Raw genomic sequence first — 51,795 nt, forward strand, 5'->3', positions numbered from 1 at the left:
GTCTCCAGTCCATCACGGAGATACCTGGACAGGTCTCCAGTCCATCACGGAGACACCTGGACAGGTCTCTGGACCATTATGGAGACAGGTCTTCCTTAATGTCAAATCAAAAGTGTTTTAATGTGAAATGATCAGAGACAAACTTTATTTTGTTATTTATTTTGACTTTAATACAATTAAAAAAGATAAAGAGGCTGGAGAGATTTGTTCAGAACCTTTTAACTCAGCAGAACTGGACCCTCCTCTCTGAGAGGGGGTGGGGGGATGAGGTTTAACACGGGGGGGGGGGGGGGAAGGCACGAGCTAGGGGGGGGGGGGGGGGGGGGGCGGTGCTTTTTCCTTTCTCTCTGGCTTTAGGAAAGAAAAGAAGGAAGGAGCGCAAGGCAGAGCCCCGAACCAACTGAGGAGGGATGGATGATTGTGGTGGGGGGGGGGAGTGGGCGGGGCCAGACCAGGCGTGCCCCTCATTGGCTGGCTGAGCTCCAGCACGGGATGGATCGACTTAGCACGGCTCGAATTCCACCCTCCGCCGTGCATTAGTTTGTTTTCCTGCAGCAGGAGAAGTTGGGTCGCTTCGACGCGCACAAGGAGCTTCTCTCTGTTGGATTACCGCCGCGCGCGAGGATCTAAATCAATGAATTCATGCAGGTGAGGTGAGTCCTGCAGCTGCGGGGATCTCAGCTGTTTTTTTCCCACAAAGTCTGAGGAGAGAAGTGTTGGACCGGACCGGGAAACCTCCTCCTCCTCCTGGGTCGAGCTGCATCTGATCCGAACCGACACCAAGAGTCCGGCTCAGCGGAGCCGCACAGATCATTTCTATTCTCTGAGCCTGAGGAGGAAACTAATCAGTTGAGCTGCCGCCTTTCAGTCACTTTCAGCTCCTGGTGGGGGGGCTGCTGTTGAGTCTTTGTTTCACCGGATCACATGCATGTTCAGGCAGGGAGGAGCAGCTGAAGGAGCAGCTGAAGGAGCAGCTGAACGTTGGTGTTTGGAGCGTTTTACGCGCTGCGCTCCGCTTGTTGTTGGATCATGATTCCTTCTCTCTGCTCTCCAAAGTTAACCGTGCTGAAGGGGCTGCTGGATTCAGTGTCTGGGGGAGGGGGGGGGCGGTGTGTTCGTGGCACAGCTTTAATGATCAGTGCGCGCGGAGCTGCAGCTCACTCTGTGCGCATCTGGAGTCCGACTGCCTCTCTCAGGCAGCATGTTGGGTTCTGGAGGTTCGACGGCTGGGTTAGTTTCCAACATGTTTGAGCACAAAGAAACGAAACGCAGACGTTTTCTGAATCATAACATTTTCAGAAGACTCTGCTGAATTAATCCTAAATCCTCCAAACATTCTCCACAACGAACCAACAGATGGCTTCAGTTGGACTGAAGCTCCACCCGGCACATTCAAGTCTCCACTTCCCTCCCAGCCTGAGTGCTGTCCCTCTGTTGTATTCTAGAGTCCTGCCTGTGGACTGGAGGGGGACAAAACGATTTTCCACGGACACAACTCGAATGCCTTCATGCTCCGGTCTGCACAAAGCCAGCATTAGTGTCGGGTCCAAGCACGAAGCAGAGGAACAATTGACTCTAAAAGGAGTGACAGGGACAGAAAATCCCTGAGCCTGTTGTTACCTGACAGGAGTAAAGTTGACACGTTAGAAATAAAATCTCTGCTGTGCTTTCGTTTCCCTACTTTCTGTTGGTTTCTTGTTGGAGCCAGATGTGCTGAGGCTCAGCAGAGTCTCAGATAATTACAGAGCAGATCTCAGGCAGAAACACCACTCTGACCGGCTCAACCATCACAGTCCCCCACCCCCCACCCCCCGTTTGTCCTCTACTTCTCAGCAGCACAGCTGGCTGAGTCTCAGTGCGCCTCAGAGTCCAGGAGGTCAGAACTCCGTGACCAGAACGACCGGCGTTGACCTCCTCTGTGACCCCGGAACCAGCAGCGTTTAACCGTACGGCCATCAGTGCTAACCCCAAAGTGCTGAGCACGGATCGGTCAGGCTTTAACAGACGGAGGGGCCACAACTTTTGGGTTCAGCTGTTTGTTTAGTCCCTTTAGGAGCCCCAAAACAGCCAAACTGCTCGGGGGAGGGGGGTCCATTGTATTCAGTTTCCCAAAGCCCCTTTTGTTTCCTGGTCACACCTGCAACTGGAGGCTTTGTGCTGCTGAGAACAGCTCTCGTTTCACTCCGGTGTTTGCCGACGTGTGGAGACGTAGGGAGGCCCAGCTGAAGGTGGTACGGGACCGGGCTGGAGCTGGAGAGGAGCTGCTGAACTGAGGGAGTCTCCAAACTGTCCCCAAACGTTCACAGCGGTTCCTCAGTTCCCGGTGCGAGCCTCAGAAGACGCTCAAATTATGACCGTGTTTAAATTGTAGTGTTTTCTCCACGTTGTGAGAGTTGGAACCCTGCTCCGTTTGGTTTCTCAGCACCACAGGTGTGTCCTGACACCTGCAGGAGTTCTCCTCTGACCCACAACACCAGAGGTCACAGCCCGAATGTCCAGGTCTGAAACTACACACTAACATTGATCAAAGCCTGGTTCAAATCTGCCTTTGTCATTTCTGAAGTCTTCTGTTGAATGAATCCTAAACGTGGGGGCAGCTGCTGGACGGTGTGGACAACAAAATAATGTGCACGTCCACAAATAAAAACGAAGAGGTCGGTGAAAGTTCATGTGAATTGAGTCTGATTCGTTGTCAGCTGTGAACAACAGACCCAGCAGCCCAGTGAGGCGTCCCCCTGAAAGTTTCAGATCATCTGGACCTCGGCTCTAAGCTCGAAGACGTTTTGTTTCTATCCCGAGGAGTTTTTTTATATTCAGGACTGGAGCTCAAAGCTTTAAACAGCAGGAGACGCTGTGTCAGTCAGCTTCACCTTCATGCAGGTGAGCGAACCTCTCCGAGGCAGGCTCAGCAGGGAGGGAGGCTGTGTCAAAGTCCATCTGAGCTGGACACAAATGCCTTTTTAGAACCTTTGTTGTTGGACCAAGGTGTGCCGCCATGTTCGTTGAAAAGCTTTAAGCTCATATTCACTGGTCGCAGTGAGACTGGCCTGTTTTTACAACTCAAAGTTGGGAGAAAATGACAAAGTGGGCTGACTTTCTGAGTCTTTCTGAATCCCGAGTGTTTGCAGCAGCAACATTTGGAGCGCTGAACGTTTAAAATCATGACCTCTCGTGCGCAGCTTGAGAAACTTCCAGGTTGTGCACACCTCGGCCTGCTTTGTATCCAACTTTGCATTTTATGATTTAATCAGGACAGCACTGAGGACGGTTGTTGTGAAACCGGGTCCAAACCGATCCAAAATGGCTGTCGATGGAGCCACATCATCCGTGGGCAACATATGACCCAGGGGCCGAAGGTGGTCTGTGGGCAACCTCTGACTGGCCCCCAAGATTCTTAATAGAAAACAACTTTTTAAAAAGTTTATGAGATCCTGCATTTTATCAACAAAACATAAAATTTAAATGAAATATCTTGGATAATATCTTTAGAAGAAGGATAAAGCTTTTTTAAGATGCGTTTCCAGAATTTAACTGACCTTAAAAACTCTTATTTTTCATATTTAGGCTAATCTAACATCACAAGAGCCACTCTACAGAAAGTGTGTCTTATATTTTTTTAATATTTGAATATATATTTTTTGTCAGTCATGCTTCCTGATTGTGGAACAGTTGACCTGATCATTTAAAGACCGCTGAGACTTTTAAATCTTTGCTCAAGACTCATCTGTTTTCCCTGACATTTGATCCATGCAGACACTGAAAACCAGTTAGAGCTGATTTTTCTTGTTGTTGTATTTTCTTGTTGTGTTTCCATCCTGAGTGGCACAAGATGTTTGTTTTTCTCTTTTTAATTTGACTGAATTGTAAATCCCTTTGCTCAGCTTTTGTTGTTTTTATGTGCTACAGAAATAAATGCTATCACTTTACAATAAGGCTCCCCTTACAGATGGCTAATAAATAGTTTATAGATATGTTATTAATTCCTCTATAAACACTTTATAAATCATTAATAACTGCTAATTATGCATTAAAGGTGACAGAGACTAAACTGACCAGCTTCTTGCCAAATACTGAGATAAATCTGTTCACATATTTCACCTAGAGTTGTTATATTAAACATGTCAGATTAAGTTACTACCTTGTAAGCACAATAAGCATTTGTAAACCTAATTTTTTAGGCTATAATATTAGTTTTAGATATGTATAATGTAGTGATAAAGTACAATATTATATGCTAAAGAAATAGGTTTGCAAATGCTTACTGTGCTTACAAGGTAGTAACTTAATGTTTCATATAACAGCGCCAGATGAAATATATAGGTCAACAGATTTGGTTCACTATTTGGCAAGAAACTGGTTGTCTCTGTCACCCTTAATTAATGCATAATAAGCAGTTATTAATGATTTATAAAGTATTTATAGAGGGATTAACATATCTATAAACTATTTATGAGCCATCTATAAGGGGAGCCTTATTGTAAAGTGGTATCTAATAAATTGACATTGCTAACTACGCTACAACAAGAAAAAACATGTTTTGTTTTCAAGATTATGTCTTAAACAAAATATTTTTCCAAGTCTCTATGCGGCCCTTCGATTGTTTTTATACATCTTGATTTGGCTTTTTGTAAAAAAAAAAAAAAAAAAAAAAAAATTTAAGTTGCCCACATGTGTTTTGACAGCAGATTTACACAGAATGCCACAACCCCCTCACCGTTCATCTGGGTTGGAAGTACAGACCGTGATCTTCCAATGGTTGGTTAGACTTCTAATGTTTTAATGATGATTATCGTTATTCACAGTTTTGAGAAGTTGAGATTTGAGGCTGCAGCCTCGGATGTGTTCTGTCAGACGAGATCTCTCTGCAGGAGTCCAAAATTAAATAAATTAGAGAAACGTGACGACGCTGAGACTATTTGAGGGAATCTGAGTGACTCGCACGAGGTTAGAAACCTTTTAGGGACTCCCTCGTGTGCACCATTCTTGAAGTATCTCCCACAGTCACAGCCTGCGGAGGTGCTGCACCAGCTTCTCCTTCTGCCACGGAGCAACAAGTTGAACTGGACCTGTCAGAACGAACCTGACGTAAATAGCTCACAGTTCAGGACGTTGCTTATTACTGTGGGAAGTGGGAGCTGGCGTAGAAATCATTTCTGTGCCCGTGTGGTTGCTGCTCCAATCATCGGGCTGACTCACTTTCCAGCCATGCTAAGAGTCGTGCGCAGCACGAGCGTCCAAACCCCAGAGCCTCGAACCCGACTCCTGACTTCTCTGATTTCCTGCGCTGGGCGGTTTGCAGCTTGGCAGGGTGCAACATGACGAGGCGAGCAGCCTTCAGCAGCAGCTGCCATTGTTCTACTGGGATTACATCCACCCATCACATTCACACACTATTTACCAAATCTCACGCACCGCGGCCGTTTACCGCTCTCTTATTTCAGAAACGTGTCATCGGAGGCCAGAACACGGCGCTCAGTACAAACACAGCTAAAGGGAGGGGGATACTGGCAATCTGCAATGGTGTGGACTCAAATCACAGGACTTGGACATGAGTCATTAATATTAGGACTTTGGACTTGACTCGATAAAATGTTCAGAGACTTATGACTTGACTTTAACCTGATGACTTGGGACTTGACTTGGACTTTGACCCGTTTACTTGAAAATACTTGATTTTTTCCCCATAATTAAAACTCAAAACATATTGTTTAAAAAATGTGTCCTGTTAATTCATTTCACTCATTCTGTATTAACAAACACAGACCGTCTCTGTCTTTTCACATTCTGTACGTATGCTGGTGCAGATTCTCAGTCATCTAGGACTTGGTAAATCCAAAAAAGATTAAAGGCACAAACAACCGGACTTCTATTCTGTAGCTGAAGACGTTTCGCTTCTCATGCGAGGAGCTTCCTCAATTAAAAAAACAGGGAGTATGGGGTTCGAGTTATAAAGCTGAGGTGTTCTGTAAGCTTGCAGACTGACACATGCAGATCGCCCCCTCACTCCTCACAATAGAGGATCGTTAGGGTCTTTGTTAGTCTGACTCACAGATGGACCACTCTGGAAAATTATAGTATAAAGGAAGCCTATTCTTGCAGCTAACTTTAATTGAACTGTGCAATGTAAAGGTGCAGTTTTAGAATGACTTTTTTTCATTCAACCTTTATTTACACAGGTTAATCCTATTGAGCCTCGGGGACTCATTTACAAGAGAGACCTGAATTTTTAACAAAGAGTGATGGCAACAGTGAACAACAGCAACAACAGACAAGCGTAAAAGATGTGTACAAATTATTATTATTTTTTTAACAAATTAAAATCAAATATCAACCAAAAGGACAATCAAAAGGAAAAGTAGCGAAAAAACAGCTAGATTTATAGACTTAAGTCATTTGAACTTTGTAAGTTCAGTTGCACGTTTCATCACGATTTGAGCTAAATGCAATTTTTAAAAAAATAACACATGGTCTATTATTTACATTTAACATACAATTGCAACTTTGTTTTTTTAAAAAAAAAGACTCAAATGGACTTGAAATTCCAAGTTTCAGACTTGGGACTTGACAGTTGCCTGTCTTGACTTTGGACTTGACTCTGGACTTGACTCTGGACTTGGGGATAAAGACTTGAGACTTACTTGAGACTTGTAAAACAATGACTTGGTCCTACCTCTGGTAATCTGTCATTTTAAAACAAAGCTGGACCCGCCAGGACTGGGCTACAGAACCCAAACTCACCGTCAGCAGAAACAGAACTCCAGACTCCCCACCCCCCCAGTTTGAGCAGTGAAAGTTGTGGTTCACGACACTGAAAGCCTGTAATAACAGAGGACTGGGTTGCGTGACAAGCCCAGCATCTCTAAACTTGTTGAGGCCTATTTGTGCACACACACACACACACACCGGAGGGCAGAAACTAGAGACTGTAATAACATCGTCGAGACAAAACAAAATGGCCTCATTAGAGCTCTAGAAGTAATTTTAGATCAATGAATAAAAGGTTACAAATCAAAGTCACAAACAGAATCGGCTTTTTATTCAGAAACAATCATTCAAGTCACGTCTTTTATGTTTATTACGGCTTGTTCCAAAACACCAACAAACGACCGAACCTTTTGGTGGAGGATACGAGGCGGCAGACATGAAACAAAATAACAAACTGATAAGTAAATCCACAGCAAAGCATTTACTTTACATCTGCTCCATAAATCCCAGTATCAGTGAGCGTAATAAAAGTATCAAAGGACGGGCAATAAATCACGGGTCGGTTCGTCTCAAGAACCAGGCACGTTCTGCACGTTGGCAACATTTCAGTCCGACCCATCGGACCTTCAGTGGCCCTGAGGCCCACTCTTGGTTCAGATGATGGTGACAGAAGAGAATATAAGGAAAATGTGGGTTTATCACGATTATTATTAATAGTGTCCCACTATGCAGGTTTTTCAAACATCATGCAGCCACAGACCACATGTTGAGTTCCAGTCCAATAATCCAGAATCTGGATGGATCCAGAACATTGTATAAAATATACATAGATGTTATATCACATTAATAATTAGGTCAAACAGGCCTTGGCCCGCCACCTTCCCCTTCACATATAATAACTTTCTTTGCATGTTTTTACGGGAGTTTTCCCTCCAGGTTAGCTGGACTGACCGTTCATTTGATTTGGATCATGTTTACACTTTTTTCTTTGTCCCTGTTTCGGCTGCTCCTTCTTCAGGGGTCGCCACAGTGAACTAAGTCGCATGAAGACTTGACGATTGTTTTTTACACCGGATACCCTTCCTGATGCAACCACAGACCACCGAGCTACCACATCCCTCTGTGTGGAACAGAGGGCTGTCATCTAGGGCGTCTGGGGGAGCAGATGATGGGGGTTAAGGGCCTTGCTCAAGGGCCCAGAGTTGAGCAAATGAAGATAGAGGCAGGTGTGGGTGTTTCACCTTTCCCACCCACATTTTGATGTTGACAGTATGGGGAGATGAACCGGCAACCTTTAGATCACAGGCCCACCTTCTCTAACCTCTGCACCACTATGTTTACATTGCACCTCTGAAAATGGACCAAATCACCTGGACAGCGTCACACAGGTGTAACCGTGATTGTTTGAGCCGTTTTACCGGAAATGAGTGCTGACAATGAAGGAAAAAACACGAGATACAAAAACAAGCCCGGGTCACTGATTGGCCAGGAAGAAGTGTAGCATCACCTCTGGTGTCGATAAAATCAACATTTAGATTTGGTTTTTGCTCTCATCGTCTTTGTTTTAGTCTTTTACTTCATTTGTTAACAGTTTAAAGCGTTCGCTCCACGCTGTCTTCCTCTGTTTGCTGGATATTTTTTATTGTGGTAGCGCCACATACAGGCCAGGAGGATCTACTTGAGCGTTTGGGTCGTTGTCGGTTTCTGTGTGGATAAAAACTACAAACTTTTATAGAAATGTGTCTGCGTTTATTAAAAAATAGTTGGTTTTTTGTACGTGGGCGGGGCCTAAGTCCTCTAAGAGCCTTCCAGCGTCCTGTTTAGATTGACGTCAGCAGGAACAGTTCTCAGACTCCACGGTTTAGGACGTAGATAAGTTATATCTTCATACTTGTGAAAGGACTGGACTCCCATAAACTGTGAATTAATGAACCTTTTGCTCCACGTTTAACATCTGATCTGCTGGGTTTACATTTATTGACCAAAGTTGTGCTGATTTATGTTCTCTTCAGCCATTTTATCGGAATGAACCATTTTGTTTGTCAATGTCAACGTTTCCGGGTCAGTCGGGGTAAACAACACAGCGAGTGTGTAAACAAGTGAAGCTTTATTTTCATACTGGATTATTCGTGTCGTCGGTTTTGTGTTTGCTGATATTCTTTAAAATATTTGAGCAGATGGGTCAGGTGGTGATATCAACCCACTGCTGGTGTTTGACAAACGGGGCGAATGTGGAGGCTGTGATATGTTCAAAACATGGGTCAGTCCGACTGATTCATGTGTTCATATGTATCTGAAGGAACGTGCAGTTAGTCTGACGCCTCGAGGCACCTTTGATATGACCTGACGTGAAGTCCCTCTGATTTTATATAAACCGCCTGCAGTTTAAAATGAAAGATGAATGGAGTTTGGACTTATTTCTTCTCTTCAGGGTCGGTGTGTGTTTAATATTAAAGCTCGTGCAGAAAACCGGTGAGCTTAAAGCGCAGTTTATGACGACTGTTTCTTCTGAAGGGTTCAGCTGATGAGAGGGAAAACAGAAAGTGTTTTTGAAGAACGGCTGTAAATTCTGACTGGTCAGGAAATGATTTACTGGTGAACGCAGCCACGTTCGGGCGATGAGGCCAGCCTGCAGCTTTCATGATTGCGCCGTAAAATAAAACAGCCGAGCTCGCTTTATTTACTTTTCATAACTCCGCTGTTTTGTTTTTTCTTCTTCTTGGTTCTTGTTGAGCTTCTCCTCCGTCAGCGTGTTATTACAGACGTTCTTAAATAGAACGTCTCTTTGAGCAGGAGCATCAACCAGGCAGGCCTAAATAACACAAACAGCTGTAATGCTTCGAAGGAAAACATCTGTTTTCAGAGTCGTTTGCAGGTAAAGGCTGATAAATCCATGGAGGAATGCATGTCACCCGCTGCCCTTCACCACGCACCGCTGTCATCTTTTAATACGAAAGGAGCTGTTTGGCTCACACCTTGTGATGATGTTACGCTCCAACTCATCATGATATTCAGAGCTCAGACTACATGTTGAAAAGTATTCTCAGCTACTACCACATTAATCGTTGGCATCATTAAAACAAGTTTTGTGTTTGCTAAGGTCGATTAGCTGTGCTGTGCCATCTTTATTCAGTTTCTCTCTGAAAGGCTGTAGATGTGCAGCCAATAATTACTTTATGAGAGCTTTGAAATCCAGCCTCTGGGCGATGAAATATTTTGCTAACAGGTAAATAGGATTAATACCAGTAGTTAGTGTTTTGGCCTGAATGTCATTTGTGTTGCACGAAACTGCAGTTGCAGGTTGAGGATTTACTGGCCCAGCTGTGCAGTAACTCATGAGACTGGCTGGCCTGTCCTGACTCCTCCCAGTGGACGTCCCTCTGCTTTCTGGTTGGATTCTTCATCTCCTGACTCCTCCCAGTGGATGTCCCTCTGCTTCCTGGTTGGATTCTTCATCTACTGGCTCCTCCCAGTGGACGTCCCTCAGCTTCCTGGTTGATTTTTAATCTCCTGACTCCTCCCAGTGGATGTCCCTCTGCTTTCTGGTTGGATTCTTCATCTCCTGACTCCTCCCAGTGGATGTCCCTCTGCTTTCTGGTTGGATTCTTCATCTCCTGACTCCTCCCAGTGGATGTCCCTCTGCTTCCTGGTTGGATTCTTCATCTACTGGCTCCTCCCAGTGGACCTCCCTCTGCTTTCTGGTTGGATTCTTGTTCTTCTGACTCCTCCCAGTGGATGTCCCTCTTCGCCATCTTGCTGGAAGTCCTCCTGGTTGGATTCTTCATCTCCTGGCTCCTCCCAGTGGATGTCCCTCTGCTTCCTGGTTGGATTCTTTGTCTCCTGACTCCTCCAATCACAGAAGAGGGCTGTGGTTTAGACTGAGCAGCTCACCCTTTTGTTTGGGTCTTTTCAAAGGTCAAAATGTTTGACCTTGGCTTATTTGGTGCCATTTTGAAATGTAAGGCATGTTTGGCAGCACCATGGCTCAGTGGTTCGCACTGCTGCCTCACAGCAAGAAGGACCTGGGGTCTTTCTGTGTGGTGTTAACATGTTCTCTTTGTGGGTTTTCCCCAGATACTCCAGTTTCCTCCCACAGTGCAACAACGTGCATTTTGGGCTGCCTTCAGGTCCAGGAGGACCTTTAAAAAGAGGTCTGTGACCTCAGTGGGATTTGCCTTAAGTAAAAGTTATTAGTAATAAAAAAATAAGCTAGTTTGTAGCAAAGTGTAGAAAAGTTTGTGGCCGTGTTTGGGCTTGCGGTCTGTCGGGGGTATTAATTGTTAAAACAAATTTACTAAGTTTCTGAAGACTGGCCCAGAAGTCTTACTTGTGCAACTCGTTTTGATTTTGGTGTAATTTTGGTTTAAGGCTAAATGCTTTGCTTTTGATCATTTATTAGTTTAAAGGGTTGTATCAGTTATTTACTTGTTAATCACATTGTGTGATCTTGTTTACAGAGTCTTTGTAAAATGCAATGAATCATAAGTTGTTTGGCTTCATTTGTGTTGGTATACTGCATTTTTGTTGAAGTTACATCTGTTAACCATAACTGATGGTTATTGGTACTTTTAAAAGTACTCAGTTTTTGTTCTAGTTTGATTAAAACGTAACTGATTGAATAATAAATCATTTTTATTAATCAAAACCTATTCCCAGTTGGTTTTAACGTTCCCTCCCCTTTTGAGCCGATTAGTCTCAGCTACAACCACAGCAAGTTTCAACTCAGTATCTGGAAACTGGATGAGTTTGAGTCAGTTTGATTTTATTTAGGTTCAGTTAGCTGTGGCAGCCATCTTGAATTTAAAGTCTCAATGTTAATCAGTAATAGATGTTCATCTATGATTACTTTATGGGAGTTTTATTCAAAGCTCTGACTGAACTCTTCTGTACAGTGAAGCTTGACTCCGTCTCCTCTGTATCCCACTGAGCTGTGGACAGCCATGATTACACACAGCTCGGGACGAAAACACTGGAATTACTCTTGATTCCAGCTTACAGAGCCTTGCTTTCATCATTAGGGACTACTAATAATTACCAGATTACTGATGCTGGGATTAACACAGCCTGAGATTTAAAAAAAACTAAAAGTTTTATATCAACATGTCACAAAGGATGCTTTAATCTCATCTATGTACGCACAAACAAGAATATATATTATAATACCCGACCTGATTTGAAGGATGAGTGATCATATATCTGCCTAAATGTGTCTGTCAGCAAAATATCTTGTAAAGCAATGGCTGACTTTTAATGAAACTCACAGAGAGTTATGATTGGATGCAGGTCTGCAACAGATTAACTTTTGGAGACAGGACATGACTATAACTACCGGTAACTAAGTTTTACAGATTAATATTTGGTGTGGTATTGTGGTCCCAAACACACTCTGAATTCTAACCAGTCAGTTTAGATCTTTTGTGTTTTTTTGAGGTTTGGTTTTCCAGCTTCAGAATCCACCAACTAAACGAGGATGCAAAGTGTTGCAACCGTCTCACAAAACCCAGTTTATTCATAAACACAAAGTAGTTTAACCAAATTATTAAATATGTGCCTTTTATAAATAAATCCTTCATTAAACGTTCTTCAAAGTTCTGAGGAAACAAATCTGAAACCATTCTGCTGCAGTCACTCAAGCAGACAGCGGGCGATATGTGTTAGTTCAGTACTTCTTAAGAACCATTAAATTAGACAGCTCTGCTCACCTGGTCAGATTTCACTTATCGTCACATTTTACTGTCCCCTCAACAGTTCATCAACACAAACGGTCCTTCAATGTTTGTTGTTTAACTTAATGACTAATTTTTCTAGTTTTTAACATAAAATTGTGGTGTGGTGGTAGCTGACAGTCATCCTCAAAACATACTCTGAGCAATGTCATAACTTCGCTTTAAACTTTAGCATGCCAGGTGGCGGGCGATATGCATTCCTTCAGCAAATGCTGGAGGAGCAGGGTTCACTCTATGAGCAGATGAGCTCAAAGATTTGAATCAGGAAATGATTCACGTTGCTACAGCGACGAGGACGATCTATAGAACCTCCACTCCGGCTGCTGGTCGGCCATGTTTCCTGTTTGGATCAATCAGAGCGCTAATGGCTCGGTGGGCCGGGCTCACAGAGGCCGGGGAGCAGGTGTGCTTCAGGGCTAATTGAAAAATGAGTCAATACTGTGTGTGTGTGTGGGTGTGTGTGGAAACACACAAACACACACACACACACACACACATCTTTGCATTATATCATCTGAAAGAGTGATTATGTATGTGCAGCCATGTGTGTGTGTGTGTGTATCCCAGTGTGCCCCCAGCTAATCCATCCCTCTGCCTGTGTGACGTCTCTCAGTAAATTGTTTATATCCGTTCAGGCTTTACCTGCATGAATAATTTGTTCCGCTCATAAATATTTGAATGTACAGCCATGGTTAATATGCACAGACACTCAGTGTCCTGAAAGTACTCCTTCAAGTACTAAAATACACCCCACCCCAAATACTAAAATACACCCAACCCCCCACAAAGTACTCCTTCAAGTATATACATCCCCCCTCCCCACCACCACCAAGTACTCCAAGTATAAACATAAACCAACCCCACCACCAAGTACTCCTTCAAGTACCAACATACTGTACACCCACCCACCCCACCAAATACTGCTTCAAGTACCAACATACACCCAAGCCCCCACCAAGTATTCCTTCAAAAACTAGCCTACACCAATCCCACCACCAAGTATTCGTTCAAGTACCAACATACTGTACACCCATCCCCCCATCAAGTATTCCTTAAAGTTATAACATACACCCCCACCAAGTACTCCAACAAGTACTAACATGTGCCCAACCCCACCATCCCACCAAGTACTCCTTCGAGTACTAACATACACCCAACCCCCACACCAAGTACTCCAAGTACTAACATACACCTAACCCCCACACCAAGTACCCCTTCAAGTAATATATATGATAATGTGTTATATATATATATATATATATATATATATATATATATATATATATATATATATATATAATGTGATGATAATAATATATGAATAAAGGTTGATTGAAAAGTACTAACATACCCCAAAGTAGCTAGCAGCTACATTTTGGTAAGTGATAGCTAAAAGTAACAAAAGCCTAGCTAAAGAGAACAAAACATTTGGTTAAAGCTAAATGCACCAGATGCTAGCTAGAAGCTAAATGCAGCAATGTATTAGATAAAAATTGACTACTTTTAGCTAGCCATTTGCAAATTGTGGACACAAGCTAAAAAATGCAAGCTAAAAGCTGCACAAGATAAGTTAAAAGATAAAAGTAGCCATGGGGTAGCTAGAAGCTGAATATTTCAAAAGACTAGCTAAGAATCAAGCAAGCCAGCCATCAACATTCTCACTATTCATGTCCATTTGTTAAAAGAACGCATATTGTTGCCGCCTTTTATTCTGACATTTCAGATTAAGAGAACTGATGGAGTTGAAGCTGTTTTGATCAAAGCTTGTAAATGACGCTAGTTTTAGACTGCATTGAGAGATCTGTTTAGCACTTGAGTGCGATCAGCCAGTACCAGGTCAAGCTTTTGCCCAGTATCAGTCAAACTGGTATAGTTTTAGCCATCTTTGTGTTTGTGTAAGTCGTTCAGCTGCAGCTTGGTCAACGAAGGGCTGATAAAAGTCTGTTGAGGTCAGAGTGGAGGCTGAACAGTGCCGGCCCGGTGAAACCAATCAGAGCACAGATGTCCTGAGACAGCAGGCCTGCCATGTTCCTAACAGGGTGGACTTCCTCTGCCTCCAACGAGGCGAGGCATCCCGCCGGCCTTTTGGCTGACCTTCCCTCAGACAGCAGCTGCAGGGAGAGGTTGAGGAGAATAAACCGGACAGGAAGTTATCGCTGCGTGATCACATCACTGTGGTTTGGCTTCTGTTTGGACTTGGCGTCAGAGTTAACCTCAGTGTGGTCGTTGTAACGTGAAATTTATTTGTCGTCGTGCAAAACAAAAAGAAAGAGCTTTATGTCTTTTTGTCTGCAGGTAACATTTCCACCGGTGTGAAACAGGAAGTGCCGTCTGTGAGCAGCCATGGGTCGAGGAGCTGTTCTTCTGCTCAGTGGGCTCCTGCTGCTGATGCTGACAGCTTCACGCACTCTTCTCGCAGTCAGCTTCCCGGAGGACACCGTGCCGCTGGACGTCGTCGACGCACACTGTGAGTACGCTCACAGACAGGACTTTATTCTACAACACCAACCCCCCGCAGCACAGTGTTGCTTCCAGAATCAAGACAAAATGCCTGCAGTCACTCGCTTTCGTAGCGTCAGCAGCTCATACACCAGCGGGTCATTTTCGTACTCATAACATCAGACTGCTGTCGGGTTAAAGAGGATTTCGTTTCCATTTCTGTTGCATCGGAACAACAGAGAGGTGCTGACACAAGCACCAACACATGAACACATACCGTGACACACAGGTCTGATGGTTGGAACATGATGGGTGGGGCTATAATCTGTGTTTATGCATCACAAAGTGGACTTGAACCGTTCAAATGTCAAAATCATTTAGTATTTCATGGTAATAACGTTCTGCAAGAGGTGGAACTTTGAAGTGTGGAGGCATTTTCCCAAGATGGCCGACTGAGACAGGCAAACGGTAACTTCTGCATGGAAAAACAGAGTTTGAAAGAACTTCAGCTGCTATAAAGATAAAGGACAAATGACAAAGAGAACTTGGTTTCACTTGAGAAAGCACAAACAGCTGAAGGTAGCTGCTAACGGCTGCTAACGGCAGTTTCCACCTGACTCTGAAGAGGCGAAGCTAAATACAAAGTCCTGCAACTTTTATTGTGAATAGTATTGTGTAGTACTGTGTACTAAAGAACCAAAAATAAATAGTGGAAACCTTAAAGAAGGTCAGGTAGCTCCAACATGTGACATCCATCCCCACAGAATCTTACGTCTCTGTTCTTGACGCTTTGATTCGTTTTGTTCACTTAGTTCTTAAAATATTGTTAGAAAGAAAATAGTGCAGTGTAGAGCTAAATGTTGGGATTATTTTAGGTCTAAAAGATTATTTGACCAGGATTTAGTTCATGTCATGGATGATATATTAATGATCAGATCACAGCGCTCTGAATCCTACACTGTCTTATATCGATCTGTTCCCCTAATATGACACGGTGCATGAAGCTCCTTCAGCTGTATTTACCTTCAACCGTGTGTGTGTGTGTGTTCAGTTACTCGGAGGTACCCCGTGTTCAGAGGAAAGCTCTCGGGCAACGAGTCGCAGCACCGCCTCGACTTTCAGCTGATGACCAAGATCCAGGACACACTGTTCATCGCTGGCAGGTGAGTTTAACACACACACATTTATTCCTCCTGTTGTCGTGCTTTTTCACACACACCCAACACCGGTGCACTCTGTCAGTCTTTGGCAGGTAAACAGGCATACGGGTGAAAAAGCTCTTAGTGTTATTGGATCTGTGGCTTCCAGCCCTGCATCTGAAGGATACGGCCCGTATCGACCGTGGAAAGGCGTCCATCATGGCAACCTGACGTGCTTGCAGGGATTTCTTGGCATCTTTACGCGTTTTATTCTGTATTTATGGGCGGAGGAAATAATGCGACTCCCTGCACTAATGTTGCAGCAGGAAATTACTTCAACATCAACAGTAAAGAGAGGCCTCAGTCCTCCGAGCGCAGCATGCATCTCTGTAGCCGTCACCGCTTTGGGTTTTTAATAAAAGCCAAGCAGACAGATTTACTCTGAGCATAGGTGTCAGAAGCATCTGTAATGTGGGGTGGACACTATAGTGTGTGTGTGTACACACGCGTGTACAAAAAAGCAACATTTAGATTTCCTTACTTTAATTCATTTTAAAGAATGTTTCTCTTCTCACTAAGTTTGTGTAAATTCTGCTGTGGGTTTTAAAAGACTTTTCAACTTTAATGCATTTAATGCACACAGCCTCAGTTCGGCACTATTTGTGTTTATGGAGAAATAAAAACATCAAAACTGGACTTTTTCACTTGTGTTCAACGCTACTCATCTAAATGATGTTTCTCGTGAAGCTTGAGGACAATAAGGTGTGGGGTTTAAAAGATATTTCAACTTTAATGCACCTGAACACACAGCGTCTCTTACACCTGCAGCGTCTTACAGCGTCACAGTTACTGCTAAGCTAAGATGCTACAGACGTAGCGCTCCACTTCTCTCCTACTAACCATGTATATATGTTTATGATCAACCCCCCCGTCAACAACTGCCCGCACTAAGCTCGTGAGCGATCAACACAGAGAAGTCTCCATTTCCTCCACCTGTGAGCGTTCTCTGCCGCAAGGCGATGCACAGAGAGTTGGAGGTAACCAGGAAAACCTGGAGTGGATTTTTAGTGGTTTGAGTATTCTCCTATTAATCAAGTGGAATGGATTTGTTCACGAAGAAAGAGAAACTGCGCCAAAAGAACTAATGTTTCATAGTAAAAGTGGGGGGGGGGTCCAAATTAATGTTTTTTTTTTTTTTTATGTGGAGGGGACATGTCCCCTTCACATGCCTATGACTCTGAGGCTCCTAACGGTGGGGTTGAGACTCCAACAAGGTCATGAAACACCAAGTATGAGGTCTTCAGAAGATCTACAGGAATAAAAAATGTACTTGTCATTAGCATGGTTTACCATAACCATTATAAAAGTAACAATATAATAGTCTGCAGCTCTTATTTTGAAGGTTGAAAGCTTCAAAACAAACAAAAAGATGTTGCCCATTATTATCTACACAGTTGCATCAGACATTGCTACACTACTGATTCCAAATGTTTGAGTGTTTATGAAATTAAAAGAATAAAAACTCTCCATGCAACTTAAACTGATGCATCTTCAGATTAGAAAACCATCCCTGTGGTCGTCATTTTTATTTCAGCGTCACAAGCAAACAGAAGGTCAAACAGGAACAAGACAGCGCTCTGCGAGCGTCTACACACAGCAGCTCAGAGATTTACTCCCATGTCTTACAATTTAATAATTTTTTTTCCATCCTGGTGAACAAAACTTTAGTGATTATTATATTTGATGCCTCCTCCAGCTGAAGGAGTACAACTGGTTTGTCTCTTGAACTGATTCTGATCTTTATCTTCTAGAAACAGAAGGTGTCTTTACTCTGGTAATATTTCAGTCAGAGAGTCCGAGTTTGTGTCTCCGATGAGACTCCAGAGTTTCTTTATGTGTCATTCGCACCCCATGTGGTACATGTGGTGAAACGAAATTGTGTAAACAGAGTCCCAGTTACATCAAACAATAAAGATGTTAAAGAAAAACAGTAATAAGATCTAAGATAATATTAATATACAGTATATAATATCTAATATTTAGTGTAACTGTCGTCAAACTGATGTATAATTTACAGAAAATCTGTCGTAACATGCAAAACAAATGAGGAGGGTGACAAGTGTTGAAAAAATACCACTTGTAGCTGCGTCTGATGGGGACCCCCCCCAACTCGTTATTTAAAAATCAAAAAGATCTGGAATCTGATGCCGATAATTGAATTATAAATTATTTCCCCACATGTTGTGGCACAGCTTTTCACAGCAGGTCTCTTTGGAAACACCGTGAGGCATCGCTGCTCTAACGGATGAATTTGTGTGAAAAAAGACAACCTTTTTATAAAATCCATTAAAAGTGGTCATCGTTTAACTTTAACAATAAGTACAAATCATAAATTCATTCTTTCATTCATTCAACCTTTATTTATGCAGGTTAGTTCCCATTGAGCCTCGAGGATTCATTTACAAGAGAGGCCTGTTACATACGTAGATAAGGAAAAGAGAACAGAAGAGGGTGGAGGAGGTAAAAAAATATTTAAATTAACCTCAGAATGGCAAAAAAAAGAGAACATCAAAGTTCATGCTCATGAATCCAGGTAAAAAAAAAAATCCAACAAAGTTAAGTCGAGTCTTGTGGACGGTTTCTTTTTGTTTCATCCAAAGGACTTCATCAGTCCGAGGAGCCACAACAAACTCAGTCTTAAAAGACCAAGTGGCTCCTCGGACGGATGAAACAAAAATAAACCATCCAGAGGACCTGACTTAACTTTGTTAGATAAAAAGGGAAATTATATGAATGAGCTGCTCGTTTCACTTCCACAACCTTTAAGACAACTGAGTTAAGCACAGAGTGGGCGGTTTGAATCCAGAGCTTTAGAGTCCAGCGGCCTGTAGTTGGAACGTTTCCTCCTGGAGGTGTGTGTTGTTGTTGTGTGACTCAGCATGTTGTGTTGTGTGTCCTCAGAGATCAGGTGTACCTCGTCAGTCTGAGAGAATCCTACAGGAACGAGATCATTCCTTACCGGGTAAGACCCCCCCCCCCCTTCCGTGTGAATAGTGTGTGTGTGTGTGTTTGACATGCGTGAGTGTAACGCACCGTTTGTGTTTTCCAGAAGTTAACGTGGCGCTCGGGCCAAGCTGACCGAGAGATGTGTGCGGTGAAAGGAAAACACAGAGTACGTATCAAAACGATCATTTCTCCTTTGAAAGTGAAACCGTCGTGCCGCCAATAAAACAAACTCGTGCGTTTTCAGGACGAGTGTCACAACTTCATCAAGGTTCTGGTTCCCAGAAACGATGACCTGGTGTTCATCTGCGGCACCAACGGCTTCAACCCCATGTGCCGGTACTACCGGGTCAGTACTCGGAGTTTAACGAGCCTCCGTCTCAAATTGAACAAAGAGCTGTTGTGCAGGCGGTCCTTTAGGCGACTGTTTATTGTGAAACAAAAATAAATCGGATTTGTTCTGCTGTTTCGACGTGCTTCTGCTGTTTTACATTTTTTATGAACCTCTAATGTGTGGGTGATTTTTGTGTTTCCATCAGTTGGATAACCTTGAGTTTGATGGGGAGGAGATCAACGGTCTGGCACGGTGCCCGTTTGACTCCAAGCAAACCAACGTGGCCCTCTTCGCTGGTATGGGTCAGAGGCGCATCCGCCCACACTCAGAGCTGGAAACAGACAAACCTGACGTGTTTCTACTTCTGCGCTCATTATCATCTCTGAGTGTTTCCTGAGTGAAACTGTGCCTGCAGCCGTAACAGCGCAGCCTATTAAGCTTTATAATAGACCAGGAAACTAAAACGTTGAAAAGCAGCGCTCTGACTGGTTTCTGACGCTTCCTTCTCATTTTTATTTTTCTTAGAAGGGAAGCTGTATTCTGCTACTGTGGCTGACTTCCAGGCCAGCGACTCCGTCATCTATCGTAGTCTGGGCGACGGCTCGGCCCTGAGGACCATCAAGTACGACTCCAAGTGGCTGAAAGGTGAGACGGCACGTCTGCACGTGGCTCCTCATTACATGGTACCATCCATCCATTATCCATTCAACTATCATCCATCCATCACCCATCCATCCAGCCATCATCCATCCATTCATCATCCATTCAACATCTATCATCCATCACCCATCCATCCTTCATCTATCATCCATCAGCCATTCATCACCTATCAATCCTCGATCCAGCCAACATTCATCCACCCATCATCTATCCATCACCCATCCATCATCCAACATCCACCCAACCATCATTCATCCATCACCCATCCATTCTCCATCCATCACCCATCCATCCAACATCTATCCATCCAACCATCATCAGCTATCCATCTATCCATCATTCATCCAACATCCAACCATCCTCCATCCATCCAACATCCATCCATCATTCTTCCATCATCTGTCCATCCATACAACATTCATCCATCTTCCATCCATCCATCTTCTTCCTCTTCTCTGTGGTTGAGTTGTGAAGAGAAACTAGAGAGTTCTGGTTCTGATGGTCTGGTTTGGGTGTCCTACTAGTGGAGCATGACCAGAATAAGTACCCACGAGGCATCCTCAGCTGCCTCTTTTTGATGCAGAGGAGCAGAAGGTCTACTCCGAGCTCCCCCAAGATGACGGAGCTCCTTACCTGATCTCTCAGGCTGAAATCCCCACCAACACCACCACCCTATGAAGGAAGCACATTTCAGCTTCTTGGATCCAGGATCTGGTTCTTTCAGTCCTGTTTCACATCTCATGATTATAGAATGTAGACAGGCCATTAAGTCAAAGATTTGAGGCCCTGATATGTTGGTCCATCTCCTGCTCCATTCTACCACCACATACGAACAGACCCAGATCTTAAGCTCCTCAGCTCGACTCTGAGACTCATCAGCTTTCCAGAACCTTGGCTTCAGACTCAGAGCTTACTTTCAACCCACCTGCTTCACACTGAAGACACTAGCAGAATCACATCTACTGCAAAAGCAGAAACAAACCCTGAAGCTCCCAAACCAGACCTCCTCTTAACAACTGCACATTGAGATCCTGTCTATGACCAGTAGTGGCGGGACATGCTGGTTCTGAGCCAGATCTTTGAGTGCTGGTACTATTAAAGAACTGTTTGGGAGCCCAGAGCAGTTCTGAGCTGAGCCAAATGAGTCAGCTGAGTCGAACCACAGAAAAGAGCTGCAAGTCCCATCACTAATGAACACCACAAACAGGATCAGAGACCAGGGACAGCCCTGTTAGAGTCCTGACCACACATGGACCAATGTCGACTTTGGGATGAGAATTTGAACACAGCTATGTTCTGGTTCTACAGAGACCAGATAGTCAAACATACGGACAGAAGTCTGATCAGTTTGTTGAAACTTCATCACAATTTAGAACCAAAGTAATGAAGTTTTCACAGCCCTAATGGGATTCTTTGTCAACCTCAAGTGTGAATTTACATTTTCTCTTATTTTTGTTCCTCGTTGTGAAAAGGTGGAAATACCCTCCGTCTGTTCGCCAATCCATGTTGTGAGCATGATAACTTGAAAAATAAGGGAGATACAGACTTCCATTCTTGTGTGAGTCTGCAGCTAGGTGAAAAAAGGTCACTGTGAAAAGCTGAGTTGCCATGAAAAAAATTCAAGATGGTTGCCACCATGTATTGTAAACTATGCTTTCTCTAGCTTTTATTTTGCTTAAAACTAGTTTCCTCAACTGATTGGGGTGGACAAAGATTCATCAATGGGGGGCCGAGGCCACCATTGACTCCCCTCTTCAGTTGTAATTAACTCTGACTGAAAGTGTTATTATCATGTAATTAACACAACAGCCGATGAAACCTCGTGTTAAAGTTCTGTCTTAGAAGACAAAGCAGTGAGGAGCTGAACATTTAAAGAAAAAAGCACCAGTTCTCACCACAAGTATTAGTTTCTGTATTTTCTGACATCTCGTGGAATGACATGTACCTACCTGCCTGGGAAACAAGATGCCCGTGGCGTTCTGCGTGTACGTACGTGACTGTCAGGGCTGGTTTCGAAGTGGCAGAGGGCTCTTCTGCCTTGCCAAACTCCTCGGGAACACGGCCTGTTCTCTCCCAGGCAATCTAGGTCACCCTTGTCATAAACTGCCTTGTACAAATCTCTGAAATATTCAACATGCACAGTGGTGGTGACGGTGCAAAAATCCACTTTAACTCTGTGCCTGTGTCTCCCTCAGAACCTCATTTCCTGCATGCAGCAGAGTACGGGAATTATGTGTACTTCTTCTACCGAGAGATTGCAGTGGAACACAGCAATCTGGGGAAGGTAAGGTGGTCCACCTGCTGCTAGAGCACATTACATATTTTTCACAAAGAGAGTATGCAGGCCTTTTATCTGGGAAAAATCAAATAAAAAGGCCTTGTGCCTCCCTGGGTGGATGTGCTTCTGCCACAAATGGGCCCGGTGGTAATGGGGTCCATTCAGGCGATGGCTCTGAGTCACATCAGAACGCAGGAGACATTTCAAACCCAGTGTTTGCTGGGAATGCTTTGCTAATGTAAAACCATTACAGAGTGAAAGGCTTCGCCTCCTACAGACCGCACTCTTTGTGTCTCACTCCAACACACACTCGTGCACAGGGAGTGAGGACACTCCATATTTGAGGCCGGCTTCACGTTTGGCCGATGCCTCATCGTGGGCTGAGCCAGCAGGAAACCAGCAGCCTCCATCAACCACCAGCTACTAAATATTTCAGCCCTACTAATGCTGGGGTGACACCTGGCCTCTGATGGAGGTTTGCACTGATCAATTATTAAAAGATCTTAGCCAACTGCTCCGTGTAGCTCATTTATGCTCGGTGCTTTGGTAATTTGTGCAGTCAAATACACTTTCGTACGTGCAGCTCTAAGTAACTCGGGCTTTTGATGTCGTCTTTTTTATGTTTGTTTAGTCAGGGTGAATGATTTCAGGCTGAGAGCGTGTGCATGTGAAGTCATTTCCGCGGAGCTGATTTATTATTCAGCACGGCAAAGCTGTTTTAGTGACGCTCTCTCCGACCTTTCAGGTGGTGTACTCCCGAGTGGCTCGGATCTGTAAGAATGACGTGGGCGGGTCACAGCGGGTCCTGGAGAAACACTGGACGTCTTTTGTGAAGGCGAGGCTGAACTGCTCCGTGCCGGGGGAGTCCTTCTTCTACTTTGACGTGCTTCAGTCCATCACTGACATCATCGACATCAACGGGGTTCCCTCGGTGGTGGGCGTGTTCACGACCCAGATGAACAGGTGAGAAGCCGCGGAGCACGTATGATCCGCTCGCAACGCACATGTCAGGTTCATGACAGACCGAGTGATTTCTTTGAACTGGTCTTTGTCCAGAGAGGAAAGATTATAAAACATGAATTTATTTATTTTAGAACACAAGTTAGTTTACAGGTTCAAATATATTCATACACCCCTCTGATATTTGATAAATGTCCCTCAGTCAGTGTCTCCTGGACCTCGGGAGTTCTTCTGCTTCTTTTACTACATCTGCATGTTCTTCCCATTCTTCTTCTGCGTCTTCTTCCTTCTATCGCTTCTTCTTCCTTCTTCTGATTCTTCTGATTCTTCTTCCTTCTTCAGCTTCTTCCCACTTCTTCTCCTACGTCTTCTGCTTCTTCCTCATTCTTCTTCTTCTTCTGAGTTCAGTTTAACGGGTTGGTTTCCTGGTTTCAGACCTGACTTTTAAGCAGAATCCTCAGATGTTTAATCGGGTTCAGGTCGGGTCTTTGGGAAGAACGTTCCAGAAGCTTGAAGTTAGCTTGATTTATCCAATCTGAAACCAGTCCTGATGTTTGGGACCATTGTCCTGGTGGTGATTCCTGGATTGTTCCTGAACATCAGAACCAGTTTTCTTCCATCTGAGGGGACCGAAGAGTGTTGGTCAATCTGGCAAGTGCTGACATCTTCTTCAGCTGCAGTCAATCATGATCTGGATCAACAGGAAGTTAGCAGGTCTTGTCAAGTTAAGACCTTCTAGAACCTTCAGCAGCACTTCTTAATAGATTTAGGTGGAAATATGAATCTCTCTTACTCTGTATGTATAATTTTGACCCAGTGAGGAGCAGAGAAAATCCAGAATCAAGCCAAACTTTAAAAGTTACTGAAGTTGTTTGTTGCAGAATCAATCCATCCAGGACAAAGAACGGTTCAAATATTCTGCCCTTCATGTTAAGGATGAGTGGATGGAAGCTTCTGGTCTCCACTGAACATGTTACTCTCGTGTTTCCTCCTCAGCATCCCGGGGTCTGCGGTGTGTGCCTTCTCCATGGCTCACATAGAAAAGGTCTTCTCAGGCCGGTTCAAGGAGCAGAAGACCCCCGACTCTGTGTGGACTCCGTTTCCAGAAGAGAAGCTGCCCAAACCTCGGTTAGAATCGTTTCCTGTTTCATTTTTTAGGTTTTTGATTTTCCTCCTTGAAAAATGTCCTTGTCTAAAACCAGCTGTGGGCGACATGTCAGGTATATCTGACTGTTTGGTATCAAAAATGACTACACTGGACACATCAAGCTTAATATAATATTATAGTTTATCGTAGTATTATTGTAGTAACTATAATTCACAAAAACTTTAGTTTTTCCCAGGCACTTCAGGTCAGGGTTTTAAATACTAAAACCTGTGGGAGCAGCAGGTGTCACCCACGAGTAAAACGGGTGAAATCAAACCAGAAAGGTACCGGGTTATTAGCTCTGACCCAGCACACTCACCATCTGCAGCAGATTAAATTATTAATTGGACTAAATTAAAGGCATTGAATGTTTAACCCATTTACAGTCAGCATGAGACTGCAGCGTCCAAAAGTCCACAAAGCGTCTCATTACTCCATAAATCATTGATGGAGGGTAATAATCATGTTGACGTCTCCTTTTCTCTCATCTGAAAAAACGACAGGTTTGGAAAAGCCTTTGTGTTTCCAGACTTGTTTCCTGTTCCATTTGATAAAAATATAATTTGTAAAAAGAACTCAAACCAGCAGTGGTTTGATAGTCGTTATAAATTCAAAATAAATTTATTCCCAATGGCAGCTGCAGGAAACGAACCGTAAAGCCTTTTAAAGCCGTTTCTCGCTCGTTTGGATTGTTTGCAACTTGTCACATTAAAGTTCATTTTGTTTATTTTGAAATAGTCTCACAGGATGAACATCAACTTTTATTGAAGTAGATTTAAACTGTTTAAAACTGGGGAAAAAATTAAGAGTAAAGTGTTTTTTACAGACGCATCTCCGTTTTAATTCATCTTTGTGCAGCTTGATGAGATTTTTTTTATTGTTAATTGCCTTTCCTGGTGGTGGGTGATCATGACCTCACCTGTGTTTGTCTGTCTGTTAGCAAAATATCCCTTGAACCAGTGGATAGATTTTAATGAAACTGCCAGAAATTAAATATCAGACGAACAATGGGTTAGATTTAGAAGTCAATCCAAGATGGCCGCCTCATGTTGGTCAGTTTTACATATTTTGAGCTCAAACGTGTGGTAGTAGCAGAGAGTCACTCTATTCACATACTCTGAAAGCTAACCATTCGTACAAGATCTTTGATGAAATGTTGAAATGTAAGATGGCGGGCGATAAGCATTCTTTCATGGAATTGTAGTTATTATTATTACCCTGATCATTGTGCAGTAATTGTCTAAATAAACCAAACAACGTGAGAAACTGAAGATGAATCGTGTCTCCCGCTCGTCATCTGATATTATGACATAGGGGGGTGCTCGACTTGACCTTTGCCCTCTGCGCACTCTCCGTCTCAGGCCCGGGAGCTGCGCGGGTCATGGTCCGGCAGCGTCCTTTAAGAGCTCCGTGGAGTTTCCAGATGACACGCTGCAGTTCATCAAGTCCCACCCCCTGATGGACACAGCAGTGCCGTCCATCGGGGACGAGCCTTGGTTCACCAGGACGCGCGTCCGGTAAATACTCCAACAAAACCTTTGTTACGTTCTGACACTTGAACACGTTTCTCTGAAGTTTATTTGGTGGGTCAGAGTCTTGGAAAAGGCCCCTCTAGATTTCTTCACAGTTTTTTCCTAAAACTTGTTTTCATTCTTTATTGAAAGTTAAACATATTTTTGTATCTTAACTTATCTAACATGTCATCCTCTGTGGTCTCTGAAGCTACAGGCTAACGGCGCTAGCTGTGGACAACCAAGCAGGACCCCATAAGAACCACACGGTGGTCTTCATTGGGTCAGAGTCCGGGGTCGTTCTCAAGGTTCTAGCCAAGACCTCCTCGGTGTCCATGGACGACAGCCTGCTCCTGGAGGAGATAGACATCTTCAACAGAGCCAAGTAGGTTGACCCTGACCTTTGACCTATTTGTTTGTCTTCCTCCTGAGAGTTTTGTTGAGGGGTCAGCAGGTCTGTCTGCTGTCTGTAAAGGTGCATTTTTTATTCTTCTCTCAGTGAACTTCCTGTTAAACTGTGAGGGAGCTTTGTGTGATTTAAATCTCCAGAGCCTGAAACAGAAAACGGTTCTGATCCGTGTCTGTTCTCCTCTCCAGGTGCCTGTCCAGCCGTGAGGACGATAAGCGTGTCCTCTCCCTGCACGTGGACAAAGACGCTCACAGCCTTTATGTCGCCTTTTCTAGCTGCGTCATCCGGATACCCCTGAGTCGCTGTGAGAGGCACTCTTCCTGCCACAAGTGAGTGGCAATGTGCATGTGGCGTGCACGTGGGACTTTATAGTTTTGTTTTTAATGTCTGAACAGAGGGACCTTTGTCTTCGTGGTTAATGTTCAGTCAGACACAAACAGCTCTAGGACCTGGTCTCCAATGATTAAACCGGGACTTGTTTTGGTGTTCCAGGTCCTGCGTCGCCTCCAGAGATCCGTACTGTGGCTGGAGGCCTCACGGAGCATGTGAGAGGATCCAGCCTGGAGTTCTGTGAGTTCAAAAAGTTTGGAAAAGTAGATTTGAGACCAGCATCTTTTTACATGATAAATAGTTTTTATAAAAACAGATCATTCATAAAGTGCCGTGGCCAATTGGAGGCCATCTTTCCTCTGTAGGTCGGCGCCATTAATCGAGTTCAATTGGTCCAACTTGGGCAGAGCTCTGTCAGCTGTCTGCACCACCTCACAGTACCATGGTTTTGTCATTTTATTGGACATAATTACACATTTAAAAAATAAACTCCAGTTGAGAGTTTTTAAAATGGGTTTGATTCTTGTGGAGGAGACATATCACTCTGACCTCAACTCGACTCGTTCAGAAACTCAACCCAGGAGGTCCTAAGAATCGAGCTGGAAGTGGATGGGACCATCCAATGGAAAGAGTTCATGACTAGTCTAGTCCTGACTTGTGCTGTTGCCTTTGAATTGACTTTGAATTGATAGTAGTGATTGAATCTTCATCCTCTGGTCAGCTGCCCTTGTATTCAGTTCTTCTGGGCTTTTCAATGAGGATTGGCACCCTTTGATGGTGGGGATGATAGTAAATCCTATGACCCTTGTCCTGGCTCCCTTGCCAGCACTAGAAGATTGAGTCCCAAGGTGTTTCTGGGTCAATCTGGATGATGGTACCAAAGTTTCTGTAGTTCCCACATCCTTCCCATACAACACCTCTCCTCCCCTCCGTCACTCTGCTCCGCCTCGGACAAGAAAAATCCTCCCTCTGTTCTTCTCCACAGAGTAACTTCTCCACTTGAATATCTTGCACCAAAAACATTTAGGATTACTTCATTCTCTGTTCAGTTCCAGTCCAGAAAAAAAAAAACACTCATCTTTAAAAAAGTACAAACATTCAGTGTTGAGATTCTCAGAGACGGGGACATCGGAGTACGATTGTTCTATTTCTGTTTCCCGTTTGGAGCCAAAATCCAAACTCCAGACTGGATAAATGTCCTGTCTGACACCCAGGTGTTTGTCTCTGCTGTCTTCAGGACCGGGTACGAGCAGGACGTGGAACTTGGAAACACGGTCCACCTCGGAGACTGTCAAGGTACCGCTCACCTGCCCAAGTCAACACAAACACACAGTTCTCCTCTCACTCACACACATCGTATCTAACGTAACACACCCTCATGTGTGTGGACACCATGGGCCTGCACACCCAGAACCAGGACCCGGTCCAGTAACAAGTATTAACCCACATCTACATATGGTACAGGAGCACATCATGTTCAGCTCCTGCGCACGAGGCGTTTTATTTGTTGTTCTGACTCGGATGTGTTTTTCCTTCATGTGTGAGAGCTGAACATGACCCAGCAGAACTTTAACATGGATCAGAACCAGAGGGCTTCCAGTCCCAAACCAAGTTAGGGAGTGCTCTACAGCTGAACAGTTTAACCAATCAAAGTGCACTCACACTGCCGTTTGATTTTCTTTGTTTTGACTTCTGAATTCCCTTATAATGATTTCTTGTCCTTTGAATTCTTTTAGCGTTTTTGGGCACTACTTCAGCTCCAGATTACAAATCATTTGGCGACCCGACCTCTGGTTAGTTTGATCTTTTACTCCAATGGTTTCTTTCCTTGAGTTCAGCATTTCCTGCCCTTCCTTCTCCTCTGCTGCTCTTCATCTTTTGCACCGAGCAGCTCTGGAACGCTAACACTTCATTTCCCATCACCACGCAGGGAAGCAACAGCACAGCCTCCATGTTGACTCCTCTCTTCCTGATCCGTCCATCCTCATGCATGCCGACTGTTCATGTCTTAGCATCACAGATCTGTGTACCAACCCTTCTCGCATCTTTGTTCATAAAAACACACTTGTACTCTTAATGGACCTTTTTCACACCAGAAATCAACGACGACAGGGAGCAAAACTTCCAGCTGCAAAATATGTGAAGCTCTAAAATACAAAAGAAGGTGTTTGTGTTTTAAATAAAAACATTAATATCTTTATTTCCTCTGTTAAAGAAATAAAATCTGAGTGGATTCAGGAAATAAGAAGAGCTAAAAGGGGAATTTGACAAACTTGTCTCCCATGATGTTAAAGCAGGCCAAGGTCGTCGGACAAACAGGAAGTTGTTCAAAGTCTCAACAACTGCAAATAAAATTAATTAATTAATAAATTAAAGCAATAATTCAATTCCGTTCAGTTTATTTATATATTGCCAAGTCACAACAGAAGTAGTCTCAGGGCATTGAACAGAAACATTTATATATAAAAATAATAATTTAACATTATTTATCTGAGGAGCAGACTGCTTTGAATTTAACTCCATCACAGAACTCTCATCTTGAGCAAGCATGAAGGTGACAGTGGAAAGGAAAAACTCCCTCATGAGGAAGAAACCTTTAGTAGAAACAGGCTCAGAACAAGCGGCCATCTGCTTTGATTGGCTGGATTTGAGAGGAACAGATACACAATGGCAGGTCAAGAATAACATGTTAAGATAGAAAGGGAATGAAGTCAGTTTGTCCTCCAGTAGTGTAAGCCTATAGCAGCATGACAAGCCAACCCTAAGTATAGGATTTATCAAAAAGTAAAGTATTAAGCACAGTCTTAAAACTGGACAAGGTGTGAGCCCTATGGACAGAAACTGGAAGTTGGTTCCACAAGAGAGGAGCCTGATAACTGAAAGATCTTCCTCCCATTCTGCTTTTGGAAACTCTAGGAACCACAAGTAAGTCTGAAGTCTGAGAGCAAAGTGCTCTGATAGGAAAATATGGAACAGAATGATATCAAATATAAGATGGAGCTAGGTTGTTGAGAGCTTTGTAGGTTAGAAGTAAGATTTTAAATTAAATTCTGGACTTGACAGGAAGCCAGTGGAGAGAAGCTAAAACTGGAGAGACATGATCTCTCCCACTAACTCCAGTTAAGACTCTGGCAGCAGCATTTTGGATCAACTAAAGACGTTTTAAAGAAATACTTACTTGGACACCCAGATAACAACATTGCAATAGTCCAGTCTAGACGTGACAAATAAATAAATAAAATAAATAAAAAATGGCTATAACTAAATAAATAGTTTATTTATGAAACTGTGTAAAAAAAACAAAGTCAGTTTGTGAACTTCCAAATACAAAGAACCCCCCAAAGTTCTAAACAAAGATCCGTTTAAGCTTAGAGTTTGTGCTGAGGATGACTCTCAGCAACTACCACGCCGCTGAGCGACAGCTGCTGCTGGGTTTGCTGAGGTTGATTAGCCATGGCGGCCATTTTGAATGGGGTTATTTTGGGTTTAATTCTGAGCGGACCAACGCTAACGCTAGATAAGTTAATCTGAGACGAAAACGTATGACTAAGAGCTTTAAACAATTTCAGCGTAATCTTAGTACTAGACTTTTCTCAGAAGCTCAGGTTGTAAACTTTTACACTGTTCACGCATCAGCTGCTGCTGCCGTTTGGACCTGAACAGAACCAGTCTCTGTTCAGACTTCAGTGAAACACTGAGGATGATAAAGTTTAAAGAGTTGTACTCATCATGTTTGCTGTATCTAAGCTTCAGTGGAAGCGAGTTCGCCTGTCGTTCAGTGGGTTCTGGTTTCGGTGAAGAAGGTCCGTTGTTCTGTAGAACCACAGAAACTCTGTCTGAACTTCCCTCTGCTCCTTCCTGCTGACTGGGTTGATCATTGACTCACTTGCACAGGTTCTTAATGTTTGTTTGTCACCACAGACATGGAGTTTCCATCAGCACCAGTCCCTGTCCAGCCCAGTGAGCCCGTACAACCCCCAGTACTCATACCGAGTCAGAACCCCAGCCCCGAGCCCACTCCAGAGCTCTACGGCTCGGGCTTTGCTCTGCAGGACGACCCGGCCACCTCCCACTCTTTAAACTCTGTGCCGGGGGGGCGAGAGGGTAAGAACCATGGGGGTGCAGCCAACACGTCGCCCTGAGCTGATCCGATCGCCGCCACGTACCAGAACCTTCTTCTAATCAGCAGATAAAAAGCATCTTTGATGTTTCTGTCTGTTTTAGTTTGGTGTCCCTGACTTGTTTGGACTTTTTTAAAAGGGCCTGTTTGGATTTCTGTGAAGTAACTTCTGGTAGTCATTGTCTTACCTGCAGCAGACAGCATTTCAGTTTGGAGAAGTTCCCATGAAGGAGTCCAGCTATCGGCTCGTCAGCCTGTTTCAGAGCTGACTTCTGCTAACTTTAAAAATCCCAACTCTACACGACTGCTGTAAACATTGATACATCTACACAATATGTAAAGTCAGCGAGGTCTCGGATGAAAGGCAAACACAACACAGCACTGTAGTCGTGGTTTGTGCTCATAAAAAGCAGCAGAAAATGGTATATAAGAAGCTTAGTTGCAGGACTTGCAATAGTGATGGCCGACATGCTGATGAGCCACATACTGTACTTGGTTCTTGACGTTTCTAAAGCCGAGAGCAGCGCTCTGATCTCAGACCAGCCACTGAAGTCCCCCGCTTTTTCCTTTTTTGTCAGGAACTAACGAGAACTGAACGCCTGTTTCAACCCGCCACGTTGATTTGTCTCTTTAGGCGTTTAATTCAGCTCCTGTTTAGAACGTCTTCACTTTTGAATAAACAATCAAACAGCAGATCGCTAACGGCTAACAGAGACTAACAGCAGCTAACAAAGTCAAATAAAAGAAGCTGCTGCCAAAAACCTGTGAATAAACAGCGAATCAGTGGCATGCACGAATCAGCACAGAAACACCTGGAACGCCACACATACCTTTTATCAACTCGGCGTAGTGGCCAGACTCTGCATTGTATTCAGAGCATGAGCTGGGGACGTCGTCTTCGTTTAAGTTGACGTGGACAAAAACACTGGAGATGTCCGTCGTGGTGCGGTCTGCTGCATTGTTTGCCCGACATCCATGACTTTGAGGATTACCCACAAATGTCGTGACGTCGTCCCTGACCAGCGCTATATTAAACACAATCACACACAATTATAATGGTGTACAAACAGTAAACAAAATAATTTACTTTTTGTAAATAGAAACATTTTCATCGTTTTCCTCAAAAGCCTTCTCTCAGATCTAAAAGCCGTTTATTCCTTTTTTTGGAGCACAGCAACAGAATCGGTCAAATTATCCGGTAAGACCAGATCAGGTTATAACCAGTTAGCGTGTCTCTTACATTCAGTGCTTGATGGACAAATAGAATATAAAATTCATTTTTCTATGGTTCGAGCTTACAGCAGGTGTAACGCGGTTGAATTCATGGATACTTGGAGCAGCAGCATTTCAGATCAGCTGCAGTCTGTTCGGCACGTTTTAGGAGGCGTTTACTAATAAACTGACTTTATGCACAGAGGCTTAAATTAATTTGTCAACGTCTGATTAAAAAAACTAACTTGAACCAAACTTTTCTCAAATAGTAAAAAGGGAATTTGATAATATGTGACTTTTAAAAATCAGATATCTCTGTTGAGTTTTATTTTTGGACTCCAGACAAAAGACCTGAGATGAACTTTCTTTCAGTCTTTGGATCAAATCAGAGCATTTCTGTTTCAGCTCAGCTTTAATAAAATAGGTGACACGCACTCATAATTTTGTTTCTACATCGTGTCAGGGAGTTCAGAGACTCAGTAAATGCTGTGCAGTTGCGGACCATGACTGTTCACATCCCATTTCTGAGTGACAGGGAGGCGTGTGAAGGCCAAATAAAACTGGGCCAAAGCTTGAACCTTGATGAACACCGTGAACAGTAACACCCACTTTGTCAGATAAACTCACCAACATACACAAAGAGCTGATCAGCTTTGATAAATGTTCTGCACCAGTTCAGAACTGGGCCAGTGAAGCCAGCCCAGCAGTCAAAGCAATGAGGTGTAAAACCCAGAGTTTGAGTTTTTAAAGTTTGAGCCTTTTCAGCCTAATTATCAGTTAGTCTGACTCCATCACGAGAAGCTCATCCAGACTGAGATCACTCTGATAGCTCTGCAGCAGGTAAGATACTCACTACTAATAACTACTGAACAGAATCTCATTTCCTTCCTTTACATTTTTTTAAAAACATTGTAGTCTTTTCTTCTCTTCTGCCTTTGCTACTCTAGATTAGTTACCTAGCTGTAGTGAGTTTACTGTGGCTGGTGGATCCTGACTTGGCCGACCGTGTCCCTTCACTGCTCCGGCTGCACGGTGGTTGACTAACTCTTCCCATGTCTGTGGTTACTAACAAACCTTATGTAGAGCGGGAAGTGTCTCTAAACTCAGTGCAGACGATGCTTCCCTGTCCTCTGAGCAATTATCTGCTGCCTGATCTCTGGGTCTCAGATCAGAGATCACTCCTCACCCTTTGGTGCTGGATGCATGAGGCAGCCTCTTGTAGAACGCAGGACAACACTTTTAACGGCTTTGAGCTCTGCTAGATTAACAACAGTGCTTCTTATAGATGGTGGAAATGGATGTAGGTAGCTAACACCTGACCTTCATCTGTGTTTAGGCCACAAGCTCCTGGAGTCTGAATGTAGTTCATTAGCTGTTGTAAAAAGCAGAAAGTCTGGCATGGATGTTTCCAAACACAATCATGCACATTTCTGCTGTGGGGAAATGGGGACGTATGCATCATTTAGCAGTTTAAATCCTTTCACCGGGGGTTAACGGATGACTTGCTGTTTTATAGGTATTTGGGATAATCATACAGGTGACAGCGACCAGATGGTCCACATGAACATCCTCATCACCTGCGTCTTTGCTGCTTTTCTCATGGGCGCTCTGCTGGCCGGACTGATTGTGTTCTGCTACAGAGACTCTTTCCTCCGCAAACCCAAACATGTCCACAAGGACGCAGAGTCAGCGCCGTCTTGCTCCGACTCTACCGGGAGTTTTGTGAAGCTCAACGGCCTCTTTGACAGCCCTGTAAAGGTACAGCCAACAGGAGAGTCCCAATCTGATATCCTGTCACGGTGAAATATGTAAAATTGGGTCTGATCTGATTGTTTTTATTTTGCTCTCAGGAGTACCAAGCCAACATCGACTCTCCCAAGCTGTACACCAACCTGCTGACGAACGGTAAAGACCTGAACACGCCCAATGGTGACATCAAGACCATGATCATGAGGGACAGCTGTCAGCCCCCAGAGCTGGCTGCTCTGCCCACACCCGAGTCCACCCCTGTTCTCCAGCAGAAAGGCCTGCAGCCCATCAAGAACCAGTGGGAGAAGGCCCATGGGAAGGTCAGCGGGTCCCGTAAAGAGTCCAACTCATCAGCCAAGAGTCCACAGTTTCTCTCATCTCCTTCTCCCGTTAATGGAAATTCCCACCATCCCCACCCTGCCCTAGGACACTCAAATATTCCAAGTGCGGTCGTTCTGCCCAACGCTACTCATGACCACCCGAACCTCGAGGACGAAGATGAGACTTTGCCTCATTCATCTGAAAAGATAAAGAACCCGGACACTAAAGGGAGTAAAAAAGATCAAAAGCGAGCAGTGGATGCTAGGAACACGTTGAATGATCTTTTAAAACATCTTAATGACTCTGTGGCCAACCCCAAGGCCATTCTTCAAGAAGGTTCAGGGCCCCGCCCGAGACCACAGCTCACACTGGAGCCCATGGAAGAACTGACTGAAATACCCCCCAAGGTGCCCAGTCGAGAGGCTTCGCTGTACTCTCCTTCCTCCTCCTTACCAAGACACAGCCCTACCAAACGAGTTGATGTTCCCATGCCTTCCTCCCCCACCACCCCAACAGGAAGCTTGAGCATGGGGGGCACCTTAGAGAGGCAAAGAGGGGGTTACCAGCTCCACCGGAGTGCCTCTCACAGGCAGTCCTTATCCACTTCAACAAATGGGGTAACTATGGGGGTGTCTGTATCTCGCCAGCACAGTATGAACAGAGGTGGTTACATGCCCCCAACACCTCCCTCCAGACTGGACTCCCACTGTGCGGTGATGGCATCAGGAATGCACTCACCCAACCAATCTTCTGTGTCCCGACAGAGCAGCTACAGCGGGCACGGGTCGCTCCCTCGCACGGGGCTCAAAAGGACTCCATCCATAAAACCAGACGTGCCCCCTAAACCCAACGGGTTTCCTCCACAGACTCCACAGATGCGAGTAGTCAACAAGTACAGTTACTAAACCACCGTGGGCACACTTACCTGTGAGCTCTTGGTTCATAGAGCTTTGCACTCTGAAGGGCTTGGGGTGTATGGATGAAATCAGGCCTGGTTTGTGATTGTGTATCAACTTGAGATGTTCTACCTTCTTAAATGATGCGCACATTCACTCACACTTAGAAGGGAAACATGCACTTCTGGCCAAGATGCTCATTGGGGCTCCCTGGACCCCTTCTCCTTCCAGCATCCTATAGCCACAGGATACAAACAGCAGATCGTGGTCAATTAGCTCTTCGCTACCTGGGCCCCGAGCTTCGGCTGTTCCCAGGGAAGGTGTGAGATTCTGGGGAGCAGCAGGGGCTGCTGAGTTGTACATGCCACCAGGGGATAAACGGTGGAATACTTGAAGAACAGTTCTCAAATGTTCCTGCCCTCAAGCACTGTTTTCCCACTAATGTGAACTGAACAGAGAGCGGTTTGGTTGTAAGACAGCAAAGAGAAGGAAGGAAATAGTCATTGTTGCTGCTTTAGATGGTCACAAACAACTGAATCAAGCAGAAAAAAGTGAATAAAGAGTGTTTATGGGTGGCAGAAAATCTACTTTATGAGAAAGCTGCACACATGTTGGCCTTCAGGAGTGGTGCCACATGCCAGAGGAAGCACCTCTGGATGTGTTGAAGACCTAAGTCACTGTCTTTTATTTCAACAATACTGAAAGCCTGAACCTAGTGTTTGTGTCATCCTGTTTAATGGTATTAAGGTCGGGCTCTGGTCCGGCTGGATTTACTGGGTATTTGCTTAAACAGGGACTTTTGTAACTCACTGGGAAATTGAACTGGATATTTGCTGCTATCGGTTTGTGTCTTTGCTGAATTGCGTCTTTCAACCATACCTGGACACCCTCTGATATCCGAGTGTGGACTTCTGTTTGTGAGTTTATATCTGAGCAACCAAACGCTATTAAAACTGATATAATAGAGAAAATACTTCTCTCCAAGACTGAAAGAATTACACTGGTGATCTTTAAAAGTCAAATTAAGTTTTTCCATCCCATTTTAACAAATAACTGTCTTCAAGAACTTAATGTGAAATCTATTAAACGCCGATACTTTAGACCAGTTATAGGTCACTTCTGCACACTTCTGTTCAATGTTTCCTACAGGTGGTATCTCACTGGGTTCTGACTGTTTGACATGAAAACACGCAAGAAGTTTTTGTCTGTTGCTGTTTCAATAAACGCCGACTGTATGTGGCCAGCTGACAAGCAAGCACAGCCAATTGGTGAAAATCATGGCCTATTTCTGTGTGCACGGTTTGTAAACCCATTCTAGTCCATGCACAATAATTTATTGTCCATGTCCACCTACATCATAACCCGCTTCGTCCGCCCCCCACAGCCGTTTCCACGTTCATGATTTAATTCACTGGACTACACTTTAGAATTGAACATCTGGACTGTTAACTTATTTCTCATCAATGTGACTTTATGACCCAGACATTTGAGGCTGTAGCCTCAGAGCAGAGCTCCCGCAGGAGTCAGGACACAGCTCCACAGCTCTTAAAATGAGTCCCACAACATCTCAGTAAGCACGATTTTTGGACACGGAGGTATTTGGGGCCTTCCCTCATGAAGGCTGCCCACCACCGAGTCTCGGTCCAGTTGAATACCACCTTAAAGAATACACGTTTTCCCCTCCATCAATCCTTTAAAGCTCCACTAAGGTACCGCAGGAACGCCGTCTGTCTTGTGTGTGTGCAGCGTCCCTGTGAGTGGCCACTGTACAATCAACTCGTTTCCTAACTCGTGTCATGCTGGGAATGACAAGCTCCTGTAAATATCAATACTTGTAGGCCAGTGAACCAGAATCTGTGCAATGTGTGCCTTACTCAGAACAAATTAGGACGGTGTGTATTGATGGCGGCGCCGTCTGGTCCTGTGTACGCTTCATGTGTTCCATAAACATTTTTACACGACGAGGCATCTGAAATGGAGCTAGATGGGTCGGAGAGTCACTACATAAACTATTACAGTTCATTAGGCCGATAGAACACAGACTGGTTATGAACAATTATTTTTTTCTGCTGCCAGCCTTTTGGGGACAGTCGGGTAATTTTTGAAGTGATGTTCCGTCTCAGCTGATAACGATCAGTCGGAGAGCGTGGAGAAACCAGAAAGTGTTGGGTTAGCCATTAGCCTAGCCTGGACTGTAACTCTGTCCTCTGTGCTCCACGACTGAGGTCACGGCTGATAACGTAATAATTACTGATAACTATAACTTGAGGTTTGGGTTACAAAGATATGGAAAATGTTTGGAAACTTTCCATGGGAGATTAGGCTGGGGAATGATGGAATTGTTCCAAATTGGAAACTTGTAGGGGAATTAACCGTAAGCTGGAGGTAAATTAAGTTAACTGCAACATATCCAAACAAAAATATAAACATCTTCTTTAGTCAGATGGTAAATAGACTGCACTTATACAGCACCTTTCTATCTATTCAAGATACTCAAAAGCTCTTTACAACATTTGTGTCCTCATTTACCTCCACACACACATTCATACAGCCCTCTACTACATCTCTACAAAGATAATCTGAATAAACTAATCAGAGCTTTAGATCACATTCATACACTGACGGGACACACATCAAAGGCAATGAGGGGTTCAGTGTCTTGCCCAGGGACACTTCAACATGTGACTGCTGGTGGAATTGAACCCCCAACTCTCCAAATGGAGGACGACTGCTCTACCCACTCAGCCACAGCTGCTGATCAAATAAAAAATTCCTCAAAGTTGATAAAAAAAATTAAAAAAAAACTTAAATTACTTAATTTGCACATGATTATGTAACGGATGACATCAACGGTCACAACCTTTAGAGAACGATTAGTTTTGAACAGTTCTACAGTTTTTCTGTTTGTTGTAAACTTTTTTTAAATTTTTACACACAACTAAACAATAATATTAAGATGTACAATGGTTTAATTTCATGATTTTGTCTTTATATTGACAGAAACACAAATTCGGCAAATAGCATTCACAAAGATTCCTAAGAATGTTTAAACTTATGGACAAAAAATGTCTAATTTTTATTAAGATAACTGTACTACCAAAGTATTCACGTGTTGCAGGATCATTATTTTGCCTTTTGGCATTTTATAAAATAAAAATAAATAAAAATAAAATAAAAAGACAATTTTAGAAAATTCAGTTTAACATCAAAACTATTAATAACTGAACCCATTTTACTATTTCAATGTGTTCCCACATATCCCTCATGTCCCATGTGTCCCTACATGTCCCATGTGTCCCTACATGTCCAGGTATCGTTGTTTATGTTGCGGTGTCTCTCATTGCATGGAAGAGAAATAAATTTTGTTAAGGTCAGAAACGTAAAATAAAATAAAAATGCACACACACATACATATATCCCCCCCCCTCCTCCCAAGTATATTTAAAATCCCCTTCTGGGACCGACCTTCAGTCCTTTAAACTCCAGGTTTATTCTCCTCGTTTCCATTGAAAGTTTCCAACTTCAAAAATTATTCTCAGAATTTAGCCACCGGGGCCAAGCGGTGAATGTAAGTCCGGGTCCGTAGGCTTTTTTTTTTTGTTTGTTTTTTTGGGGGAGGGGGGGTTCCCTGTGAAGCAGATAGCAGGACTTCCTGCTCACAGACAGAGTTTTAACACGTGTTCACAGGACAGATGCAAGCGGCGGCGGTGCAGAATCTTGTTTCCTTGGTTTGCAGCAACACGATTTGTGTCTATCGGTTCGACGGGACGAGGTACAACTGGAGGACAATTCGGGATCATTTGTCTCGTAGCAGCTAGGTGCAGGATTCAGGTGGAGTCATTTTGGCATGTTTAGCCCAAAGCCACGTTTTGTTTACATGATGATTGTATGTAAAGACTTTCTGCGTGTCATCTAACAGTGTTTGGGTTCAGCTGCCTTGTACATTGCATTATGAACTGTTTTTTTTTATCTAAGCTTTTATATTTCAGTCCGAGCTCAGTTTCTGCAGAGGAACATTTCGTTTGTCTCGTAACTATGATTTAAATACTGTGCAACGCGGCTGTATATTAGATCTCCAGAGTATTTGAGCGTGTAGATACGTTGTAAAGTTGTACTGTGAATGTGTAAATAATACAATTTTTTGTTTAATTTTTTTAGTTGATTTTTTAACACAGCATGTATAGATGAAATAAAACATTACTGCACAGAAAATATGGTCTTGAGTTTGTTTGGTTTTCATGCAAAGAACATTGAACAGTGTTGGGTTTAGCAGAGCAGCTCAGCATGAGTTAGCATGGCTCAGCTGAGAGGCGTTAATATATTAAATCTGAGGATTAGGGTCTTCAGACCCAGTGCAGGAGCCAGGAGAATCATTAGGTTTTGGTCCATGTTGGAGAGAATGATTAACCCTCCTGTTGTCCTGGGATCAAAATGACCCCTGAGGCCTCATATCTCAAGGTTCATTTTGACCTAAGGAGGGTTAACACTATTTTTAGATTGAGGTTGTTTGGATGTTTGAGGCTAAAGCTGGGTCAGCAAAACCACAGAGCATGTGGGAAACCTTCCAAAGTAATATGTTCCTCTGCTCGCCAAACATCTGGACTAACTACTGCTTTGGGCACAAGATCTAAGCCCCAAATGAGCTGTAGAGAACACACACTCACATGAACACATAAATACTTTCTGATGCTTGCATCATCCAGAGCAGATATGAACTCTGATAGAATATGTTGGAACATCAAAGGATAGAGAGTTGTAACGGGTGGATGAGAGACCATCAGACGTTGTGCATCCAAACTGTTTTGACTTTATCTCTATTGTTATCCAGGCAATGTCTGGCCTTCTGTATCAGCACATTTTAAAGCCACAAAATGCAACTTTCTGCACAAACCTGGTGCTCAAAGCCTGGATGAAGTTGTTCAAAGTAACCATTAGAACATTGATGGAGAGAATTATTTATGAACTAATATTTTTTATGTATTGACAGAATGCTGATATGGAACTTGCAATGTTTCCGTTTCCACAAGGCAGTCCCTCAAAATGGCTGCCACCTAGCTGGATGGATGACCTGCTGAGAAATTATGTCACATGGTTCCATAAAGGCCTGGTTTGGTCCCGTTTATATGTTAACCATCTCTAGAAAGTGTTTTCTGGAGCTGATTGACATGTTTACGATGTAACGGTGTGCTTGATGGATCCACTGTAGAGCCGTGGCAGGTCACTAGTTGCTGCTGCGAGATTTGCATTTCAAAGAAACACACACCGACACTTCAGTCTCGGCATGAAAACAGTCACATCAAAAATGGAGAATGCACAAATGCTGCTTTGGACCAAGGATGAAGTCGGTTTGCTCCTACAAGTTGAAAAGGGTGATCAGCACAAACAGCACTCTGTCATCCTCCACTGATGTTCTTGTTTATCTTCTCACGCAGAAAAACTACAACTGCAGCTGTTCATAGAGCACAGACGATGCAACACAGAGCCGAGTGTTTCTAAATACCTCCACTCTGAAACCCAGATTCAAGAAGCTTCGGTGTCAGAATTGTTGTGTTCACAAACAGCTGAAATGCAGCAGAAATGCTACAGCTTCATTTAACAATGTGACCTTAGACCCAGTTTATGAGATCAACATCTGGAAACGTTAGTGTTTTTCCAATGATTATTTTTTCTTCTTTTGGCTGCTCCCTTCTTCAGGGGTCACTACAGCGAACTAAATCGCACGAAGACTTGGCAATTATTTTTTACGTCGGACGCTCTTCCTGACACCACAGACCACTGAGCTACCACAGCCCTCTGTGTGGAACAGCTGCTATCTAGGTCGCCCGGGGGAGCAGATGGTGAGAGTTAAGGGCCTTGCTCAAGGGCCCAGCATGGGGCAAATGAAGGTGGAGGCAGGTGTAGGCGTTTCACCTATCCCACCCACATTTTGATGTTGATGGGAGTTGAACTGGCCATCTTCTGATCACAGGCCCAACTTCTCTAACCTCTGTGCCACCACTTCCCGTTTCAATGATTACTGGGATGAAAAAAACAAAAAGCTGGTTTACATGGAAACACTGCAGTTTCTATGCCAGGCAGGGTTGCCAGATAAGAAACGATGGAACTATTGAACTGTTGCTTTAAAGTTCTTGCATTTTGACCCAAACTGTCGTATCTGCTGAGTGAAGGTGTTGTAAGATGAGGTGTGTCTTGTGTTTGGTGAACATGTGCACAGAAAAGGAGGTGGTAAAAAATGTATTCATGTTTATTTGGCAACCCTGTGATCGGGCTCATATCCAAAAACGTTTAAGGCAAAAACAATGTGTGTGATTTGTCAATCTACATATGTATGTGTATCTTATCTCACACTTATAACCTGAAACCCACACGCTCTGCTCTTTGAATTGAGAAAGATCCTCGGATGAGGAGCGAAACGTCTTCTGTTACAAATAAAGTCCAGTTGTTTTTGCCTTGAACGTTTTTGGATTTACCATGTCCTGGATGACTGAGAATCTTCACCAACATATCGGGCTCAGCTGCATGCAGTTTCAGCGTGATCACCGTTACATCCAAACTGATTAATATAGGAACGTTCCTTTGGACCGAGGATGTTGTTGGGTTGCTTCTACATGCTGAAAAAGGGTGAAAAGCACAAAAAAAACTGCTCTGCCATTAACTGTAACAGTTGTTAGAGTAGAAACAGTTCTGAGGCTTCACACCTGGGGAGTTTCCCACACCTCTATGGTGTGTGTGTAGGGGGGTGAGGGGGGTTTTTACCCAAAAACCTCCACTCTGAGACCTGGATTCAGAATTTTAAAAACATGGCCGTATGAACTGGGTCTTTGAGCGAGTGTGGGAGTCCAGCTCCTGCTTCTTCACAGGCTGGTGGTGAGGCCCCTCTGCACGCTCAGCCAGGGGCCCCCGTGGCTCATCACCTCCATCAGAATGTTGACACAAGCCCTCCTTCATTGCTTTCAACACGACCTCCTGAAAACTCACACCTCTTAGCAACCACACACTGCTCTCTGGGTGTTGGGGGAGGAGGGGTGTGTGTGATTTGGTTGTGAATGGGGAACAACAAAGAGACGCCTCTAGCTGTTCTGATGTACGTCCCATCCTCTCAATTTATCCAACGCTCTCTTTGAATTAGAGGAGGCAAATCAAACCGAGCCACCGATTCTGTAGCCGATTCTTTAATTTGTCCGTCTGCCGGGCCGCACTTAGTCCAATTACCAGCACCGCCTGCTTCTTAGCAGAAAGCTTGTGTGTGTCGTGATAACGTGCGTGTGTGTGTGTATTCTGTCTGTGAGGACACACAAAGCAGACGCAATAAAAAACATCTTGAGGAAAAAAATCCAGCAAGGTCACTTATTTAGACTGATGAAAGTAAATTGAAAGTAAAGATTAAAATCTGCTTTTCTAGCAAACATGAAACATCCAAACAGGAAAAAAAAAGACATAGGACTAAAAAGAACATTCAGTGAACAGTCAGCACCAACTCGCTGCTTTTCAGTTTTATCCACAGCATCTCCACAGAAAATAAAAAAATAAACCACAACCCATTTATCTGCTCCCTCCGTCCCGCCCTCTTTTCTCCGAGGAGAAACCTGCAATTACGTCTATAAACCCCAGCTTTCATTTTCAACTTTATACACACACTCTTTTCTTCTTTAGATGCATTAAAATCCTGACAAAGTGTCCAAGAAAGTGGAACTAAATGACATGAAAAGGCCAAACCCCTCTGAGTTGAACTGGTGATGGAAAAAAATCCTCCACGTTTGCAAAAAAGGCATCAAAATCTAATCCAGTGTCCTGACAGCTGCTTAATGACACCAAACGCTTTCAGACGGGCTTTTTAACGGCAGGCGGGGGGAGAGGAAAGACTTCGATTTAAGAAGTAGGAGCCAAGAAGACATATTTTTAATGCTTAATGAGTTACAGTATTTCAAGCGTCTGAATGACAAATAAACTATAAACAAAAGGGTCTAATGAGAGAAAAACGGTTCTGCTGACAGGACAGAATCAGGAAAACTTAAATCAACTCCTTTGACTGGAAAGATAAAAACCTCGAAGAGGATGGAAAGAAATTCTGCTGCAGAAGTTCAGTTCTGACAAGCACTGAATGACATTTATAAAAGCGTCAAAGTTCATGCTCAATATTCCATAAAGAAAATCCAGCAAAGTTCAGTCAAGTCATCTGGACGGTTTCTTTTTTTGTTGTTGAGATGTTTCGTCCTTCATCAGAAACCGTTTCAACCAAAACTTCAGTCTAAAAAAAGTCTACCTGGATTATTGAGCATGAACTTTGATGTTTTGAACCATTTTGGCTATGGCTGCCTCAGAGGAGTTGACGGGGGAGCAGGCGGTCCACAGAAACCAACTTATCACCAGCAAACTGGTTGGTCCACTATGTAAGAGTTGCATTCAGGCCAAAAAAATCCGACCCGGCCCAGACCAAATCCGTATCATTTTTTCCAAAACTGACCAATTAACTGTGATTACAGACCTGAACACAAAAAAAACTTTTTTTTAAATTGAGCTTTTACTGCTTTTGTAAGCAAATCAGTTTGACATGATTTAAAAACATATTTCAAAGAGAGGTTGACATAAGATTTCTTGTTTATTAACAAGAGTCATTATTATAATTATTATAATATTATAGTTATTAGTTATTAACGGTTGTCTGCCACGCGCGTCCGCTGACGCAGCAGCTGGGTCCAGTTAAGCCACAGGTGGGTCGCTGGCCGTCATCCATCTCGACTTTTTTTGTACCTCTTTCAACCAGCCGGTCAGCGTGCGGTCAAATGGCCACGAGCGGCTGGTGGTGATCCAAACTGGATCGTCCACTGACACAATCAAAATTCCAACACCGACTGGGCCCGCCCATCCAGCACAGTATTTTGGCCCGGCCCAGGTTAGAAATGAAAGCTCTATACTATGTGGGTGTGCTGCTTGTGGGACTCAGTTTGTTGTGGCTCCTCTGACTGATGAAGTCCTTTGGATGAAGGATGAAACGTCTAAATAAAAAAAAGAAACTGTCCAGACGACCTGAATGAACATTGTTGGATTTATAAAAGTGCTTTGTCTTAAAACTTGACAAGAAAATCTTGTTTTCCTAGTTGTTCCTTAATTTGTGTAGATATTGTTAAACTGTTTGACGAGTTTGAAGATGGAGAGATGCAGAAGACACTCCTCCTGTGCAGAGACAGTTGACGAACAGTTTCTAGAAAGCCATCATGGAGGAGAAGCTAGACTTTAAACCACACACTGCTGAGGGACAGAGGACAACCAGGATGGGCTGATCTGTGACACATCGATGAGACAAAAGGACCGGGATCCAGACACCAGATCCACTTGTTACAGCTACAGTTCTACAAGAAACACGGTCAAAACCTGACTTTCTGTTTAAACTGAACCTTGGCTCCACAACAGCTTTTCTGACTTTGAAATTTAATCTGAAGTCACCAGGATCTACTGACCCAATTAAACCTGGCACTAACATCCAACCTGATTGAGCCAGTTTACATTCAGGTAGAGCCTGATTCAGGTCTGAGGGGTCTCGATCCAACTTTGAAGGTGGTCTGGACTCTTTAATCTGCATATGTTTGGTAGTCTGAACACCATCCAGAGCCTCCTACTGAACTGTGTGACCACACAGGTTGGACAAAGTTCAGCATTTCCCACACTCAAAGCACCTGCACATCAACTATGGGTCCCTCTTGTAAATTAGTCCTCATGACTAAATGAGACTATCCTGTATAAATAAAGGTTGAATGAAAATCACCTAAAGCTTAAAATTACTTTGGGGCCTAAAAGAAAGTTCAACTGTCTCATCTGCATAGCAGCATTAAGAGATTTTTCATTCATTCAATCTTTATTTATATACGTTAATCCCATTGAGCCTCAGGGACTCATTTACAAGAGAGACATTAAGAGATGTCCATAAAAATGCTCAAGATGTGCTGAAGAGCAATGAGGTAGAACAAAAACAATAAGGCACCAAAAACAGAACCTTGTGGGACACCATAGGCAAAAAGAGGAGAAATTTTGAAACAAACCAGCTCCAAAGCAGATCCCAGACAGTGTGACGGTCAACAGTATGAAACACTGAGGTCAGGTCCATCTGCAGAACAGAACTTTGTCATCAAGACTCTCAGAGGAGCTGTTTCTGTGGACCAGGCTGAAAGCCAAACTATAAATGATCAAAATGTTGTGTTCATCCAGAGCAGCAATAAGCTGCTTTCAGACATGACCAAAGATTAGTTTGTAGCTGCTAGAATGATGAGGGCCAAGCTTGTTTTTTTACAAATGCACAACTGCTAAATTAACGTAGGTGGAAATATTAAAACAAAGATAATAAACGTAATTGATTATTGAGCATGCATCAGGATATCCATCCATCCATCCATTATCTTTACCCGCTTATTCCATTTTGGGTCACGAGGGTCGCCGGTGCCCATGTCCAGCAATCACTGTGCGAGGGGCGGGGTACACCCTGGACGGGTCGCAAGTCCATCACAGGGCCACATAGAGACAAACGAGACAACCAACCATTCACTCTCTCATTCACACCTAGGGACAATTTAGAGTTACCAATCAGCCTAACATGCATGTTTTTGGTCTGTGGGAGGAAACCAGAGTACCCGGAGAAAACCCACGCATGCACGGAGAGAACATGCAAACTCCACCCAGAAAGGCCCCTGGACCGGGGTTTGCACCAAGGACCTGCTCGCTGAGAGGCAGCAGCTCTACCAGTTGCGCCACCGCGCTGCCCGCATCAGGATATAATAAACGTAATTTTATAACAAGAACAATTGTTGTTTAATACCATTTTTGAAGAACTAAAAGACTAAAATTGTTGTGGTGTTATAAAGAAGCAGCTCTAAGACAACTGGATTGTTTTTTTTAAGTAATTTAATTTGAAAAAACACCAACATGAGACAAAGTTCAGTTTGTGCTTCTAATTCTGAACTCTAGTGTTTCTCATCTTCCTCAATTCTACCAAACAAGGAAAACAGAAAGGTTAGACAATTCATCCTGATCATGATCTGATAGAAAACACAATATTCAGTCAGCTTTCTGATTATTGGAAACTGGTTTTAAAAAGATTAAAAGCTGTTGGCAGCCAACACGCAGTTCTGACAACAGCTTGAAGGAAACCACCCACTGCAGGAAGTTCTGTAAAGAAAACTTTCAGAGCTTTTCCCACAAAATCACATAAACTGGAAGGATGAGACGGCCGTCTTTGACTTAATCGTTCAAGAAAACAGAAGGTGTGAGAAAAGTAATGAGTTGCAAAACACCAGCCAGTGATTTCTGTTGTCTGAGAGAAAACGCTACAAGGAAACAGAAATGGTGCAAGGCTCGGAGAGAGATGAATATCTGTCTGATGTGCTTCTTTAAGATTCACAGAACTGCTTCAACACCTGCAAGGAAAGGCGCTTATCTGTCACATTTAATCTTGTGTGTGTGTGTGTGCGTGCGTGCGTGCGTGCGTGCGTGCGTGTGGCACACATTCATAAACACCTTCTGGATCGTATCTGAATGGACTGACTGTTGGAGACTCAAAATTACAGAAAAACTGTTTCAGGCTTTTGCTGGAGTCTCACTGAAGTTTAAGGCTTGAACAGCCAAGTTTTGAAAATGGTGTCCTGTTTTTGTGTGCACAGCTTGTAAAACTGTGTTCTTGGCCGTGCACATTATTTTGTTGCCCACAGAGGACAGAAAATTGTTAGGGGTGCCGCCAGGAGGCAGAAGGAATCTGGTTCTGGTTCTGTTATTTGCAGATGATGTGGTCCTGATGTGGGCCGGCAATGGAGGAGGGGGCGTACCAAAGAGACCATCTTATCACAAGCAGAACTGGTTTGTTCGACTTTGGAGTAAGCTGTTGGGGGAAGAATCAGTTTTGTTGTGCGTTTCCTTGACAGATGAAGCCTTCTGGACTGAAGGCAAAATGTTTCAGCACAAAAAAAAATAAATTGTCCAAATGACCTGACTGAAAAATGTTGGATGTGGTCCTGTTGTTGTCGTCATGTTATCATCTTCAGCTCTCACTGGAGCAGTTCACAGGATGAGGATCAGAACCTCCAGATCTGAGGTCATAGTCCTGAATCGGAGAGTGGACTGCCCTCTTCAGGTTGAGGTCCTGCCTCAGCTGGAGGAGTGCAGGTATCTCAGGGTTTTGTTCACATTAGGAATGAATGGAGCAGGAGACCAACAGACAAATCGGTACAGCTTCTGCAGTATTGTGGATTCTGTGCCGGTCCATTGTGGTGAAGAGGAAGCAGAGCTGCAAGGAGACGCTCTCTGTTTACCAGTCGGTCTAACGTTCCTACCCTCGCCTCTGGTTACAGAGAACCAGATCTTGGATCCAGGAGGTCAGAACAAGTTTACTCTGCAGGGTAGCTGGACTCTCCATAGAGATGAGAGCAGTTCAGTTCTCCAGGAGAGACTCGGAGTAGAACCGTTGCTCCTCCACGTTGAAAGGAAACAGCTGAGGTTCAGACATATGGTGAGGATGGACCCTGGACGCCTCGGTGTTCTGGACATGTCCAGTTGGGAGAAGACCCCAGGGAAGAACCCAGACATGCTGGAGAGACTATGTCTTGATGTGATTCCATGTTTACAATTTTGCTTCCACACTTTGGGCACAGAGATGTGGAGCAAATATTTAATTATTATTTATCATCAGTGTTCTCAAACATGGACCTTCTGACACATTTTAGGGACTGCTTTGTAAATACAGATACTGGCTAATGGAGAGGAGTCATGTGTTCACTTCATGTGAGGTTAATATTCTCTGATAACCTGACAGCAATCTGTTGTGTTAAGTCAGAAATAATTTCTTTGCTGTTTTTGGTTTTCTGCCTGCTGGTCTTTGTAGCGCTCTCAGATCCTTTACGGTGTGGGTGTTCTGGGAGCTTTGTAGCTAAACCACAGGATTATCCCAATTGCTTTATGACTAAAGTCTACCCTGCCATTACGGAGCTTTGTCATTGGGAAATCACACGTTCCCAGACATGCACCCAAAGGACACACCTCGGTCTGAGAGGGAGTGGCGGAAACGGGACCCTCATCTGTAAAAACCTGAGCCTGGGAAAGCTCCAAAACATGGATCTAAACGTGTTTAAAGAGACCCCACCTTCAGCAAAACAGCTCGTCTGAACAAGGAGGATCAGCAACAACAATACAGAGTTTGCACAATGAGAACAAATACATAAATGTAGGCACGCAGAACGGCTCAAAACACCTTGCGCAGCAATGAATAATAAGTAGACCCAGATATAATCCAGTCCCATGGATCAGATTAAGGTGGGCAGCTGCATCTCTGTGCCTTTGTTAAAAGCCTTAATTGAACGTGGGCTGGATCTGACGCCGGCTAATAACACGACGTGAGCTCCCTCCTGCATTAGTGCCAGAGCAAATTAAGTCTCCCCTCAGATCAGCTGACGTGTCGTCTCTACACACCAGCACCCAGAGCTGCCTCCACTCCAACCTTCAGACCAACTGTCCTCTCTGCTCTCTGACCTCACAGCCCAGAATCCAGATGAACGGCAGTCACGCCGAGCTCGTCCTCACCCTTCCCACCCTCCCTGAACACTGTCTCTTTGTGCCTTTAAAGCACATCGACGGGCTCAGACAGCCTGAATTGCTGAAGGAAAAAATAAAATGAGGAATGAGGACAGAGGAGAGGAGGGGAGAGGATGGCACGGAAACGAGGGACAAGCTAAGCGCCAAGATGTTGCACAACAACCCTGAGTCTTCCAACAGGCAGAATTATCATTCAGGGCAAAAACACATTGAGACTGATCCAAAGCCTTGGGTGCATCGGATAGAGATTACATCCCCCTCCCCACCCCAATCCCACCCCCCAGCAGCACCAGCACCTAAAACCAGCTTCCTGTCACTTTCAGGTGTGTAGTCGGAGCAAGAGTTCTCTGACTTCTCACAGCTTTCCTGGGTTTGTTTTCTACACCCAGTTTGTTCCAGGAAGCTTTGCTTTTCAAACTGAGTAACAAATTTTCAGTAAAAAAGGTGAAAACATGTAGGCCTGCAGCGTTTGCATAAAAAAATAATAATAATTCTGAGAAAATGACAGAGCCTTGGTCTGAAAAACACGTTCCTAAAGTTGAGTTTCTGACTGTGTTGCTTTTTAATTTTTACCAAACGTAGAGATCTGAGATAGAAATAAAATAATTTTATATATTTGATAGATGGACGTGACTACAGCTGCAGTCAGTTGAGACAAAGACAGAGCTGTTTGGACACAAAGACAAGTCAAAGATCCGAGAACAGAGAACCAACTGCCAGGCATGGTGATGGGAGCATCATGCTGTGGTACTGGTGCTTTGGCGAGTATCATATTTAACTTCACCTCACATCAGCAGCTGGACGGTGGAGATTGGACACAGTTGGATGAAACAGGATAATGATCCCAAACAACCATCAGAACTGGTTTCTGATGGGATACCGCTCCCCGCTCATAACGACTACATTTCCTAGAAGGCAACAGGGCCCCACCCAGAGCCTCGTAGCCTTCTGCTGAAATACTAGAGGGAAAGTTTTGATCTGATCGGAAAAAGTTCCTTAATCATACAGTGACTTCAGCACCCATCAGATGTAGAAAGCCGCACGGAACCCACCGGGAACTGGACCCGAACCGGAGCTCCAGACTCATCGGTGAATCTGAGAGCTGCTAGCTGGCCTACGAGGACTTCCGAGTGGGGAGGCACCGCAATAGGTCCAGCGCTCTCTCCGGAGCCCACCGGGACTTTTTCCTCATCCAGATTTGGACTCAATCTGGCCCCATGCTGGCCATCTGAAGGTCCGACTCCCTCCGAAATGTGTTTCGGTGCTCAAGGGCTGCACAGAACTGGACCAGAACAAGAGCAGAACCAGCAGGGTAGGTTTGCCGGACCAGAACCTAGCCACTGTTTCTGCAGAGCTGGTGAGTAAAATTTTGCAGTACAGTGCAGTTAAAATTATATAGGTTGCAAGAGTGTGAGAATGGTTTAACGCCTTAAATATATATAAATACTAAAATAGATATAACATCGCTGCTTCGCAGATTTTCACTTATTGGGGGGGCGGGGGCGTACCCTCTGCAATAAACGAGGGACTACTGTATCTCCTCTTTGGCCTTCCTCTTTGTCTTTTTCCTAGCAGTTGCATTTCCAACATCCTTCTACCAAAATACTCACTGTCCCTCCTCTGGACATGTCCAATGGACATGTCCAAACCATCTCAGTCTGTCCTCTCTAACTTTGTCTCCCAGTTGTTCAACCTGTGCTGTACCACTGATGATCTCATTCCTAATCTTATCCATCTTTGTCACTCCTAAGGAGAAACTCAACATCTTCATTTCTGCTACTTCCAGTTCTGTCTCCTGTCTTTTTGTCCATGTCTCTGTCTCCAGACCAAACAACATAGCTGGTCTCACCACCGTCTTGTAAACTTTTTCTTTGACCTTTGCTGACACTCTTTAGTCACAAATCACTCTTGAAACTTTTCTCCATCCACTCCATCCTGCCTGGACTCTTTATTTCACCACTTTACCACACTCCCCATTTTCCTGGACAGTGGACCATAAGTACTTTGAGTCTTGCACTTTTATGACTTCTGCTCCTTGTAGCCTCACTCCTCATTCACACACGTCTTACTACGGCTGACTTTCAGTCCTCTTCCTATTCTGCTCTTCAGAGGAGAAGCATGAAGAGTTCTGCAAGAAACTTGTTGATGGAGACAAAAAGGTCCATGAGACACTGACTGAGGGACATTTAAGTAAAATTTTAACTTCTGAACCACCAAGAAATGTCTTAAATAGGAATAAAACTAATGACTAGAAGCCAACTGTATATTTAAATGAAGCCAATGCTACGTAGATGGTGTTCAAATCTAGTTTTGTTCATAGAACGTCTCTTCAGATCCAACAGAAATAAAAGCTGCACCTTCAAGTAAAACATGGACACAAAGGTCTCAGTGTGAACCCACATTTAGTTCCAACTAACTGCCCTTAAAATATATTCTATGCTGAATTGTAACGTCTGAAGTGCTTTTAAAAAACCTTCGTATTGTTAGGAAAATGGTCTATGGACCGGGCCTGGACCCCGACGGCCTGCTCTGAGAAATGCTCCTTCCAGGTGGAGCAGTGGATGGAGCTCTGCGGTTGCGTGATGAGGGAGGAAAAAGGCTAAAGAACACTTCAAAAGGCCCAGAGCAGCATGAGCTGTAGCACAATGACAGACGCTCAGTGGGGGTCACACGCTTCTGAGTCCGTGTGTGTACTGTGCATGCGCTGTTGCACAGGTGCACGTGCTACAGCTGTGCATGTGTGTTTATGAGCGAGAGAAGAGGCCTATTAAAAAGCTGCCTGAGGAGAGACTTTGAGCTGGAAGTCTATGGGGGGCAGGGAGGACGGAGGGGCCATTGTGTCAGTTTCATCCTGAATTCGAGCGTTTCTCCTCCGCTCAGCTGGAGCTCAAACCCCGACCTCAGCCCTGATTGAAGCAGCTTCAAAGATGACAAGACACAAAGGGTTTAAAATGGGCGATAAGGGGACGACAGGAAACAGATTTTAATCTTTGATAAAATCCTGAGTCAGACTGGAGGTGAGACACAACAGAGTCAGGAGACAGGTCCAGCTCCTGGTCCAGATTCAGACCCAAATAAGGTTTTATCTGGACCTAGATCCATTAGGAAATATTATTACGAATGTAATTTTTACCTGCACAAACATTAATTTGAAGCAGCAAAACATTTTTAACCTTTAGGGTTAGTTCTGTTGTTTCCCTCTGTACCCGTCCACCAGCTGACCCGTCCACCAGCTGACCCGTTCACCAGCTGACATGTCCACCAGCTGGCCCATCCACCAGCTGACC

At 43.9% G+C, this 51,795-nt stretch overlaps 1 protein-coding gene across 1 annotated transcript; it reads left to right on the forward strand.

The window, feature by feature from the left end:
* Positions 1-483: 483 nt before the first annotated feature.
* On the forward strand, positions 484-35,085 carry sema6dl (sema domain, transmembrane domain (TM), and cytoplasmic domain, (semaphorin) 6D, like). The gene is made up of 20 exons (XM_037690444.1): positions 484-648; positions 14,727-14,898; positions 15,922-16,033; positions 18,971-19,031; positions 19,119-19,181; positions 19,260-19,361; positions 19,552-19,642; positions 19,872-19,991; positions 22,202-22,290; positions 23,030-23,247; positions 24,241-24,372; positions 25,753-25,908; positions 26,114-26,287; positions 26,500-26,640; positions 26,804-26,881; positions 27,879-27,937; positions 28,378-28,434; positions 30,563-30,745; positions 33,490-33,731; positions 33,824-35,085. The coding sequence occupies exons 2-20, from the start codon at positions 14,775-14,777 to the stop codon at positions 34,946-34,948; spliced, it is 3,327 nt and encodes a 1,108-aa protein (XP_037546372.1). The 5' UTR covers positions 484-648; positions 14,727-14,774; the 3' UTR covers positions 34,949-35,085.
* The last annotated feature ends 16,710 nt before the right edge of the window (positions 35,086-51,795 follow it).

The sequence above is a fragment of the Nematolebias whitei genome, chromosome 2, assembly GCF_014905685.2.
Source record: "Nematolebias whitei isolate Nwh7 chromosome 2, NemWhi1, whole genome shotgun sequence".
Classification (NCBI taxonomy): domain Eukaryota; kingdom Metazoa; phylum Chordata; class Actinopteri; order Cyprinodontiformes; family Rivulidae; genus Nematolebias; species Nematolebias whitei.

Excerpts from the sequence above, each read along its gene's own strand:
- sema6dl (XM_037690444.1), top strand. The coding sequence starts at position 14,775 with ATGGGTCGAGGAGCTGTTCTTCTGCTCAGTGGGCTCCTGCTGCTGATG. Across the intron at positions 19,992-22,201 it reads CGACTCCAAGTGGCTGAAAG|AACCTCATTTCCTGCATGCA; the intron begins GTGAGACGGCAC and ends TGTCTCCCTCAG. Across the intron at positions 33,732-33,823 it reads TCTTTGACAGCCCTGTAAAG|GAGTACCAAGCCAACATCGA; the intron begins GTACAGCCAACA and ends TTTTGCTCTCAG.